We start from the raw sequence: 72,089 nt of genomic DNA on the forward strand, positions 1-72,089 counted from the left end.
TTTCATTTTTTTCATGAATTCTTAAATACAATAGACCAGACAATTAAATTCACATTGGTGTCCTCCGTTCAGAGCATGCAATTCTTAGATGTTCAGATTTCACAAAAAAGTGACATACTTACCACATCTCTTTATGTAAAGGAGACAGATAGAAATGACGGAAGGGACAATGAGGCGTGATCACACTTAAAGGAAGACATTTTTAAAATTGCTACTAATAGATTAGAAAAAAGTTGGCCTTATTTAGCAGAAACGGTGCCACTTTTTTCATATAGCTATGACTGGTATTACAGCCAAGCCCCAAATACAGCCAAACATAGTCTAGGCCTGGCTACCTGTGAGATGGAATCTGAGAGAGAGGAAGCTGCAGATGTTTTATAATCTCACACAGCTCTGCAGTGAGATCAGGACAGCAGAAAACAGCCATTACATATCACACTTATTTTATATAATATAATAAATAATATTTTTATAATAATCCCTGGAGGCAGATTCACATGTAGATCTATGTCCGGCCCATAGTCCTGAACAGCTCATTTATATATATATATATATATATATATATACAGTATATAAGAAAAACATTGATCGCTCCGGAATAAGACATTGGCTTGCTGATATCAAGATATTATTTTATTCCGCTTCCTATGACTTACATGCCCATATAGATGGCTTAGGAAGTTTGACTGATGCCCTTTAGGGAGAGAGGAATAAGCTGCAAAGAAAACCATCGACATGTTCAAATCTAACTTGCCCTATTTATATTTTCCCTGCCTTCAGGGGGAATGTTGGCAGATCCCATACACTGGAGATAGTATTTGTCCATCATACCAAAATCAGACACCTAGGTCAGAACTACAAGGTCAGAGCTCACGGTGGTGCTTCACCTGGAAAAAATAATACTATAACAATGGAGCTCTTGAATAGGATTATATAAAATACACAATAGCCAATGCCACTCTTGTTCACTGGTTGTATCTGGTATTACAATTTTTTTACTCCAGTCTATAACAAAAAAAGCTATGATTTTCCTTATCAATCTCTTTGATTTAAAGGGGTGGCACGGAATTAGAGAAACATGGCTGTTTTTTACCTTAAACAGTGCCACACCTGTCCAAGATATCATAAATCTCCAAGTCAGTCTTATCATATCTTACGCATAGTAACTGTATATATATTGATTCTATGGCTTTCTGAATCAATATTTACCTCTAATAATGTAAGTTATTGGAATTGTCTCTGATAAAAATAGCTTTTTCATTGTACTTTTACTTCAATGGCATTTAATGCCAGACACAACTCATAGACAGAATTAGTTTTTTATATTGAAATATTGATATTTCTTTATATAAACCCTGTTTTTTACTCCTTTTCCTGACCTCCTAATTTATAGCATTTTCCATTCTTTTTTAGGATTTTCCATATATTTTTATGCTTTATATCATATCTTAGGAACATCAATGGTTTATGTGAATTGATAGCTATATTAAAGAACATTGGTTTAGGTCCAAATAACTCCCTGTAGGTGCAGGTCATAGGTGGGAGTCCGGAAGATAAAATGTCATCCTGGTAACATCAGTTTGACTCCTCAATATTGAATGTTCTTTTCCTAGTTTTTGATTAGGCTTCCAATAAATTTGTTAGAACATTTTCCTGCCAATTTCAAAACATCTTGGGAGGATTTCTAAGGAAATGAAAGAGTAAAGTATAACGTTGGTCACATTATCAATCACGTCAAACAGCCAAGATCTTGGCCACAAACCTAAGAGTAGAGTTATAAAAGTTTCACCTTTTAAAGTTGTGGCTGCTAAAAATGAAATCTGCCCTCTGTTATGGCTTAATTTTTGAAAAAGTCTGACTTCGGGATTATATATTTCCAGATTAATCTTTTCTGATCTAAACTATTTCCAACTAGTGATGGGCGAACCCGTGGATGCTAGGGTCCGGCGGATTCGGCCGAAAATTTTTAAAAAGTTCGGTTTGGATACCAGAAAGATAGCCAAACTCAAAACTGAACCCCGACCCCAGTCAAATGAATGGGGGGACAGAACATCCAGTGTTTCCCACGCTGTCATTTCTGTGACAGAGCGAGAAACACCGACTCTGATCGGCTGTAACTTTTCAAGATAACATGAGCCAGCAGCTTAGACCAGCGGTGAAAGGTTACTGCTGGACACAGGCGTTGGCTGATGAAAGTACTGCTCTCATCATCGCACACTCGGTCTCGCTGATAGCAGCAAGAGCAGGCATAAGATGATGAGAACATTCATCATCTGGCACCTGTGCAATAAATATTTTTGACAACCAGTGCAGGCAAAACCGACAACTGTGGGCTGCAGCCAGGGCTGGACTGGCCATCTGGCAATTCTGGCAAATGCCAAAAGGGCCGGTCCCTGTAGTGGGCTGCTTGATCACCTCCACTCCCTCTTCAGCAGCGTGCAGGTCAGGCAGCATTAGCTTGATTTGCAAACTCAATCACGCTGCACAGGTGAAATCAGCATGACCAGGGGGCGGTGCGCTATGCTGTTCTGTGCAGCCCCTTGACCCTGTCGATTTCTGTTGTGCAGCGCGACTGTGTGCACGAGCAGCAGTTTTAGGCCCCCCGGCCAGCACTGTGCTTTGGAGTTGTACAAGTGCCGGCCTGGCCATCCCAGTATTGTAGATATGGTCACACTGCCTGATGTGAGGGTGCGAGTGTCTGCTGATCTCACGTCACCTGCGGAACCGGCTGGGCTGATTCCATGGAGAAGAGCTTCCGCCATGAGATCAGCAGAGCAGGGGCCGGAGCAGGAGGTCTCTGGCAGGGTCGGACCTTGCCTTGTCGTGGTGTCTGCAGTCACCGTGAGCTGATTTATTACCCAGCTTGAAGCTTGACACAGATCGAGTTGCGCAGTCAGTGGGGTCATCGGCTCCAATGTCGCCCAATCTGTGTATAAGTTTAAGCTGCAGCAATAAGTCACAGTCTCAGAGTGACTGCAGACAGGTGTGTACAGGATCATACGCTGACTGCTCCTGTGCCAGGCTGCAGGACATCATACACTGCATGTATATAAATACATATATAGTGCCATTTATTATATTATGTCCTGTAGCCTGGTTCAAGAGTGAGCAGTCAGTGCATAAATCATAGTATACACAGTGCCAAAATAGTACAAACAGAGTACAGGAGAATATGTCACTCATATATCCTATACTATATGTACAGCCATCGGATGTTATATACAGGGTAACATGTGATGCTATAAAATCTGATGTCTGTAGTCATAGTGTAATAAATAGCATGACATATTACCCTGTATATGTAGCGCCCCCACTGCCGCAGGGCCGAGGGGTACCCGATACCGGGCCTCTGAGTCTCTGCTCTGGGATTGTCACGGTGGCTAGACCCGGTCCGTGACCCTGCTGAGGGGCGTACAATGAAGGTGGAGGTGGTGGTGGTAGTGCGGTGAAGTGCTGGTCGCATTAAATAACGAGGACACCAGGTTGCAGTCTCTTTACCTCTTTACTGAAGGCTTCAGGATCCACAGTCCGGAATACAGTTAACCGGGCTTCGCAAGTCCGGCCGGTCCGATGGCACCTCCAGAGTTCCCTTTGCAGGTGGAAATCTGTGCCTACCTTCTAGCGCTTGTGTGTTGCGGTCCTCCCCTGCTGTGCTTACGGGATAGTCCCCACAACTGTTGTGTCTGTTTCTCGTGTTCCCTCACAACTCGATTCTGATGTTCTTCTTCGTCCCCCAGATGATATGGCTAGGACGCACCCGTATGATGGGTAGGCTCGGAGCTCTTCCTGGACCCTAGTGTCGCCCTTCTCCTGTTGTTGCCCCCTGTGTCTTCATGGGTGATTTGTGTGAGACAGCCCGCCTATAGATGACTGTCCTGCCGTAGGTTTGAAGTATTGCTTGGAGCCTAGTACTTCCTCGGCGTTCCGGCCACCGGCTACGCGCCTCAGTAGAATGTTGCCTCGTCTTACAGCACGACTCCTACTGGTATTTCTCCTTGTTGCGTGATCTCGTTTCTCACTCAGCACAATATACCTCGCTTCTTGTCCTTTCTTAGGGCACCGCCGCTATCTAGTGCAGGCGCGGTCCCGTAACGCTCTCTCTGTTCGCTAGGCCTCTGTCAGGATCCCACCCCTGACAGGGACCCCCCCTGAGTCTCTCCCCGCAAGACCCTCTGCCACAGGGTGTTGCCTGTTCGATTCCCAGTCAGCTTCTGTCTAACTTCCTCTCTAACCCCCAGTTTTACCAGATTGTGAGGAGTGGCCTAATACATAGCACCTTTAGCTCCCCCTGGAGGCCAGACTGTGAAGTGTATTGGTGTCTGTGATACCTGGTCAGGTGAACTCCTTCAGTGCCATCAGACGTATCATAGCCCCCCTTAGCGGCGGAGCATCAGTACTGCAACGACCAGGACTCTGGGGCGCTGCACTCCCCCCCGGTTAAATCCAGTACTCCTGGACTGGGAAGAAAACAACAATACATATCAGCAAAAAGACATACAATTTTGAAAATGCAAATAACAAGTAAGTTTGAACAGAGCTTCACTTTATGGGAGGTGAGGACACTTGAACGTTACAAACATGGTCAAATGCTTTAAATAACATACTATAAATAACTTTTCTTACCCAACCGGGTATTCTACTTTGTGCAAATTGCTGAACAATAATTTAACATTGCCTTTAAGGACGTACACGCTGAATCCAGTAAAGACCTTCTTATAAAACATTATAAGGCTAATCAACTTTTTCTTCATTTTCCATTCTTACATCTGCAGGACCACCTGTCTATCTGCCCCAGGCCTACTGCCTCTCGTTCTGTTACAGGACCGCCCCTTTCTGCTCGGGCCTACTGCCTTTCTGCTACTATACACAGTATAGAACGTATCATCCATCTCTCAGTTCAAGATCACTGAGCCATCTCTGTATGGCTCCTAGGAGGACTCACCGACTAACCCCATACAGGTTCACTTCCTGTCCTCATTCTTCTAGCAACATCATTATTAAACATTTCTTACAATTAACTAGCTTTCTACATGTAACTTCACATGTAAGCATTATCACTATTTCTCTTAAGGCATCATTGTACTTTAAGTGCTATCGATGAACGTTCCCTTTAAGAGGGGACCAAGTCTCTATGAGGTAGTGCAACTTCTCAAGCTGCGAGTTCGTATGCAGTAAGGACTCCAGTGCTGTTTCCAGGAACAGTTTCTTCGCAAAGAGTCCTTTCTTTTATAAAACCAGTAGAGGGCACCTTTAAGAAGGTGCGAACTATTTACAAGAAGTTTGTAATCATGCAGTGTTCATGATCCAGTGGTTCTTTCACAATGATAAAACAGGAAACAAAACAAAAGCAGAAGAAGGGATCCCGGGTAAACAAAGGGATCCCTTTAAGAGTTACCCTGATCGGGTTGTAGCAGCAAGAGGACAAACAGTTAACTATTTACATGTTCGGAAGATTAGAACATTTACTGGAACCACTCAGGAGGCAGCACCGGCGGAGGCAACCCCTTTGGATATTGCCCGCCGCCTGGTACTGCGTAAGGGGGAGCGTTGTCCCATCTGGGGGTCTGCGTACCCACTGTCTTCCGTTCTGGGGCAGCCGGTGCTCCGACCACCCGAGAAGACGCCCCCTTGGCCACGACAGTGGTTGAGGTGACAATGTTGCAGGTCGTGGTTTTGATGATGGTGTACGTCGGAGTGACCTCGGTGGTCTTGGTGATAATCATGGGCTGATCACAAGGGGGCACCTTTGCTACGGGGGTCAGCCTCACTGGCACCTTAGTCGGGGGTGTCACGGGGTTCTGCTTCTTATGGACATTCAGGGCGAACCACCCCTTTTCCCCAAGGTGCCTGGTGTACGTAACTGCGTCCCCCGGGTAGAGATCCCGGTCTGGGTGGCCCTCTCTGAGATGAGACTCCACATCCCGCCGGTTGACAAAGACTTCGGCGTACAGGCCCGGCTCTTTTATAAAGCCCCAGCCTCCGCGGAGCTTGAAGGCGACAACGGTGCCCTGCCTGCGCGGGCCTGGTGAGCGATGGGGTCCTTGCGGGCCCGGTCCTTGACCGCCAAGTCCTTTTGGTGGTAGGCCTCAAGCCCGGCCTGATACGCCCTTTCCTTCTCCTCCCACTGCTGTTCCAGCTGGACCTGGTATTCCTCCCAGCTCAGGGCCTGCACCATCTCCCCTTCCTGTGTCTTCACCCCGGGGAACTGTTGTGATTCGGTTCGTGGGCTCCCCCGGTGGTCTCTTGTGGTACTGGTGTCCTGCAAGCTTTGCCTTCAGTTCACCTGTTCCTATCAGGATGTGGGAGTATCCTATTTAACCTTGCTCCTCAGTCATTCTAATGCTGGCCATCAATGTATCCAGAGTGATTCTGTTGCATGTTCCTGCTCCCAGTTTTCTGCTCAGCTAAGTTGGACAACTTTAGTCCTTAAGTCTATTTTTGTATGTTTGTCCAGTTTGCACTTATGTGTATCTCTGCAGCTGGAAGTGTTGTGAATTTGGATTCTGGGCTCCCCCGGTGGCTACTGGTGGAATTGAACTTGTGACATCATCTTCCCTGTTCACCTGTTCTGATTAGATCTGGGTGTCGCTATATAACCTGGCTTCTCTGTTAGATGCTTGCCGGTCAACAATGTTATCAGAAGCCTCTCTGTGCTTGTTCCTGCTCCCAGACATCTACTAGATAAGTTGGACATTCGTCCATGTTTTGTTTTTGTATTTTGGTTCCAGTTCACAGCTGCAGTTTCGTTACTGTGTCTGGAAAGCTCTTGTTGATCAGGAATTGCCACTCTGGTATTATGAGTTAATGCCAGAGTCCTAAAGTAATTTCTGGATGTGTTTTGTTAGGGTTTTCTACTGACCATGAAAGTATGCTTTCTGTCTTCTGCTATCTAGAAAGCGGACCTCAAATTTGCTAAAACTATTTTCCTGCTGCGTTTGTTGTTTCATCTCATATCACCGCCAATATATGTGGGGGGCCTCTGTCTCCTTTTTGGGCATTTCTCTAGAGGTGAGTCAGGTCTTATATTTCCCTCTGCTAGCATTATTTAGTTCTCCGGCCGGCGCTGGGCATATAGGGATAAAAAGTAGGACATGCTACCTGGCTACTTCTAGATGATGCGGTAGGTTTAGTTCATGGTCAGTATAGTTACATCTTCCAAGAGCTTGTTCCTATTGAGGCTTATGCTAGTTCTCTGGCCATGGAGATCATGACAGTTTGACCGGCCCACTAAAGGGTTAAAATCCTTGGCTGAGAAAGGAGAGAAATAAGAAGTCTGCTGAAAATTTTTTTTTTTTTTTTTTTTTTTTTTTTTTCTCTAGTAGTTAGTGTGCTCTTAATTGGATCACTTGCCAGTCTGTCTATGCTGCAGTCTTTCTTTTTTTTCTCTCTCCTTCTAATCTTTGAATGGCTCTATGTTCACCTGTCTATAATGGATCTACAGAGTGTAACTGCAGGTTTGAATAATCTCGCCACGAAAGTACAAAGTTTGCAAGATTTTGTTGTTCATGCTCCGGTATCAGAGCCGAGAATTCCTTTGCCGGAATTCTTCTCAGGGAATAGATCTAGCTTTCAGAATTTTAGAAATAATTGTAAGTTATTTTTGTCCCTGAAATCTCGTTCTGCTGGAGACCCTGCACAGCAGGTTGGGATTGTGATTTCCTTGCTCCGCGGCGACCCTCAAGATTGGGCTTTTGCATTGGCACCAGGGGATCCTGCGTTGCGCAATGTGGATGCGTTTTTTCTGGCCTTGGGCTTGCTGTATGAGGAACCTCATTTGGAACTTCAGGCAGAAAAAACTTTGATGTCCCTATCGCAGGGGCAAGATGAAGCTGAAATTTACTGCCAAAAATTCCGTAAATGGTCTGTGCTTACTCAGTGGAATGAGTGTGCCTTGGCGGCTACTTTCAGAGAGGGTCTTTCTGATGCCATTAAGGATGTTATGGTGGGGTTCCCTGTGCCTGCAAGTCTGAATGAGTCCATGACAATGGCCATTCAGATCGATAGGCGTCTGCGGGAGCGCAAACCAGTGCACCATCTGGCGGTGTCCACTGAGAAGACGCCAGAAAACATGCAGTGTGATAGAATTCTGTCCAGAAGCGAGCGGCAGAATTTTAGACGGAAAAATGGGTTGTGTTTCTATTGTGGGGATTCTACTCATGTTATATCAGCATGCTTTAAGCGTACTAAAAAGCTTGATAAATCCGTTCCCATTGGCACTTTACAGTCTAAATTTATTTTGTCTGTGACCCTGATTTGCTCTTTGTCATCTATTACTACGGACGCCTATATCGACTCTGGCGCCGCTTTGAGTCTTATGGATTGGTCCTTTGCCAATCGTTGTGGGTATGATTTAGAGCCTTTGGAGACTCTTATTCCTCTGAAGGGGATTGACTCCACCCCATTGGCTAATAATAAACCACAATACTGGACACAAGTGACTATGTGTATTAATCCGGATCACCAGGAGACTATTCGTTTTCTGGTGCTGTATAATCTACATGATGATTTGGTGCTGGGATTGCCATGGCTGCAGTCTCACAACCCAGTCCTTGACTGGAGAGCTATGTCTGTGTTGAGCTGGGGATGTAAGGGGACTCATGGGGACGTACCTTTGGTGTCCATTTCATCATCTATTCCCTCTGAAATCCCTGAGTTCCTGTCTGATTATCGTGACGTCTTTGAAGAACCCAAGCTGGGTTCACTACCTCCGCACCGTGAGTGCGATTGTGCTATAGATTTAATTCCGGGTAGTAAATACCCAAAGGGTCGTTTATTTAATCTGTCTGTGCCTGAACATACTGCTATGCGAGAATATATAAAGGAGTCCTTGGAAAAGGGACATATTCGTCCATCGTCATCTCCCTTAGGAGCCGGTTTTTTCTTTGTGTCAAAAAAAGACGGCTCTTTGAGACCATGTATTGATTATCGGCTTTTGAATAAAATCACGGTTAAATATCAATACCCATTGCCGTTGCTGACTGATTTGTTTGCTCGAATAAAGGGGGCCAAGTGGTTCTCTAAGATTGATCTCCGTGGGGCGTATAATTTGGTGCGGATCAGGCAGGGGGATGAGTGGAAAACCGCATTTAATACGCCCGAGGGCCACTTTGAGTATTTGGTGATGCCTTTTGGTCTTTCTAATGCCCCTTCAGTCTTCCAGTCCTTTATGCATGATATTTTCCGCGATTTTTTGGATAAATTTATGATAGTGTATCTGGATGATATTCTGATTTTTTCGGATGATTGGGACTCTCATGTCCGGCAAGTTAAGAGGGTTTTTCAGGTTTTGCGGTCTAATTCTCTGTGTGTCAAGGGTTCTAAGTGCGTTTTTGGGGTTCAGAGAATTTCCTTTTTGGGATATATTTTTTCTCCCTCTTCCATTGAGATGGATCCTGTCAAGGTTCAAGCTATTTGTGATTGGACGCAGCCCTCTTCTCTTAAAAGTCTTCAGAAATTTTTGGGCTTTGCCAACTTTTATCGTCGATTTATTTCTGGTTTTTCGGATGTCGTTAAGCCATTGACCGATTTGACTAGACAGGGTGCTGATGTTGCTAATTGGTCCCCTGATGCTGTGGAGGCCTTTCAGGAGCTTAAGCGCCGTTTTTCTTCTGCCCCTGTGTTGCGTCAGCCTGATGTGACTCTTCCTTTTCAGGTTGAGGTCGACGCTTCTGAGATCGGGGCTGGGGCAGTGTTGTCGCAGAAAAGTTCTGACTGCGCCGTGATGAGGCCTTGTGCCTTCTTTTCCCGTAAATTTTCGCCCGCTGAGCGGAATTATGATGTTGGGAATCGGGAGCTTTTGGCCATGAAGTGGGCGTTTGAGGAGTGGCGCCATTGGCTCGAGGGGGCCAGACATCAGGTGGTGGTATTGACTGACCACAAAAATTTGATCTATCTTGAGACCGCCAGGCGCCTGAATCCTAGACAGGCGCGCTGGTCATTATTTTTCTCTCGGTTTAATTTTGTGGTATCGTACCTACCGGGTTCTAAGAATGTTAAGGCGGATGCCCTTTCTAGGAGTTTTGAGCCTGATTCACCCGGCAACTCTGACCCCACAGGTATTCTTAAGGAGGGAGTTATCTTGTCAGCCGTTTCTCCAGACCTGCGGCGGGCCTTGCAGGAGTTTCAGGCGGATAGACCGGATCGTTGTCCGCCTGATAGGTTGTTTGTTCCTGATGATTGGACCAGTAGAGTCATCTCTGAGGTACATTCTTCTGCATTGGCAGGTCATCCTGGAATTTTTGGTACCAGGGATTTGGTGGCAAGATCCTTCTGGTGGCCTTCCCTGTCACGAGATGTGCGAGGCTTTGTGCAGTCTTGTGACGTTTGTGCTCGGGCCAAGCCTTGTTGTTCTCGGGCTAGTGGATTATTGTTGCCCTTGCCTATTCCTAAGAGGCCTTGGACACACATCTCGATGGATTTTATTTCAGATCTGCCTGTTTCTCAGAAGATGTCTGTCATCTGGGTGGTGTGTGACCGTTTTTCTAAGATGGTCCATTTGGTTCCCCTGCCCAAATTGCCTTCTTCTTCCGAGTTGGTGCCCCTGTTTTTTCAAAATGTTGTTCGTTTGCATGGTATTCCTGAGAATATCGTTTCTGACAGAGGAACCCAGTTTGTGTCTAGATTTTGGCGGGCATTCTGTGCTAGGATGGGCATAGATTTGTCTTTTTCGTCTGCTTTTCACCCTCAGACTAATGGCCAGACCGAGCGGACTAATCAGACCCTGGAGACATATCTGAGGTGTTTTGTGTCTGCTGACCAGGATGATTGGGTTGCTTTTTTGCCATTGGCGGAGTTCGCCCTCAATAATCGGGCCAGCTCTGCCACTTTGGTGTCCCCGTTTTTTTGTAATTCGGGGTTCCACCCTCGATTTTCCTCCGGTCAGATGGAATCCTCGGATTGTCCTGGAGTGGATGCGGTGGTGGAGAGATTGCATCATATCTGGGGGCAGGTGATGGACAATTTAAAGTTGTCCCAGGAGAAGACTCAGCTTTTTGCCAACCGTCACCGTCGTGTTGGTCCTCGGCTTTGTGTTGGAGATTTGGTGTGGTTGTCTTCTCGTTTTGTCCCTATGAGGGTCTCATCTCCTAAGTTTAAGCCTCGGTTCATCGGTCCGTATAAAATATTGGAGATTCTTAACCCTGTTTCCTTCCGTTTGGACCTCCCTGCATCCTTTTCTATTCATAACGTTTTTCATCGGTCGTTATTGCGCAGGTATGAGGCACCGGTTGTGCCTTCCGTTGAGCCTCCTGCTCCGGTGTTGGTTGAGGGTGAGTTGGAGTACGTTGTGGAAAAAATCCTAGACTCCCGTGTTTCCAGACGGAGACTCCAGTATCTGGTCAAGTGGAAGGGATACGGCCAGGAGGATAATTCTTGGGTCACTGCATCTGATGTTCATGCCTCTGATCTGGTTCGTGCCTTTCATAGGGCCCATCCTGATCGCCCTGGTGGTTCTGGTGAGGGTTCGGTGCCCCCTCCTTGAGGGGGGGGTACTGTTGTGAATTTGGATTCTGGGCTCCCCCGGTGGCTACTGGTGGAATTGAACTTGTGACATCATCTTCCCTGTTCACCTGTTCTGATTAGATCTGGGTGTCGCTATATAACCTGGCTTCTCTGTTAGATGCTTGCCGGTCAACAATGTTATCAGAAGCCTCTCTGTGCTTGTTCCTGCTCCCAGACATCTACTAGATAAGTTGGACATTCGTCCATGTTTTGTTTTTGTATTTTGGTTCCAGTTCACAGCTGCAGTTTCGTTACTGTGTCTGGAAAGCTCTTGTTGATCAGGAATTGCCACTCTGGTATTATGAGTTAATGCCAGAGTCCTAAAGTAATTTCTGGATGTGTTTTGTTAGGGTTTTCTACTGACCATGAAAGTATGCTTTCTGTCTTCTGCTATCTAGAAAGCGGACCTCAAATTTGCTAAAACTATTTTCCTGCTGCGTTTGTTGTTTCATCTCATATCACCGCCAATATATGTGGGGGGCCTCTGTCTCCTTTTTGGGCATTTCTCTAGAGGTGAGTCAGGTCTTATATTTCCCTCTGCTAGCATTATTTAGTTCTCCGGCCGGCGCTGGGCATATAGGGATAAAAAGTAGGACATGCTACCTGGCTACTTCTAGATGATGCGGTAGGTTTAGTTCATGGTCAGTATAGTTACATCTTCCAAGAGCTTGTTCCTATTGAGGCTTATGCTAGTTCTCTGGCCATGGAGATCATGACATGGAAGCTCTTGTTGGGCTGAAATTACCACTCTAGTGGCATGAGTTGTCACATGAGTTAAGGTAATTTCAGGATGGTGTTTTGAAGGGTTTTGCAGCTGACCGCGAAGTCCTCTGTTGTATCTTTCTGCTATTTAGTTAGCGGGCCTCTCTGTGCTAAATCTGCTTTCATACTACGTGTGTCTTTTCATCTGCTCTCACCGTTATTATATGTGGGGGGCTGCTATCTCCTGTGGGGACATTCTCTGGAGGCAAGCCAGGACTGTGTTTTCTTCTACCAGGGGTAGTTAGTTCTCCGGCTGGCGCGCGGCATCTAGAGACAACGCAGGAATGCCCCCTGGCTACTTCTAGTGTGGTGTGTAGGTTTAGCATCGCGGTCAGCTCTAGTTTCCATCACCCGAGAGCTTGCCCGTTTATTCTATGCTTCTGATGTTTCCTTGCCATTGGAAACCATAACAGTATGGCCAGCCCGAATGTTTAATCTATAGGCTGAAGCAGGAGAGAAAAGGAACTGTGTGAAACCTTTTTTTTTTTTTTTTTTCCTTCCTCTGAAGTTGCACTCCAGCTCTAATTGCAGTCTCCTGTTCTCCTCTCCTCTTAACCCCTGAATGGCTCAGACTTTATCTGTTGAAATATGGATCCCCAGAGTCTGGCTACCAATTTGAATAATCTTGCCTCTAAAGTTCAGAATATACAAGATTTTTTGTTACATGCTCCTCGGTCTGAACCTAAAATTCCTATACCGGAGTTTTTTTCTGGAGATCGATCTTGTTTTCTAAATTTTAAATACAATTGTAAATTGTTTCTTTCGCTGAGATCTCATTCTGCTGGAGATCCTGCCCAGCAAGTAAAAATTGTTATTTCTTTACTGCGGGGTGACCCCCAAAATTGGGCATTTTCATTGGCACCAGGGGATCCTGTGTTGCTCAATGTGGATGCGTTTTTTCTGGCTTTGGGGTTGCTTTATGAGGAACCAAATTTGGAGATTCAGGCTGAGAAAGCCCTAATAGCCCTCTCTCAGGGGCAAGATGAAGCCGAAATATATTGCCAAAAATTTCGAAAATGGTCTGTGCTTACTCAGTGGAATGAGTGCGCTCTGGCGGCAATTTTCAGAGAAGGTCTCTCTGATGCTGTAAAAGACGTCATGGTGGGGTTTCCTGCGCCTACTGGTCTGAATGAGTCCATGACAATGGCAATTCAAATTGATCGGCGTTTACGGGAACGCAAACCTGTGCACCAGTTGGCGGTGTCTTCTGAAGAGGCACCACAGAGTATGCAATGTGATAGCTTTCTGTCCAGAAGCGAACGACAGATTTACAGGCGCAAAAATCATTTGTGCTTCTATTGTGGAAATTCTACTCATGTTATATCAGCATGCTCTAAACGAACAAAGAAAGTTGATAAATCCTCTGCTATTGGCACTTTGCAGTCCAAGTTTATTTTGTCTGTAACTCTAATTTGTTCGTTATCTTCTATTGTTGCGGATGCGTATGTGGATTCTGGCGCCGCTTTGAGTCTTTTGGATTGGTCCTTTGCCAGGCGCTGTGGGTTTGATCTAGAGCCTCTGGAAGTTCCTATACCTTTAAAGGGTATTGATTCTACACCATTGGCTAGTAATAAACCACAATACTGGACACAAGTGACTATGCGTATGACTCCAGACCATCAAGAGGTGATTCGCTTCCTTGTACTGTATAATCTACATGATGTGTTGGTGCTGGGATTGCCATGGTTGCAAACTCATAACCCAGTCCTTGACTGGAAAACAATGTCTGTACTAAGCTGGGGATGTCAGGGAAATCATGGGGACACACCTTTGGTCTCCATTGCTTCATCTATTCCCTCTGAAATTCCTGAGTTTTTGTCTGATTATCGTGAGGTTTTTGAGGAATCTACTCTTAATTCTCTTCCTCCTCACAGAGATTGCGATTGCGCCATAGATTTGATCCCTGGCAGTAAATTTCCTAAGGGTCGTCTATTCAATCTGTCTGTACCTGAACATGCTGCCATGCGAGAGTATATTAGGGAGTCCTTGGAGAAGGGACATATTCGTCCTTCTTCGTCTCCTCTTGGAGCGGGGTTCTTTTTCGTAGCTAAAAGTGATGGTTCTTTGAGACCTTGTATTGATTATAGACTCTTGAATAAGATCACAGTCAAGTATCAATATACTTTGCCATTGCTGACAGATTTATTTGCTCGCATTGAGGGGGCGAAGTGGTTCTCTAAGATTGATCTTCGCGGTGCGTATAATTTGGTGCGAATTAAGCAGGGGGATGAGTGGAAAACCGCATTTAATACGCCCGAAGGCCATTTTGAGTATTTGGTGATGCCTTTTGGTCTGTCAAATGCCCCTTCGGTCTTTCAGTCTTTTATGCACAATATTTTCCGTGAATATCTGGATAAATTTATGATTGTGTATTTGGACGATATCTTGATTTTTTCGGATGACTGGGAATCTCATGTTCAACAAGTTAGGAGGGTTTTTCAGGTTTTGCGGACCAATTCTCTGTTTGTTAAAGGTTCAAAGTGTGTTTTTGGGGTTCAGAAGATTTCTTTTTTGGGGTACATTTTTTCCCCCTCTTCTATTGAGATGGATCCTGTGAGGGTTTGGGCTATTTGTGACTGGACGCAACCGACTTCTCTTAAGGGCCTTCAGAAATTTTTGGGCTTTGCTAACTTTTATCGTCGATTCATAACTGGTTTTTCTAGCGTTGTCAGGCCTTTGACTGATTTGACTAAAAAGGGTGCTGATGTTGCAGATTGGTCTCCTGCTGCTGTGGAGGCCTTTCGGGAGCTTAAGCGCCGTTTTTCTTCTGCTCCGGTGTTGTGCCAGCCTGATGTTTCTCTTCCTTTTCAGGTGGAAGTTGATGCTTCCGAGATCGGAGCGGGGGCGGTTTTGTCGCAGAAAAGTTCAGATTGTTCAGTGATGAGACCTTGTGCGTTCTTTTCTCGAAAATTTTCGCCCGCCGAGCGAAATTATGACGTCGGTAATCGGGAGCTTTTGGCGATGAAGTGGGCATTCGAGGAGTGGCGTCATTGGTTTGAGGGTGCTAAACATCAGGTGGTGGTCTTGACGGATCACAAAAATTTGATTTATCTTGAGTCGGCCAGACGTCTGAATCCTAGACAGGCGCGCTGGTCGTTGTTTTTCTCCCGGTTTAATTTTGTGGTTTCGTATCTGCCAGGTACTAAGAATGTGAAGGCGGATGCCCTTTCTAGGAGTTTTGAACCTGATGCCCCTGGTGATTCTAAACCTACGGGTATACTTAAGGATGGGGTGATATTGTCTGCTGTCTTCCCAGACCTGCGACGTGCTTTACAAGAGTTTCAGGCGGATCGGCCTGATCGTTGTCCGCCTGGTAGATTGTTTGTGCCGGATGAGTGGACCAATAGAGTCATCTCGGAGGTTCATTCTTCTGCGTTGGCAGGTCATCCGGGAATTTTTGGTACCAGAGATTTGGTGGCTAGGTCCTTCTGGTGGCCTTCCCTGTCTCGGGACGTGCGTACTTTTGTGCAGTCTTGCGATGTTTGTGCTCGGGCCAAGCCTTGTTGTTCTCGGGCTAGTGGGTTGTTGTTGCCCTTGCCTGTTCCTAAGAGGCCTTGGACACACATCTCTATGGATTTTATTTCTGATCTCCCTGTTTCTCAGAAGATGTCCGTCATTTGGGTGGTGTGTGACCGCTTTTCTAAGATGGTTCATTTGGTGCCCTTGCCCAAGCTGCCTTCCTCATCTGAGTTGGTGCCCCTGTTTTTTCAGAATGTGGTTCGGCTGCATGGTATTCCGGAGAATATCGTTTCCGACAGGGGATCCCAGTTTGTGTCCAGATTTTGGCGGGCGTTTTGTGCCAGGATGGGCATTGATTTGTCTTTTTCGTCTGCATTTCATCCCCAGACAAATGGCCAGACGGAACGTACTAATCAGACCTTGGAGACTTATTTGAGGTGTTTCGTGTCTGCTGATCAGGATGACTGGGTCTCCTTTTTGCCGTTGGCTGAGTTTGCCCTTAATAATCGGGCCAGTTCTGCCACTTTGGTCTCCCCTTTCTTTTGCAATTCAGGGTTCCATCCTCGTTTTTCATCTGGTCAGGTGGAGTCTTCGGATTGTCCTGGAGTGGATACCATGGTGGATAGGTTGCATCGTATTTGGGGGCAGGTGGTGGACAATTTGGAGTTGTCCCAGGAGAAGACTCAACGTTTTGCTAATCGCCATCGTCGTGTTGGTCCTCGTCTTCGTGTTGGGGACTTGGTGTGGTTGTCCTCCCGTTTTGTCCCTATGAGGGTCTCTTCTCCTAAGTTTAAGCCTCGGTTCATCGGTCCTTATAAGATTTTGGAAATTCTTAACCCTGTGTCTTTTCGCTTGGACCTCCCAGCATCCTTTGCTATCCATAATGTCTTCCATCGGTCATTATTGCGGAGGTATGAGGTACCACTTGTGCCTTCTGTTGAGCCTCCTGCTCCTGTGCTGGTTGAGGGTGAATTGGAGTATGTGGTGGAGAAAATCTTGGACTCCCGTGTTTCCAGACGGAGACTTCAATATCTGGTGAAATGGAAGGGCTACGGTCAAGAGGATAATTCTTGGGTTACAGCTTCTGATGTTCATGCTTCTGATTTGGTCCGTGCCTTTCATAGGGCTCATCCAGATCGCCCTGGCGGTTCTTGTGAGGGTTCGGTGCCCCCTCCTTAAGGGGGGGGTACTGTTGTGATTCGGTTCGTGGGCTCCCCCGGTGGTCTCTTGTGGTACTGGTGTCCTGCAAGCTTTGCCTTCAGTTCACCTGTTCCTATCAGGATGTGGGAGTATCCTATTTAACCTTGCTCCTCAGTCATTCTAATGCTGGCCATCAATGTATCCAGAGTGATTCTGTTGCATGTTCCTGCTCCCAGTTTTCTGCTCAGCTAAGTTGGACAACTTTAGTCCTTAAGTCTATTTTTGTATGTTTGTCCAGTTTGCACTTATGTGTATCTCTGCAGCTGGAAGCTCTTGTTGGGCTGAAATTACCACTCCAGTGGCATGAGTTGTCACATGAGTTAAGGTAATTTCAGGATGGTGTTTTGAAGGGTTTTGCAGCTGACTGCGAAGTCCTCTGTTGTATCTTTCTGCTATTTAGTTAGCGGGCCTCTCTGTGCTAAATCTGCTTTCATACTACGTGTGTCTTTTCATCTGCTCTCACCGTTATTATATGTGGGGGGCTGCTATCTCCTGTGGGGACATTCTCTGGAGGCAAGCCAGGACTGTGTTTTCTTCTACCAGGGGTAGTTAGTTCTCCGGCTGGCGCGCGGCATCTAGAGACAACGCAGGAATGCCCCCTGGCTACTTCTAGTGTGGTGTGTAGGTTTAGCATCGCGGTCAGCTCTAGTTTCCATCACCCGAGAGCTTGTCCGTTTATTCTATGCTTCTGATGTTTCCTTGCCATTGGAAACCATAACAGGGAACCCCATGAGGTTGGGTCCTGGGTTTACCAAGCTGCACACTGTGCGCTCCGCATGGACCTCACTCAGCGGGGTAATTGGTGAAATCGGGGCTTTCAAGAAGTGTTCCATACCCGTTGTCTCCTCCCACGGTAACAAGCGCTGGAGTCTATGGGTCCCAGGGAGAGGGGGTGCCGCGACGGGGCCTATCAACAGACCCTCAGCCAGCGGGACAGGGTCGGCGGACTCACCAGTCGGTGCGTGCCCCTCCTCCTCGGTCGGCTCCGCTGGCGGTATGGTCAATGGGAGCGTCGGCTGGGGTTCCGGCAGCAACGCAGGATCCGACGTTAGAAGGTCCTCTGCTGGCGCCTCCGTCCACAGCTGGAGGAGTTGTTCGATCAGGCCCTCCATCTCCATTTGCAGGAGGCCGGTTCCAATCGCGGAGAGCTGGCCATTGGGCTCGTCCGGGTGGCTGGGGGAGTCTTCGGCTTCAACCCCGCATTCCTGGTCTGAGCGACTCGTCATGGCGTCCTCCGCATGGGTCGCTTCCTGGTCTTTTTCCCGCTCTCTCCTTCGTGGGCGGTTTCGTTTTCTCTGTCTCCGCCCACTATTGAGAATCAGGAGGCGGATCTCGGCTGCTGACGTACACGTCCTCACGGTGCAGAAATATTTAGACTGGGCGGCCATTGTCTTTCGCGCTCTTCAGCTGGTCCACGCCTACTCCACGCCCCTCTTCTTCTCCTCCGCTCTCCTCAGCGCTGTAATGGCGGCGGTTTTTTGGCGGGAACTTCTGGCGGCAAGTGGCAATACACAGTCTTTGCAATAAGTCACAGTCCAAGTATAATAAATCACAGTTCCAAGGCACACATGACCTAACTCTTCAGGCTTAAGTAGATCCTGTTCGTGAAGCCAAGTTGTAGCGCCCCCACTGCCGCAGGGCCAAGGGGTACCCGGTACCGGGCCTCTGAGTCTCTGCTCTGGGATTGTCACGGTGGCTAGACCCGGTCCGTGACCCTGCTGAGGGGCGTACAATGAAGGTGGAGGTGGTGGTGGTAGTGCGGTGAAGTGCTGGTCGCAGTAAATAACGAGGACACCAGGTTGCAGTCTCTTTACCTCTTTACTGAAGGCTTCAGGATCCTCAGTCCGGAATACAGTTAACCGGGCTTCGCAAGTCCGGCCGGTCCGATGGCACCTCCAGAGTTCCCTTTGCAGGTGGAAATCTGTGCCTACCTTTTAGCGCTTGTGTGTTGCGGTCCTCCCCTGCTGTGCTTACGGGATAGTCCCCACAACTGTTGTGTCTGTTTCTCGTGTTCCCTCACAACTCGATTCTGATGTTCTTCTTCGTCCCCCAGATGATATGGCTAGGACGCACCCGTATGACGGGTAGGCTCAGAGCTCTTCCTGGACCCTAGTGTCGCCCTTCTCCTGTTGTTGCCCCCTGTGTCTTCATGGGTGATTTGTGTGAGACAGCCCGCCTATAGCTGACTGTCCTGCCGTAGGTTTGAAGTATTGCTTGGAGCCTAGTACTTCCTCGGCGTTCCGGCCACCGGCTACGCGCCTCAGTAGAATGTTGCCTCGTCTTACAGCACGACTCCTACTGGTATTTCTCCTTGTTGCGTGATCTCGTTTCTCACTCAGCACAATATACCTCCCTTCTTGTCCTTTCTTAGGGCACCGCCGCTATCTAGGGCAGGCGCGGTCCCGTAACGCTCTCTCTGTTCGCTAGGCCTCTGTCAGGATCCCACCCCTGACAGGGACCCCCCCCTGAGTCTCTCCCCGCAACACCCTCTGCCACAGGGTGTTGCCTGTTCGATTCCCAGTCAGCTTCTGTCTATCTTCCTCTCTAACCCCCAGTTTTACCAGATTGTGAGGAGTGGCCTAATACATAGCACCTTTAGCTCCCCCTGGAGGCCAGACTCTGAAGTGTATTGGTGTCTGTGATACCTGGTCAGGTGAACTCCTTCAGTGCCATCAGACGTACCATAGCCCCCCTTAGCGGCGGAGCATCAGTACTGCAACGACCAGGACTCTGGGGCGCTGCATATATAACATCCGATGCCTGTACACATAGTATAGGATATAGCAGGGATATAAGATGCTGTTTGCGCAGACATCTGATATATACAGGGTAATATGTGACTGCTGTAATATCTGATTTCTGTAGTCATAGTATACAGTAGCGTAGCTACTGGAGGACAGAATGGACGGTCGCCCCGAGCCCCGCACTCAGAGTGGCCCACCCAGAGCTACACTGCGCTAATTAATCAGCATGTATCATGCGCATATCCAAATAAGCCCTGCGGTAGAGCAGGGAAACAAGATCTTCCTGCACTAACGCTCTCTGTTCTGTTGGCGGCAGATTGCCTGCTGTCTACAGAACAACTGAGGTGTCTACGCATGCTCAGGATGTCAGAGTTCTGGCACGGTGACGTCATTGCGCTGCTCCGGGACTCTTGATGTTTGGTGCGTGTGTCGGCGCTATGCAGCACGTTGCGTTGCCGCAGGATTCGTCAGGATCCTCGGTTAGGTGAGTATATGATTTTTCAAAATTAAAACTTGTGGTATGATGTCGGGCATCATGCACAATTGGAGACCCTTATTCATATTGCGGTGGGACCCTGAATGAGTGTGGAGGGCCCGCAGATATTTTAGGGACTAATTCAGCAGCTATTATATAGCTGGTGGACTAATACAGGGGCCATTATACAGCTTGTGGACTAATGTGGGGGCCATTATACAGCTTGTGGACTAATGCGGGGGCATTATACAGTTTGGAGACTAATGCGGGGGCCATTATACAGCTTGTGGACTAATGCGTGGGGCATTATACAGATTGTAGACTAATGCGGGGGCCATTATACAGCTTGGGGACATTATACAGCTTGTGGACTAATGTGGGGGGCATTATACAGTTTGGGGACTAATGTAGGAGCCATTATACAGCTTGTGGACTAATGCGGGGGCATTATACAGATTGGGGACTAATACAGGGGCCATTATACAGCTTGGGGACTAATACAGGGGCCATTATACAGCATGAGGACATTATACAGCTTGTGGACTAATGCGGGGGGCATTATACAGTTTGAGGACTAGTGTGGGGGCCATTATACAGCTTGTGGATTAATTCAGGGGAATTGTAGAACTGGTGAACTAATGCTGGGGCCATTATACAGTTTAGGTACTAATGTCTGGGACATTTTGCAGTCTGAGGGCTACTGTGGGATTCATTATACTGTAATTTGGCATAGCAGTAGAGAAATCATGATGTGTGCAGTGAAGCTGTGGGTCCATCATATTGTGCATAGCGGAGCTGTGGGCCCATTATATTGTAAATAGGGGAGCTGTGGGCCCACCATACTGTGTATAGCGGAGCAGTAGGACAACCATACTTTGTATAGCAGAGCTATGGGACCTTCATATTGTGTGTAGCAGGGTTGTGGGACCACCATACTGTGTATAGTGGAGCTGTGGTTGCATCATAATGTTTATAGTGGAGCTATGGGCCCATTATGCAGTTGCGGAAATATCTTAATACGTATAGAGGAACTGTGGGTGCAATATACTGTATATAGGGGAGCTATTTGCCCATTATAATGTATAGAGGAGTTGTACAGTGGGGAACTCAGGGGACATTATTAGATGTTGAGTGGGCACTTAAAAAGCTTAATTGTTTTAGGGGCACTCAGAGTAATGTGGCCTTCAAATGTGCACGCTGTGGGTGTTATTACTTTGCTGGGGCTAAATGTGGACACTGTTCTCTAGGACAACATCTGCAAGGAGTTTTCATCTTCGTCCTGTGTTTGCCCGGATTTCCTCCGGATTCTCCAGTTTTCTCCAAAGACATGCTGATAGGGAATGTAGATTGTAGCCCAATGGGGACAGTGATGATAATGTCTATAAATTGCTGAGGAATTAATGGCGCTATATGAGTGAAATAAATAAATATTCGCTCAGTGGGTATCTGACTTTTTGCATCCCTGCCCATCAGCTATTTGAAAAGGCTGCAGCTCCCCTATGCAACTATGCAGATCGCGGCATCCTACCACACCTAGTTCTGTATATAAAATAGTGGCTTTGCCTATTGCCTATTATTTCAAAAGCAATAAATAGGACTGAGCTGTAATACTGGACACAGCTGTGACTAATATATAATTACCAATCGGCTCTGTCACAAAAACCGCACAGCTATTCCGTCGGAAGATCAGCGGTGATGCAGCCTGGAGATGGGCGGCGCCAGCATCAGAAATACGCCGACCGCCATATTGGAACACCCAAGTTATGGGTATTCCGATATGGAGGCCGGGATTCATATCCCCTGCCAAGCCGCGTGGCACCTGGCGCTCAGCCAGTGAGTGGCGTGGGATTCAAATCCCCCGCTGGCTGAGCCAATGAGCGTTGCCACGCGGGATTTGAATCCCCTGCCAAAGCCATGCGGCTCCGCTCATTGGCTGAGCCGCCCACTGGCTGAGGCTTGGTGGCGGATTCAAATCCCGCATGTCACCGCTCATTGGCTCAGCCGGCGGACGGCTCAGCCAATGAGCGGTGCCGCATGGCTTTGGCACGGGATTCAAATCCCCCACCAAAGCCATGCAGCACCGCTCATTGGTTGAGCCGCCCCTGGCCGCTTGGGCGAGGGATTCAAATCCCGCGTGGCACCGCTCATTGGCTCAGCCGGCGGGGGATTTCAATCCCGCGCCGCTCAGCCAATGAGCGGTGCTGTGCGGCTTTGGAGGGGGAATTGAATCCCACGCCGCTCAAAGCGGCGCGGCACTGCTCATTGGATCAGCCGGCGGGGTGGGGGATTTGAATCCCTTGCCGCTCATTGGCTGAGAGCCAGGGGGATGTTCATTTCACCACACTCCCTATGCAATAGCATCGGGCCTATTTCTAGTAAGTTATATAGTCATGTTACACTCCTCTCACTTCTTGTAACCTACAGCTGCACAAAGAGATTTTTAGTCCCAGTCCAGCCCTGGCTGCAGCCCTCATCTGTCAGCGTTATGTTGACTGATTATCAAAAATAGACAGCGTGAAGACACAGCATTGTATCTTAATTAACCAGATGACTATTTTTTAGCAAACCAGAAAGATTAGACTGATATCTATATGTTGACTTTTGAATGTATGTGTTTATTTCTGGTTGGTCAAGAAAACAGACTTTTTCTTGTGTAAGCCTGCAATATTGACTTGCAAGTTGATATTTGATGTAACATTGTGCTCTTATCATTGATTACTGTGAATAGTTATGTTTACTGATATGCTAATTATATATTGTCTAGGCCAGATAGTTTGTTGACTTATAAGAGGAAGAAAAACTATGCAAATAGATCTCCATTATTTCCCTTTTATTTGTGAATACTGGATGAAGGACACTTGTTAATTATAAAAATAGGTTACATGCCTCTGTACAGAGAGAGAGAGCCATAGATTCAGCCAAGACATCCAGACATCCAGAGACAGGACAGCAGCCAATACATCATGGCTCCATCACGAAGGACACAGATTTATTATTCTACAGGTTGCCAACCTAGGGGACTTCGGCCCCGGTTGGAAGAATACAGATCTGCTGCATTAACCATCGCTGAACCATGGTTAAGTTTGGAGAAAGCCAAGATTGGGATCCGCCGGTCGCCTGGCTCCATAGCGATGTTCAGAAAAGCCAGATTATGGCCCTCAGGTCAACTGGTCTTGTACCTCAATGGACTGTCATCTTCCTAAGCTTGTCTTTACCTCCTCTCTTTGTGCGTACCACAGGTGGGACCCTGGAACATGAAGCCAGGTTGTGGCCCTCCGTTCAACTGGCCGTTGTATCTGAATGGATTGACATCTATGTACGATTGTCATTACCTCCTCTCTGTTTGCATACCACAGGTGGGGTAGTCGACCCTGGAAGCTCTGAAGTAACAGGTGCCATTATCCCGACGAGTCAGCGGAAGGGTGAGACTTTGTAATGTGCACCATTTTGGGGTATTTTGCTGGGACTGTTCTATGTGTGATCTGCCTGCTTTGTGATTCAATAAAGCATTGCCACACTGTTGTACCTTCACCCTGTGTTGTCTGAGTAGCGTTATGCCCATGTTAAGAGGAGAGCAGGCATTCGGCAGGACAATTCCTGGTCAATGTGGTTTTGGCTAGTGGACAGGGGTGCCCGTCGACCCCCCATGTCTCCACAGAGCGATCCCTATGTCATTTTTTAAAATTATTTAAACAAATAATTAAAAAACGACATGGGATCCCTAATTTTTGACAACCAGCCAAGCTAAAGCAGACAGCTTGGGGCTTGTATTCTCACACTGGGAAGGAGCAATGGATATTAGCCCTCCCCAGCCTAAAAGTAACAAGTCACAGCCATCCCAGAAAAGGCGCATCTATTAAATGCGCCAATTCTGGTGCATTGCCCGACCTTTTCCACTTGCCCTTATGTGGTGGCAAGTGGGATAAAATTTGTGGAGTTGATGTCAGCTGACATCAAGCTCACAGGTTAGAAATGGAAAGATGTCTATAATTACTAGCCCCATAGTCATATTGTAATAAAGAAGACACAGTCAGAATAAAGTCCTTTATTTGAAATTAAACTTTAGTTTACACATTGTGGGAATATAGCTCAGCAGGGATCTTTGTTTTGGCCCAAGCAGGTGGCTATGGAGTTACAATGGACAATAGCAGGCTGGTGAGTTCCACACAGACATGTGCCAGGCATATTTATTGTGCACATTTGTCATACAAAACATGAAATAAAATGTCTAAGGCCGTCTGGCCGCTAACTAACAAGAAGGTTCTAACTACAAAATTAAGCTACACAACAATAAAGAAGTTCATGCAGTCTTACTGTGTCAGCTCCCAGACCAGCAGATGAGAGACTGAGATCCCAGCAGCTCCTGATTATCAGCTGAAGCAGTCAGGAGACCAAAACCTGGACTGCATGTGTGGAGGGGAAGCACTAGTCCTTTCCACGCTGATCACTAAAGAAACCAGGACCGGATTACAGTGAAATAAACAGCTTCACAATCAATACTGGGAGACATATGAAATGAAACGGGGAGAAACATATCTGTTTTCTAGTACTTCTCCCCTTGGTACCTCACACACCCCCTTCCTCTGTTCGAGCCCGTAGGGTTGGACACGACGAGTCACTAAGCAGTGCGTTCTAGACAACGCATCTGCATTCCCGTGTGCTGCGCCTGCCCTGTGCTCAATGGAAAATGTAAAAGGTTGCAATGCTAAGAACCAGCGTGTCACCCTCGCATTGCCCTCTTTTGCCCTGACCATCCACGTTAGGGGTGAATGGTCCGTCACTAGCCTAAATTGGCGACCTAGCAAATAATAGCGTAAGGTGTATAGGGCCCATTTTACAGCCAGGGCTTCCCGCTCAACCACACTGTAATTCTTTTCTGCCCTCGTAAGCTTTCTGCTTAGATAGCCCACTGGGTGTTCTTCGCCATTCACTTCCTGTGACAACACTGCACCGAGGCCAACACAAGAGGCGTCCGTTTGGACAATAAACTCCCGTTTAAAGTCAGGGGCAACCAACACTGGTTGGTCACAGAGGACCCTTTTCAAATGTTGAAAGGCCTCCTCTGCTTCTGCGTTCCACTTTATTGTGATAGATTTTGACCCCTTGGTATGATCTGTGAGAGGGGCCGCGATGGTGGCAAAATGTTTGATGAATCGCCTATAATAACCGACGATCCCTAAAAAAGCTCCAACTTGTTTTTTGGTGACCGGTCGTGGCCAATTCCGAATAGCGTCCACCTTATTGGTCTGTGGCTTTACGACTCCTCGCCCTATGCTATATCCCAGATAGCGAGCCTCTTCCAATCCCAAGGTACATTTCTTGGGATTGGCAGTCAACCCAGCAGTTTTTACCGAGTCTAAAACAGCTTGTACTTTTGGTAAATATGTGTCCCAGTCATCACTAAAGACAATTATATCGTCCAAGTATGCGGACGCATACTGGACATGGGGTTTTAGGACAATATCCATTAGACGTTGGAAGGTGGCTGCGGCACCATACAACCCAAATGGCATATCACGGTACTGGAACAGTCCCTGGGGCGTGACAAAGGCAGTTTTTTCTTTGGCTGAATCCGTGAGGGGAATCTGCCAATAACCTTTTGTTAAGTCAATAGTGGATATGTACCTGGCCGAACCCAGTCTCTCTATAAGTTCGTCAACCCTCGGCATCGGGTAGGCATCAAATTTCGATACCTCATTTAGTTTCCGGAAATCAATACAAAATCGAATAGTCCCATCGGGCTTGGGCACCAACACGATTGGGCTAGCCCAACCACTTCGGGACTCCTCAATGACTCCAAGCTCTAACATTTTCTCAACTTCTTGGGCAATGGCTTGTCTCCGAGCCTCCGGAATTCGATATGGTTTTAGCCGTACCCGCGCCTGTGGATCAGTAACAATGTCATGTTTAATTAAGTGAGTACGGCCAGGAAGTTCTGAGAAAACCTCTGCGTTTTTCTGTATAAATTCCTTGGTCTCTCGTTTTTTACTTTCGGACAGTGTCTCTGCAATACCCACTTCTGGCAGTGTTACCTGGGGGACATTTACCAAAGATGGTGGTGCCCTTCGAGGTCCGTCACCAAAGGCAGCTCCTGCCATTAGACTCTCCCTGTCCCGCCAGGCCTTAAGCAAGTTTATGTGGTAGATTTGCTCGGTTTTTCTCTTGTCTGGTTGATGTATCCTATAATTCACTTCACCTACTCTCTCCAACACCTCGTATGGGCCCTGCCACTTCGCAAGAAATTTATTTTCTACTGTAGGTACCAATACTAACACCCTGTCTCCGGGTTGAAAGACTCGTGTTCTAGCCGCTCGGTTGTATACCGTGCTTTGGGCATGTTGTGCACGTTCTAAACATTCCTTAACTATTGGCATGACTGCCTCAATTCTATCTTGCATAAGCATTACGTGTTCAATTACACTACGATAAGGAGTCACCTCTTGTTCCCAAGTCTCTTTAGCAATATCTAACAGGCCTCTAGGACATCGCCCATAAACTAACTCAAAAGGCGAAAAGCCTGTGGAGGATTGGGGCACTTCACGTATAGCGAACAGGAGATATGGTAGGAGAGCATCCCAATCCCGCCCGCCCTTATCTACCACCCTTTTCAACATTCCCTTCAGGGTTTTATTAAATCGCTCCACCAATCCATCAGTCTGAGGGTGATATACTGAAGTACGCAAGTGGGAGATTTTTAGTAGTTTACATAAGTCTTTAAGTATACGAGACATAAAGGGGGTCCCCTGATCCGTTAGTATTTCCTTCGGAATGCCGGTGCGAGAAAACATATTAACAAGCTCCTTTGAAATTGCTTTCGCATTGGCATTCCGCAGGGGTACTGCTTCAGGGTAACGAGTGCATAATCTAGTACTACCAAAATGTACTGATGACCCCTGGCAGATTTAACTAGTGGACCAACTATATCCATTGCTATCCTCTCGAAGGGTACCTCTATTATTGGTAAGGGCACAAGGGGGCTTCTAAAATGTGACATAGGTGCGGTCAATTGACACGTAGGACAGGACTGACAATACTGGGTCACGTCTCCCGCTAGTCCCGGCCAAAAGAAATGTTGTAGAATACGGTGTTTTGTTTTTTCTCCGGCCAGGTGTCCCCCTGTCGGGGTCGTAACGACAAATACCCTTCCTTCACCAGTCATTCCAAATTAATATGTGTGCAAGGCATCTGGTACCGGATAAGAATGAGTCAGACAGGTAGCTGGTTCAAACTTAGTTAATGCCCAGTGCGTCCACACATGTCTGCAACGGTCACACCAACTGGCTTTATTCTAAAATACACAATACTATATTGAGTGTTAGGGGAAGGCGTGCATTAGGCGGGGTTTAAGCTAGCATTCAGTCTTTCTGATTTGTTCTGACATCTTCTGGTGGATCCTCCTTTTCTTCACATTCCTTAAGTTTCATTTCTGAAGAAATGAATCTTAACCCTTCGGTCACTAAACTGAAACGAAACTGAACACTGGCAGCCATCTTTAAATACAATTACATTTGCATTAGCAGGGGAAAACTTATTGTTTCACAGTATAAGATATATAAAAGTACAAAGGTATATAAGAAAATATATTTTCACCTTGACAATCCCCCCTAAACACTAAGTTTTTCCCTTAAAGAAAGATCCTTTGAGACTGTCCATGTGATGGGAAAAGGGGAGGTGGATTTCTTCATCCAGACACCTCAGAAACTCTCCCCTAGCGAGAGGCCTCCAGGCAGCTGAACCCTTCACTAACCTCACATGGAGTTCTCCCACTGTCCCTAAACTAAATCTCTTAGCATCATCTGAGAATGGGGGGTTTTATCTATTCTCTTGAGAGAAATATACTTCGGGATCTCCCCTGGATCAGTACCATCGTACTCTGGTGGATCTATTTCTTGATTGAGGAAGGCGCCAGTCGGAGTTGCTTTGGCAATAACCTTTTTATACAAGGGAATAACACAACAGAAAATTATCGATCCAATTATAAGGAGGGCAATTAGTACTAAACAAACTTATTGAAGGAATCCCTTGATCCCACCTAACCAACTGGAGAAAAAAGATGTGTCTACTCCAGCATACATGACACGTTGTCTTATTGTCCTAATTTGTTCAACTTCTTTTTGCAACCTTCAGGAGATCTTTTGGATCTACATTTCGCCATTCAGGTCTGGCTGTCTATATTTCATCTCGTAAGTCTTTGGTCATACCGTCAATGAATGTATTTACCAATACTCTAACATCAAGTGGGTTTATGGGACTGTACTCCATGTCTTCCCATTTCAGCTGTAGCCGTCCAAAGTATAGCTCTACACTCTCTCCTTTGTCACATCTGTAGAAAATCTTAATTTGCGTCCTAGCACGTCACCTGTTTTTGTGCTCACTAACTACCTAGGCCTGCCTAGGTGCACTTAATACGTCCATCATATGGTCATTATTTGTCTGTAGAATGAGAAAGGTTGGTTCTCAGGGTCAGCCAATTGTTTTTGCATAGCTAGCTAGTCAGAGGGCCTCCAGGGATAATACTCCTGTATCTGTCTTACCCTACCTGATGTGGTTGGTTCTCTGGTGGTGGGGAGTGACATGACATGCTGGTCTACAGCTCCTTCCCAAAAGGATTACTGTCAGCCTACTCCTCAAAGTTAATGTCCCCACTATCCGCCAACCACAATCCTGTGTCAGCTTCTTATATCACTGCATGTGAGCTTGTCTGGACAGGATTCAGTGTAATTCTCTTAGGTCGGGTTGCAGCATGGGTCATACAAGTATTAGGGCCCAAATCCTCAACTATATCCTGAAAGGCATCACAGCTATAATTGACAAATCTTTGTTCACTGTAATATATATATATTTGATCCATTCAACATTTTTATTAATCTGCACCTATGGGATTATAGAAACAATGCCGGCATAAATCTGGTTCTGGGCTTTAAACTGGTCAGGCACCCCCCTTGGCACTCCAATGGCATCAATATATATACTAATGGATCTTCTTCATAACTCATGTGGAGCTGATCGAGACTTCTCCTCTTTCTGGTAGGTTCATCAGGTATCTTTGGATCCCAAGGTAAAATCTTGAACTGCATGGCTAGTTTAACAAGAGTGCATTGGCGTATCCAGGCATTAGGCAACCTGGGACGGAGCTTACCATCTCCACATAACCAATAAATGTCGTACATATATTGTGTATGTTTGATTAGCAAATCAGTATCTAAAGAACTGTTCTCCTTGCAAAAACCTGTCTCAAAAATCCCTACTGGTGTACCTGTGGTGTTGTGCGAATTATAGCAGGTGTAATTGTCAGCTAATACGGTTACTTCTCCTGAAACCTTTAGTTTGGGTTTCTCATGAATTAGTGGGACGTAATCTGGGCAATCAGTGGACTTCAAACCTTTCAACAAATTCATGACACAGGCAGTGGTGTCATCAGGAAAAAGCAATGCATGCGTGTATAGGTGTGTATTCGCAGCAGCACAAGAAATACATCCTACAGAGATACTCTGGACTCTTACATTGTATCTCACCCATTCTAACCATAGGTTTTTCCTTTGGGCTGTTTGTGTTTCTATGGAGAAAACCTCTTGCCAACTGTGACCTGGAATGGGGATTACTTCATTAACTACATTTTGCAAACGCTCACCTGGGCCTGCTTTAGGTGTACTGGTAACAGGGGTCATGGTTGGTCTGAAGCTAATATACTGTACATGGCCTAAATACCCATAGGGTCCAGCACTAAATACATAATTATAATGCCTTCCCAATACGAACGTCTGCAGATCAGCAGATTGGGGGTTTTCAAGATTCAGGAGGAGGGGGTGACAGCTTCTACCCCATTTACAGCCCCTAAGTGGTTGCGGAAAAGCTGTTAGATGCATTCTCCCATGATGACTCCTACCCGTCCCATCCTTAGGGAACGTGGCTTCGCTAGGTTTATATCCCCAATCATCTCCCGTACTCCAGGCAGCATCTGACCAATAATAACGGTTATTGTTGTCATTTCTGGTAACACATATATGAAACTGGATGATTCCCTCTACCACCCGTTCAGTCTCGAGGCACTTGACTACATCACAGAAATCAAATCGCCAGATATTCACCGGGGCTGTCAGGTTTACCCAGAGAATAGTGGAACCAGGATTCTTATTTACAATAGGGGCCGAAGAGGTAGGGGCGAGGATGGCCCCTAGTCCCAAGGTCAAAAACAACAGCAACATTTCCCTTCAGTCACTACTGTGACTAAACACTGGTTCGGTCTCTTTTACAGTGTGAGGCGTGGATCCAGGTGCTCTTTCCTTCAAGTTTTACTGCAGTGGGGGTGACCGGGATCACCGTGTGGGGTCCTTCAAATCTCGGCTGGAGACAATCTCTGCGCACAAACTTTTTCACATACACCAGGTCTCCTGGCACAAAGGGATGGTGTCCAGGAACTTTGTCTGGGTCTGGAAAAGAACTGAAGACTAGTGTTGAGCATTCCGATACTGCAAGTATCGGGTATCGGCCGATACTTGCTGTATCGGAATTTCCGATACCGAGATCCGATACTTTTGTGGTATCGGGTATCGGGTATCGCAACAACATTAATGTAATAATGTGTAAAAAAGAGAATTAAAATAAAAAATATCGCTATACTCACCTGTCCGACGCAGCCGGGACCTCAGCGAGGGAACCGGCAGCGTTGTTTGTTTAAATTTCGCGCTTTTACTTGGTTACGTGAAGTCCCGGCTTGTGATTGGTCAGGGCGGCCATGTTGCCGGGACGCGGACCAATCACAGCAAGCCGTGACGAAATTACGTCACGGCTTGCTGTGATTGGTCCGCGTCCCGGCAACATGGCCGCCATTAACCAATCACAAGCCGTGACGTCACGGGAGGCTGGACATGCGCGTATTTTGAAAAGCGCGCGTGTCCAGCCTCCAGTGACGTCCCGGCAACATGGCCGCCATTAACCAATCACAAGCCGTGACGTCACGGGAGGCTGGACATGCGCGTATTTTGAAAAGCGCGCGTGTCCAGCCTCCAGTGACGTCCCGGCAACATGGCCGCCATTAACCAATCACAAGCCGGGACGTCACGGGAGGCTGGACATGCGCGTATTTTGAAAAGCGCGCATGTCCAGCCTCCAGTGACGTCCCGGCAACATGGCCGCCATTAACCAATCACAAGCCGGGACGTCACGGGAGGCTGGACATGCGCGTATTTTGAAAAGCGCGCGTGTCCAGCCTCCAGTGACGTCCCGGCAACATGGCCGCCATTAACCAATCACAAGCCGGGACGTCACTGGAGGCTGGACACGCGCGCTTTTCAAAATACGCCGGGACTTCACGTAACCAAGTAAAAGCGCGAATTTTAAACAAACAACGCTGCCGGTTCCCTCGCTGAGGTCCCGGCTGCGTCGGACAGGTGAGTATAGCAATATTTTTTATTTTAATTCTTTATTTTACACATTTATATGGATCCCAGGGTCTGAAGGAGAGTTTCCTCTCCTTCAGACCCTGGGAACCATCAGGAATACCGTCCAATACTTGAGTCCCATTGACTTGTATTGGTATCGGGTATCGGTATCGGATTGGATCCGATACTTTGCCGGTATCGGCCGATACTTTCCGATACCGATACTTTCAAGTATCGGACGGTATCGCTCAACACTACTGAAGACAGTTAAATGCACTTTGGCAAGGTGTCCATGTAAGGCCTGCACATAGCTAGTCAAGTCTGTCATGATCTCAATGGCAAGAGAACATAGCATAAGCATATATAGGAACTAGCTCTTGGAAGATGGGAACTAAGCTGACCATGAACTAAACCTAACGCACAACTAGCAGTGGCCGAGTAGCATGCCTACGTTGATTCTAGATGCCCAGCCCAGCCGGAGGACTAAATAAAGCTAGCAGAGGAAAATATTAGTCCTAGCTCACCTCTAGAGAAATACCCCGAAAGGAGACAGAGGCCCCCCACATGTATTGGCGGTGAGTTGAGATGAAATAACAAACGTAGTATGAAAATAGGTTTAGCAAATTTGAGGTCCACTTACTACATAGCAGAAGACAGAAAGGACACTTTCATGGTCAGCTGAAAACCCTATCAAAAACACCATCCAGAAATTACTTTAAAACTCTGGCATTAACTCATAACACCAGAGTGGCAATTCCCGTTCACAAGAGCTTTCCAGACACAGTAACGAAACTACAGCTGTGAACTGGAACAAAATGCAAAAACAAACATGGACAAGAGTCCAACTTATCTAGTAGTTGTCTAGGAGCAGGAACAAGCACAGAGAGGCTTCTGATAACATTGTTGACCGGCAAGCAACTAACAGAGCAGCAAGGTTATATAGCGACTCCCACATCTTGATGGGAACAGGTGAACAGAGAAGATGAAGACACCAGTTCAATTCCACCAGTAGCCACCGGGGGAGCCCAGAATCCAAATTCACAACAGTACCCCCCCCTCAAGGAGGGGGCACCGAACCCTCACCAGAACCACCAGGGCGATCAGGATGGGCCCTATAAAAGGCACGAACCAGATCGGAGGCATGAACATCAGATGCATTCACCCAAGAATTATCCTCCTGGCCGTATCCCTTCCACTTGACCAGATACTGGAGTCTCCGTCTGGAAACACGAGAGTCCAAGATTTTCTCCACAACGTACTCCAACTCACCCTCAACCAACACCGGAGCAGGAGGCTCAACGGAAGGCACAACCGGTACCTCATACCTGCGCAATAATGACCGATGAAAAACGTTATGAATAGAAAAGGATGCAGGGAGGTCCAAACGGAAGGAAACAGGGTTAAGAATCTCCAATATCTTATACGGGCCGATAAACCGAGGCTTAAACTTAGGAGAAGAGACCCTCATAGGGACAAAACGAGAAGACAACCACACCAAATCCCCAACAGAAAGCCGAGGACCAACACGACGGTGGCGGTTGGCAAAAAGCTGAGTCTTCTCCTGGGACAACCTCAAATTGTCCACCACCTGCCCCCAGATCTGATGCAATCTCTCCACCACAGCATCCACTCCAGGACAATCCGAAGATTCCACCTGACCAGAGGAAAATCGAGGATGAAACCCCGAATTACAGAAAAACGGGGACACCAAAGTGGCAGAGCTGGCCCGATTATTGAGAGCGAACTCCGCCAATGGCAAAAAAGCAACCCAATCATCCTGGTCAGCAGACACAAAACACCTCAGATATGTCTCCAGGGTCTGATTAATCCGCTCGGTCTGGCCATTCGTCTGAGGATGGAAAGCGGACGAAAAAGATAAATCTATGCCCATCCTAGCACAGAATGCCCGCCAAAATCTAGAGACGAATTGGGTCCCTCTGTCAGAAACGATATTCTCAGGAATACCATGCAAACGAACAACATTTTGAAAAAACAGAGGAACCAACTCGGAAGAAGAAGGTAACTTGGGCAGAGGAACCAAATGGACCATCTTAGAAAAACGGTCACACACCACCCAGATGACAGACATCTTCTGAGAAACAGGCAGATCTGAAATAAAATCCATCGAGATGTGCGTCCAAGGCCTCTTAGGAATAGGCAAGGGCAACAATAATCCACTAGCCCGAGAACAACAAGGCTTGGCCCGAGCACAAACGTCACAAGACTGCACAAAGCCTCGCACATCTCGTGACAGGGAAGGCCACCAGAAGGACCTTGCCACCAAATCCCTGGTACCAAAAATGCCAGGATGACCTGCCAACGCAGAAGAATGAACCTCAGAGATGACTCTACTGGTCCAATCATCAGGAACAAACAGTTTATCAGGTGGGCAACGATCAGGTCTCTCCGCCTGAAACTCCTGCAAGGCCCGCCGCAGGTCTGGAGAAACGGCTGACAATACCACTCCATCCTTAAGGATACCTGTGGGCTCAGAGTTACCAGGCGAGTCAGGCTCAAAACTCCTAGAAAGGGCATCCGCCTTAACATTCTTAGAACCCGGTAGGTATGACACCACAAAATTAAACCGAGAGAAAAATAATGACCAGCGCGCCTGTCTAGGATTCAGGCGCCTGGCGGTCTCAAGATAAATCAAATTTTTGTGGTCAGTCAATACCACCACCTGATGTCTGGCCCCCTCAAGCCAATGGCGCCACTCCTCAAAAGCCCACTTCATGGCCAAAAGCTCCCGATTCCCAACATCATAATTCCGCTCAGCGGGCGAAAATTTACGGGAAAAGAAGGCACAAGGCCTCATCACGGAGCAGTCAGAACTTTTCTGCGACAACACTGCCCCAGCTCCGATCTCAGAAGCGTCGACCTCAACCTGAAAAGGTAGAGCAACATCAGGCTGACGCAACACAGGGGCAGAGGAAAAACGGCGCTTAAGCTCCCGAAAGGCCTCCACAGCATCAGGGGACCAATCAGCAACATCAGCACCCTTCTTAGTCAAATCGGTCAATGGCTTAGCAATATCCGAAAAACCAGCAATAAATCGACGATAAAAGTTAGCAAAGCCCAAAAATTTCTGAAGACTCTTAAGAGAAGAGGGCTGCGTCCAATCACAAATAGCTTGAACCTTGACAGGATCCATTTCAATGGAAGAGGGGGAAAAAATATATCCCAAAAAGGAAATCCTCTGTACCCCAAAAACACACTTAGAACCCTTCACACACAAAGAATTAGACCGCAAAACCTGAAAAACCCTCCTGACTTGCTGGACATGAGAGTCCCAGTCATCCGAAAAAATCAGAATATCATCCAGATACACAATCATAAATTTATCCAAATAATCGCGAAAAATATCATGCATAAAGGACTGGAAAACTGACGGAGCATTAGAAAGACCAAAAGGCATCACTAAATACTCAAAGTGGCCCTCGGGCGTATTAAATGCGGTTTTCCACTCATCCCCCTGCCTGATTCGCACCAAATTATACGCCCCACGAAGGTCAATCTTAGAGAACCACTTGGCCCCCTTTATGCGAGCAAACAAATCAGTCAGCAACGGCAATGGGTATTGATATTTAACAGTGATTTTATTCAAAAGCCGATAATCAATACATGGTCTCAAAGAGCCGTCTTTTTTTTGACACAAAGAAAAAACCGGCTCCTAAGGGAGATGACGATGGATGAATATGTCCCTTTTCCAAGGACTCCTTTATATATTCTCGCATAGCAGCATGTTCAGGCACAGACAGATTAAATAAACGACCCTTTGGGTATTTACTACCCGGGATTAAATCTATGGCACAATCGCACTCTCGGTGCGGAGGTAACGAACCAAGCTTGGATTCTTCAAAGACGTCACGATAGTCAGACAGGAACTCAGGAATTTCAGAGGGAATGGATGATGAAATGGAAACCACAGGTACATCCCCATGAGCCCCCTTACATCCCCAGCTCAACACAGACATAGCTCTCCAGTCGAGGACTGGGTTGTGAGATTGCAGCCAAGGCAATCCTAGCACCAAATCATCATGTAGATTATACAGCACCAGAAAGCGAATAATCTCCTGGTGATCCGGATTAATACGCATAGTTACTTGTGTCCAGTATTGTGGTTTATTATTAGCCAATGGGGTGGAGTCAATCCCCTTCAGAGGAATAGAAGTCTCCAAAGGCTCTAAATCATACCCACAGCGTTTGGCAAAGGACCAATCCATAAGACTCAAAGCGGCGCCAGAGTCGACATAGGCGTCCGTGGTAATAGATGACAAAGAGCAAATCAGGGTCACAGATAGAATAAATTTAGACGGTAAGGTGCAAATGGAAACAGATTTACCAAGCTTTTTAGTGCGCTTAGAGCATGCTGATATAACATGAGTAGAATCACCACAATAGAAACACAACCCATTTTTCCGTCTAAAATTCTGCCGCTCGCTTCGGGACAGAATTCTATCACACTGCATACTCTCTGGCGACTTCTCAGTGGACACCGCCAGATGGTGCACTGGTTTGCGCTCCCGCAAACGCCTATCGATCTGAATAGCCATTGTCATGGACTCATTCAGACCCGCAGGCACAGGGAACCCCACCATAACATCCTTAATGGCATCAGAGAGACCCTCTCTGAAAGTCGCCGCCAGGGCGCACTCATTCCACTGAGTAAGCACAGACCATTTACGGAATCTTTGGCAGTAAATTTCCGCTTCATCTTGCCCCTGAGATAGGGACATCAAAGTTTTTTCTGCCTGAAGCTCCAAATGAGGTTCGTCATAAAGCAACCCCAAGGCCAGAAAAAACGCATCCACATTGAGCAACGCAGGATCCCCTGGTGTCAATGAAAAAGCCCAGTCTTGAGGGTCGCCCCGGAGCAAGGAAATCACAATCCTGACCTGCTGTGCAGGGTCTCCGGCAGAGCGAGATTTCAGAGACAAAAATAATTTGCAATTATTTCGAAAATTCTGAAACCCGGATCTATTCCCCGAGAAAAATTCCGGCAAAGGAATTCTCGGCTCAGATACAGGTGCATGACAAACAAAATCTTGCAAATTTGTACCTTCGTGGCGAGATTATTCAAACCTGCAGTTACACTCTGAAGATCCATTACAAACAGGTGGACACAGAGCCATTCAAGGGTTAAGAGGAGGTAAGAAGCAGCTAGACAGCAATTAAGGGCTAGGCAGCAAAACTCTGAGGGGAAAAAAAAAAAAAAAAAATTTCCCTTCAACACTTCTTTTTCTCCTGCTTCAGCCCAAACAATTAACACTTTGCAGGCCGGTCAAACTGTCATGATCTCAATGGCAAGAGAACATAGCATAAGCATATATAGGAACTAGCTCTTGGAAGATGGGAACTAAGCTGACCATGAACTAAACCTAACGCACAACTAGCAGTGGCCGAGTAGCATGCCTACGTTGATTCTAGATGCCCAGCCCAGCCGGAGGACTAAATAAAGCTAGCAGAGGAAAATATTAGTCCTAGCTAACCTCTACAGAAATACCCCGAAAGGAGACAGAGGCCCCCCACATGTATTGGCGGTGAGTTGAGATGAAATAACAAACGTAGTATGAAAATAGGTTTAGCAAATTTGAGGTCCACTTACTACATAGCAGAAGACAGAAAGGACACTTTCATGGTCAGCTGAAAACCCTATCAAAAACACCATCCAGAAATTACTTTAAAACTCTGGCATTAACTCATAACACCAGAGTGGCAATTCCCGTTCACAAGAGCTTTCCAGACACAGTAACGAAACTACAGCTGTGAACTGGAACAAAATGCAAAAACAAACATGGACAAGAGTCCAACTTATCTAGTAGTTGTCTAGGAGCAGGAACAAGCACAGAGAGGCTTCTGATAACATTGTTGACCGGCAAGCAACTAACAGAGCAGCAAGGTTATATAGCGACTCCCACATCTTGATGGGAACAGGTGAACAGAGAAGATGAAGACACCAGTTCAATTCCACCAGTAGCCACCGGGGGAGCCCAGAATCCAAATTCACAACACAAGTCCTGGTACTTGAGCTGCAACTGTTGTGGAAAGAAACATTCAAGATTGGGGCTCCTGCCAAACAGAATCTTATACGGTGACAGTCCTGTCTTCCTGTTTGGGGTATATCTTACTGAAAACAAAGCTAGAGGAAGGCATTCTGTCCATGGTTTACCAGTCTCTGTCATTGCCTTCTGGATTTTAAGCTTAAGAGTTCCATCTAGTCTCCCCACTTTTCCACTACTCTGTGGATGGAGTATGCAATGCTTGACTTACCCCCAGTGCTGCCATTACCTCTGACATGATCTCTCCAGTAAAATGGGAACCCTGATCGCTTTCAATGACTTCAGGAACTCCATACCTGCATATGATCTCAGCCATCAGTTTCTTTGCCGTTGTCTTAGCCGTAGCTTGGCAACTGGGTAGGCCTCTGGCCAACCTGAAAATAAATCAATGCAGACCAACACATACTCATACGTCCCTACCCTGGGTAACTGAATATAATCATTATGCAGTCTCTGGAATTGGTTAAAGGGCCGGGGAGTGTGTTTGGATGGGGTTTTCACTGTCCTACTCTGATTATGTGTGGCACATATCATGCAGCTCTATACCTGCCTTTCTGCGCAGGTGGAAACCCCGGGGGGCAATCCATTGTTTCTGTAGGGTGTCACACATGGCCGTCTTCGAGTGGTGCACATTCCCGTGCAGAACCTGTGCCATCATTGGGTACAGTACCTGTGGTAGGCAGACCTTTTCACCCCTCCCCCATAGTCCAGTGACGGTATCAGAGCAAGCCCCTATCTTTTGCCACCTATTTTTCTCCTCCTTACTTGCCTGTTCTTGTAACCGGGCTAAGATGTCTTTCAACACAAGTGGAGATGGTGGGGTGTCTAGGTGATGTACTTGAGAGGCTACAGGAGTGCCTGCTGCTTTTTTGGCAGCCTGGTCTACCAGTGTGTTACCCTTTGTCCGTCCATCAGTGCCTTTGGTATGTGCCTTTACCTTTATGATGCCTGCTTGGGTGGGAAACTGTAGTGCATTCATAAGTTGCTGGACTGCCTCAGCATGTTTAATGGGGATGGCCATTTGCTGTCAGGAAAGCCCTGGCTCCAGATAGGCCCATAATTGTGTGCAATGCCAAAAGCATACCTGGAATCAGTGTAGATATTTACAGTCTTACCTTCTGCTAGTTTGCTCTGCTTCTTGTGCAGACATATGAGCTGGCATTGACTCTGCCTTGATTACCTCATGTTCTGAGACCACAGCATATCTGGTACAGAAGCGTCCTTGGTCATCTTGGTGACGGGATCCATCTACAAAAAGCTCAAAATCAGCATTAGAATAGGCACACTAGAGACCAGCCGTTTCCTAAGACATCAATTCTAGACAATCATGGGGTTTGGAAACCTAATCTTGTTCCTCTGGATCCATTCTAGAAAGAAAAAGAGTGTCCTTGCTCATGTCACCTACTCCTCCCCCCCCTTGGATCCAGGGGAACTAGGAGAAAAGTAGCGGGGTTCAAGACAGTGCACCTTTTCAAAGTCACATCAGTGGGCATGAGAATAGCACCTTGAAAACGCAGCTGTCCAGCTTGGACATATGGCTAGGTTGTACTTGATTAAGGATACTATGTACATCGTGTGGGGTGTGGACCATCAGTGGGTAATTCAAAACAATCTCTGAAGATTTGTGTAGCAACAGCTGGACAGACAACACAGCCCAAACACATAAGGAACTTCCTCTTGCCACCGTATCCAGGCGGCCGCTGTAATAAGCAACAGATCTCTGTTTCTTTCCATGAAGCTGAATCAGCACACCTGTAGCATGTCCTGCAGGTGAGCTCTGTCTGCAAGGCAGTCTGCAATACTGTACGGCAGTGCTCGGGTGTCTTGTAACCATATACGGGGCCTGCGGTGTGTAACACTATATCACAGGGCAAATTCCCTCTTTGGGTGGACATAGCGTCTCCTGGATGCAAGGGGCCATAAGTGGCAAGGTAGGCCTGACACTCTTGGGCTATGACTGGGCCCCCCCCCCCTTTTTAGCTATCTGTTGGGCCAAACCACCTCTATGTGACAGGGTAGAATTAGCTGGGTTCACTTATAGCTCCTAATCATGTCCCCATACCCTACTGAGAAAAGAACCTGGGATTCCTGAGGTGTGATGTAGTAGCGTGAATGACAAGGAAACCAAACTTCAGATTCCTGGAAAGTCTGGCCTTATAAGTGTGAAGGTTTCACGGGAAGAGGAGATGTAGGGGCCTTTCCGGGCTGGGGGGGGTCTGGCATTTACACCGATTAAAGCAAGCTCTTGGTCTGAAAATTGACATGACGAAGCTGAGAGGGAGTGAGATTCCTATACAGGGTTAAAGGCGTATTGGAGTGTGAAGCTGGACTTGCATGTACGATAGGAGGGGGCAGAAACTGGAGTCTGTTACATGGAGATAAGGAACACTATGACCTCGCAGCTACAGCGGTGGGGGCCAGTGAGCGAGCAAGAATTACTACGGCTAGTGATTTAACCCTTGTCTTTCCTGCTGGGCTAAATTCTTTTGAAAACTCTTTACTATTTTCAATACATCATCCGGAGTGGAAATCTCAATATCGGGTCTACTACAAAAAGGTATGAATGGGCTTTTTATTACAATGGGAATCCCAGGTCTTTAAACACTACCATAAGACGCCCATAGAACTTCTCGGCAATCCAGTATATATTGCTGCCTTGACTGTAAGGGGCACAGGGTTTACAGTCGGGAGTAGAGGCTTAATTTCCTGGGGAGGGACCATATTATCTAACAGGGAGACCCCCTGTTTATCTTCAATTTGCTATATATCAACCACTCAACTTGATACAGGTAATTACCAATCTTTCAATTACTTACAAGTTTTCCTCTAAGACTAGACACAGATCTATTTCACTTTCAATTTCATACAGTACTTATTGCTTTAAACACAAATCTCTCAGCGTGTACTAAACCAAGGACAGAGAAAACTTTGGAATGCAATACATGGTTCCCCGTCCCTCTAGCCCGCAGCACCGAGGGGAGGAATTGCAAGCAGGTCGCGCAGGGATTCACTCACCCCCTCCCATCTAGTACTGCATTCCTCAGCGCAGATAAGGAGAAAAGAGGAGAACTGACAAAGAAATCTCGCAGCGGTCCGCTCCGCCCCTCCCATCTCCTACATAGCATTAATAGAAGCTCAATATCTTCTACAAAGTAACAAATTACAGCAGTTTTCAGACTTAATTTCTACAAAACTTTCCTATGATCCTCCGTGGTCTGGGCGGAGCCCCAAGGACGGCCCGTACGCACACACACGGCAGGTTTCCACCCAGGTTGGATTCTGCACAACACAAACAGAACACACCTACGCTTCTGGAAAGCTCTTTCCGCCGCCATTACAGGGCGGTGGCTGGGACTACATTTTCATCATCAGTGGCACGGCGGCCATTTTACAATCTGTAAAATCACAGTTCAAAGGCATTTTATAACCAAACACGGGCTCTGTATTGTCTGATCCTTCCTCTCCATCAACCTATTTTCATCCTTTGTTCTTTAAGCCTCGCGCAACTCGCAGATAAGCTTCTTGACTGCCTCTTGCCCTCCCGTGACTACTGTCTTGACTTCCACGGCATCCTCATCTAACTTGTGGGGCACAGACTTCTTTTGCTTTAAGATACGCAGCATGACTCACAGAATACTGCGCCCTGCTGCAGCTCAGGATCGCTGGCAGCGATATCAACACTGGTATTCTACAATACGGAATCTCACTCAACGTATTAGAAAAAGAAGAGCCTCGCGCTCAATATTTTCTGTCCCTAACCTGAACACCAGTGATTAACAGACTATCCTGCCACGATATTCTAAACAGTCGGGAGGCGGTCTCCTAGTGAGAGCCCTCCACAGAAATACAGGTGGTCCCTTCTCGGGACGTCTTAATTACCTAGCTGGTACAATATCACAGAGGCTGCGTCTCCTATCCCTTTTTCTAAGCCGCCCCACAATCTACAACTTGCTCAATCTTTCACTCCACTTCACTACTAGACAACAGTCACGGGTAGGGTGGTTGAACGGAGTACAATGACCGGTGGAGGAGGTGTGGTGTACACGAGAACACGCAAAATGCGACATCTCTCAGTTGCTGGTTCAGTGCGTGGCACAGGATCACATTCGATCTCACCACTCGATCGGTCACCTCCCGGACCCAAGGAGACCACAGACAAACCAATAACGGCTGAGACACTAGCAAGTGTGACACATACAGTGTATATGATCGCCACTTACCGTGTTCGGAGGGTGATCAGTCCTCGAGGTCAGCCACTACGGGTATCATCCACAGACATCCAGGCATGGGTCCAGGGGGTCTCGGATCGCTGGCCACGCCCCCCGTTGGGCTGCCAATTGTCGGGGTCGTAACGACAAATACCCTTCCTTCACCAGTCATTCCAAATTAATATGTGTGCAAGGCATCTGGTACCGGATAAGAATGAGTCAGACAGGTAGCTGGTTCAAACTTAGTTAATGCCCCGTGCGTCCACACATGTCTGCAACGGTCACACCAACTGGCTTTATTCTAAAATACACAATACTATATTGAGTGTTAGGGGAAGGCGTGCATTAGGCGGGGTTTAAGCTAGCATTCAGTCTTTCTGATTTGTTCTGACATCTTCTGGTGGATCCTCCTTTTCTTCACATTCCTTAAGTTTCATTTCTGAAGAAATGAATCTTAACCCTTCGGTCACTAAACTGAAACGAAACTGAACACTGGCAGCCATCTTTAAATACAATTACATTTGCATTAGCAGGGGAAAACTTATTGTTTCACAGTATAAGATATATAAAAGTACAAAGGTATATAAGAAAATATATTTTCACCTTGACACCCCCAAGGGATGTTTATGGGCCAGTTCCAAAACTACCTGGCGGAAGGACTTGGGTACTGCTAGTTGCTCTACCACCACTCCTCAAACTTTGTCTATGTGATACAGCATATCCTGTTGCACCGCCACATGTGGGAACTCATTTTAAGCCCCTGGGTACAATGGTCTTCCCTCAGAGACCTTTACATTTTCCCATGCACTTGCCAGAGTAGGATCTTGGTGCTGAGCAGTCCCGAATTTACCACGGGCCACCTAAAGACCTGGCATTTCTATAGGTTCCTCTAGCTCATCTGCCTCGCCTGCATATACAGCCAGAGGAGAGTCTACAGATCTGGGAGTTTCCTCTGAGATGGGCCCCCCTTCATCTTGCTGCAATGGCTCAGGGGCTAGCCCCACGGCACCTTCCTCAACTAGAGTGTCCATGCCATTTTTAAGGCTCCACAAGTCCCAAAATAAGGGAAAGTCTCTCCCTAATATTACGTCATATCCCATAGACTTTAGGACTGCCGCTTGATGTCTTTTTGTTCCTACTGGCGTGGCAAGGGTGACCCAGGCAGTGGGGTAGTTTTTTACATCACCATGGATGCAACTAATGCCCACGGTTAAGTTCATTAGGGCTCTAGGGTCCACCAAACTGGCATGTACCAGAGTTACTTGACTGCCGGAATCCAAGACGGCATTCACACTATGGCCGGCGACCTCAAGGCAACACACGTCGTTCATTTCCTGTGAGGACCTCTGCAACACAGACCGACTGTACATATAATGAAAGTCGTCTCATAGCGTTACAGTCCATTGGCTCTGTAGTCATTGGGCAGTTAGCTGCTACATGGCCAAGCCCGCGACATCGCCAACACTGTATAGGTCCTTGCCTCCTCACCGGGGACCCCAGATAGGGTCTGCTGGCTTGCTGTGAGACCATACCACCTACATAGTCCTTTATGGGTCTGCGAGCCTTCATTGCAACATTCTCTTCTTTTGAAGACGAAGCAGGTTTCGCAGGATTTTCTGGCGATTTCTTGCGAGTCCAGCGAGGTGATAACGTCCCTTGGAGTAGGCTTTCAGAAGCATTGTAGCGTTCAACCATATTCACCAACTGGTCGGCTGTAGATGGGTCACCCTGTCCAACCCACCTCTGTATCTTAGCGGGTAAGGACCGCAGGTACTAGTCTAGAACAATACGTTCCACCATCTGTGCTGATGTCAAAGTCTCTGGTTACAGCAATTTTTTTACTAGATGGACGAGATCATGCATTTGTGAGCGGGCTGGCTGATGCTCCACAAAAGTCCATAAATGTACCCTCTGTGCTCGTACATATGTGTTTACTCCCAGCCTCGCCAGGATTTCGCCTTTTAATTTGGTATAGTCCATAGCATCCACTCCACTTAGATCGTAATAGGCCTTTTGTGGATCTCCGCTCAGAAATGGAGCAACCACTTCAGCCCATCTGTCCACCGGTAAATGCTCACGTTCTGCAATACGTTCAAATACGGTGAGATACGCTTCCACATCATCGTCAGCAGTCATTTTAAGCAGCGTCTTTTGTACAGCTTTCCGCGCACTAGCAACACTTTGTGCACGATCCCCCTCATCTCGGTGCTGACGAACCAAAGCCTGCTTTAATGCATTCAACTGCTCTTGCTGAATCTGGTTTTGCTGGTCCAGGGCTTGCTGGAAGTATGTATTGGTCTGCTGTGGTTGAACATTTGCCTGCAATAACTGTTTCACCAGTTCCTCCATATTACTGGACTCTTGGCTCTTCAAAAGCACAGGAGCTTTCAGTCAGGACATACACAGAGCACTTTCTCTGCAGTCACAGTCCAATAGCCACGATTGCCCGCATTCGAAACACCATTTGTGGGAATATAGCTCAGCAGGGATCTTTGCTTTGGCCCAAGCAGGTGGCTATGGAGTCACAATGGACAATAGCAGGCTCGTGAGTTCCACACAGACATGTGCCAGGCGTATTTATTGTGCACATTTGTCATACAAAACATGAAATAAAATGTCTAAGGCCATCTGGCCGCTAACTAACAACAAGGTTCTAACTACAAAATAAACCTACACAACAATAAAGAAGTTTATGCAGTCTTACTGTGTCAGCTCCCAGACCAGCAGATGAGAGAGTGAGATCCCAGCAGCTCTTGATTATCAGCTGAAGCAGTCAGGAGACCAAAACCTGGACTGCATGTGTGGAGGGGAAGCACTAGTCCTTTCCACGCTGATCACTGAAGAAACCAGGACCGGATTACAGTGAAATAAACAGCTTCACAATCAATACTGGGAGACATATGAAATGAAACGGGGAGAAACATATCTGTTTTCTAGTACTTCTCCCCTTGGTACCTCACAACATTTATTTAAAAAAAAAAAATCACCATATTCCTCACCTGTCCAACGATAAGATAATCAATATGTTCCATGATGCGCTTCAACTCTGCTGCATCTGGATTTCATGGCTGTCAGTGGCATGATGCGACTGCTCAACCATGAATCCAGGAGGACACTGAGCCTGAGAACTTCACTGCAGAGCAGAGCGGTGACATCAATAAGGTGAGCGGAATTCATAATCGATGTACTCCGGTGACCTCAAGGACGTCAGTGCTAGCATGAGAACTGTTTCACGAGAGATGACATCAGTGCAGTCACCGGAGCACATATGGATTATCGTCAGACAGGTGAGGAAAGTGGTGTGTTTTTATTTTTAATTTTTGTAACTAAATGGGTAAAAGAGGGTAGGGAGTTTTATTTCAAATAAAGAGCTTTATACTGGCTGTGTCTTTATTACAATCTGACTATGCGGTTAGTAATGGGGGCGTCTTATAGACGCCTCTTCCCTCATTACTAACCTCATTATCAACCCCTGGGCTTGATGTCAGCAGCCATAAAACAGCTGACATTAACCCTAAACCTGTTAACCCACTTGCTACCACACCAGGGCAAGTGGGAATACAGAGGCTAAGCGCCAAAACTGGGGTATGTTATGAATGCACATTTCTTGGGTGGCAGAGAGCTGATGTTATTGGTTAGGGAGGGGGCAATATCCATGGCCCTGTCCTAGGCTATTAATATCAGCCTGCAACTATCTGTTTAGCCTTTGCTGGTTATTGAATATAGGGGGGATCCCTTGTCATTTTTGGAGGGGATTTCCCCCTATAATAACTAGTAAAGGCTAACCAATTAGCTGTGCGCTGATATTAATAGCCTGGGAACCTTTATGGTTTTTTTCATTTATTATTTTATTTACTAACAAGTACAGTAAAATACACACCCAAGGTAACCTTAGTTCACAGCTCCAGCAGCTGGAAACTTCAGTAACCTTAAAATGTTTCTCAAAGTTTCCCATGAGGTTTTTGGGCCTCACAGCTGTCGACTTCCTGTGTCATGTATCGTGGCCGTAACTATGAGAGCATCAAACAAGTGCCATGGTCTTGGTGCTACCAGTCGTAATGTAGGAGCTTCTGCAGGGAGAAGATGTGGTAGTTCTCTACCTGCTATGTACCAAAGTACAATACCTTCCTCTGGTACACGCAGGTGCCAGCACATTCGGAATCTTTTCGTAGGCCTGAGTAATGCTGGCAGAATAGTGAGGCCACAAGTTGCTGGGAAGGTGTTAGATTGGATGGTTGAAAGTGACTTGGCATTGTCTTCCACCCGTTCCCCTGCAGAAATGCAGATTTAGCGCCTGATGTCCATGGTCACAAACATTCATTCACCTCACCCCCTTGCAAAAGATCTGTTTGAGCCACAAGTTGTGCAGCAGTCTCTTCTGCTGTTTTAGGCCTCCACTGGCTGTGGTTCTGTCCCATCCACCTGGCTCTGCACCACAAAGAGAAGAGACTGAGAGCACTGATGGCCAACAACTTATGTTGGAGGATGAGTACGTGGTAGGGCCAGTGCACACGGTCAGTGGACCACTACAGCACATGTTAGAGTATGAGGAAACACAGTTAACAACTGGTGCGTCTTTTTTCAGTGTGCCGACTGGCAAGGATGGTAGGGGTGCAGAGTGGTTTGAAGATGATGCTGGGAATGATGAGATCCTAGGAATACCCTGGGGTGGGAGTTCTTTAGACAATATCCTGATGACACCGCCTGCATGATCAGGCATCTGAAATCTATGCACAAGCTGCAGTGGAGTACACATGTTAAAATGCATGACAGATCAGAGCCTTCTCCTGCTCCCTCTTCTCCTGCAGTCTTGGCCTTTTTCCCTGCTCACAATCAACAGGGCCTCCTGCCTCTATGCAAAAGAGATGATGTGACATATCACTATCAACAGTGTCACCGAACATCTCCACATCGTTCCATGGAACTATTCAGCTTTCCATCTGCCAAACCTTGGAGAGAAATACAAAATATGCCCTTAACCACCCATGAGCAATGCTGCTCAATTACAGCATTTCAAAATTACTCACCTTGTGAATGCTTCCATTCCGACTGGTGGAGACAGACTGTTTCACAAACCTGATGGTGGTGGCTCTCATGCAGTAAGATGTTCCCAGCCGCTACAACTTCTCCAGGTGGGCCATTCCTGCTCTGCAAACACATGTAGCAGACAAAAATCATTAGTGCACTGCATCACGCCATCAGTGGCAAGGTCCACATAACAACTGTTACTTGGACCAGTAAGCACGGCCAGGGATGTTACATCTCCTTAACTGCCCAGGATAAATGTAGTGGCGGCTGGGCCAGAGGCAGAATGTGTCCTAGCGGATGTCCTACAAACACTGAGAATTGCTGGATGTTACTTTGGCCAGGTTGCCGCTTCCTCCACCCCCTCATCATCCGCTCATAGTAAAACCTGCACCTCCGACTTGAGCTCAGCCAAGGGGAAACGATAGCAGGCGGTTCTGATTCTGAACTGTTTGGGGAACAGATCCCATACAGGATAGAAGTTGTGGACTGGGATCAAAGAGAGGACAGATGAGTGGTTGGTGCCGCAGCATCTTAAGCCCGGCCTGGTGGTGTGCATTAACGGAAGAAATCTGGTAGCAGCTCTGGGCGTAGCTGAGTTGATGCACATCCCTTGTCTGGCGCATGATCCTAATTTGGTCTTGTAGATTTTCCTCAAAAATTACCCAGATATGTCTGATCTGCTGGTGAAAGTGCAGGCAGTGTGTGCACACTTTCGGCATTCTCATCCTGCTGCTGCTCTCCTGTCTGTGTTGCAGCGCCACTTCTCTCTTCCTGATCACCGCCTCATATGCCATGTACAAACAAGGTGGAACTTCATCTTGCATATTCTGGAGAGGCTGTGTGAGCAGCAGCAGGCAACTGTAGTCTTCCAAGTGCAAAGAAAATACTAGGCACCAAAATCCCACACTGAATAGAATAAATGCTGACAATTTCAACCTCATAAGTATATAATAAGGTGGTGCACAATGTGAAGATTTGTATGTTCAATGGAGCAGAAAAAGGAAAAAATAACACTCACCAAATCCTTTAGGTAAAAGTCCTTTATTCCAACACAAGTTCTGCAGCATGCAGGTGTGCTGGGGAGCTAGGTGCGGGGAGGAGGGTGGACAACAGCCTATTTGTGTAGAGCTGACACTTCTATGGGTCCAATATTGGAGAGAGATGGAGGAACAGGGACCATTTGCAACATGACATCACCTTCGGCTTACTAGACAATTTTACCAGCCGCACTCAGCCATGGTTACACAGTATTTTGCTTTTGTTTCATTTTATTGTGTCCCAAAATTTATACAATTTTTTTTTTAAACAGCGTTGGTCCCCTCCTCCTCTTCCACTTGCCTCATGGTTCAATCATTTTACTGTTGTTAATTTTTTGTTTATTGTTTTTTTCTCTGTTATTTTAAGACATCCTCATCACTGTGAGATATCTCGCACCTACACAGACAAATCGTGTCTCGCAGGTGCGCACTTCTGCATTTCGGCTTTGCCTACAGTTAGGCAAACCATACTGCGCAAGCGCAAAACATGATTTTATCTGCGCAGTCGCGAGATATCTCGCAGCGATGAGAATGATGAAGGAGACGTTATCCACGTCAAGGACGGAGAGCAGCAGCTGGAGGGAAGGGTGGAGAGGTCCAAAACCACTCCCATAGGACCGGACGGACCAGATTAGCACGCAGCATGGGAGAAATCAAAAAGAGTTTTCGAGGCTATACAGGGGGAGTCAGGGGGTTATATAAGGATTTAGGGAATGCAGCGCAGACGCTGAGTAAGATAATATTTTTAGCTGCTATGTGACAAAACTGGTGACATGTTCCCTTTAATCGTAGAATACCAAATGGTGATAAAATGGGAAGCCCTGCATAAAAGTATAGTGCCTATAAGGGAGTGGGGCACAAGGTCTCAGCGTGTTTTCTGTGGGAAAGATTTTACTGTCATTACATTGGTAATGGGATGCTTTGGGTGTCACTACTGTGGGGGCTGGGGACCTGGATGTGGCTCAGAAATATTTCTCAGAGCTGAATATGGCTGCTAATGTTACAAGAAAGCCAAGGGGCTCACTGGGTAAGGTGGATCCTTTAATCTCAAGGTCCAGGAGAGCACATGGGCCACAGGTGTTGGTGCAGTAGGTTGGTGAGTAGAGGTACTGAAAACTGTAGGCACACAGTTGGAATGCTGGAAACCGCAGGCAGGTGAAGGACGTCGGGAAACCACAGAACTCTGGAGTCACTTTAAGTTGCAGATAAGTAGAAAGAAGCACTAGAAGTTATTGGTCTACAGGAGACATCCTGCAGCTTGCAGCCAGGTTGCTGTGCACACACAAACTGCAAGTCTAGTCCCAGATTCAATACTAAGGCTCATGTGTGTGTCTTAGAAGCTCTTAAATAGGCCCAGGCAGTTAATCACATGGAATCACACCAGGCGATTTGCAAAGCCCAACATGGAACATCAGAAAGTTCATCGGACTGGGGCAAATGGAGCAGAACCCAGACCAGGGACAAGTATGTAACAGTTAAGGTAAGAAAGGTTCTCTTTACCAGCAACAGAAGAAAAAGTTTGGACATGTTGAATTGCAATATGCCTGATATTTTTGTTCCCATGGGGGGATATTTCCCTCTCTTAATTAGCGTGTATACTTGAGTATAAGCCGACCCGAGTATAAGCCGAGACCCTTAATTTTGCCACAAAAATCTGGGAAAAATTATTGACTTGAGTATAAACCTAGAATGGGAAATGCAGCAGCTACTAGTAAATTTCAAAAATAAAAATAGATACCAATAAAAGTAAAATCGATTGAGACATCAGTAGGATAAATGTTTTTGAATATCCATATTGAATCAGGAGCCCCATATAATGCTCCATAAAGTTCATGATGGGCCCCATAAGATGCTCCATGCAAAATACCCCCCATATAATGCTCCATAACGTTCATGATGGACCCCATAAGATGCTCAAAACAAAAATATGCCCCATATAATGCTGCACAAAGGTTAATAATGGCCCCATAAGATGCTCCATATTAAAATATGCCCCATATAATGCTGCACAAAGGTTAATGATGGCTCCATAAGATGCTCCATAGCATAATATGCCCCTTATAATGCTCCATAAAGGTTGATGGCCCCATAAGATGCTCCATAGAATAATATGCTGCTGCTGCTGCTGTGATTAAAAAAAATGACATGCTCACCTCTCATCGCTGGGCATCAAGTGCTGGTGTCCTGAGCAGGCGGGGACACTGGCATGCTTTGGGGACCAGTTGCCGTGGTCGCCGCTGGTTCAGGCCCCTGGCACTTGCGATATTCACCTGTCCCCATTCCACCGCCACGCGCTGCTGTGTCTTCCGATTCTCTGCAGTGACTGTTCAGGCAGAGGGCACGCACTAACCACGTCATCGCACCCTCTGACCTGAACGTCACAGCCAGAGGACGCGGAAGACACAGCACGGCAGTGGAACGAGGACAGGTGAATATCACATGGCTCACCCTCCCCCATCATACTTCCCCCTCCTGGCGCGGTCTCTCTGCAAGTCCCTGCTTCTCCGATGGTCTCCGGCGCACGCCGGCAGCTTGTTCCTGTGTTCAGTGGTCACATGGTACCGCTCATTAAAGTAATGAATATGCGCGCCACGCCTATGGGAGTGGAGTCGCATGCATATTCATTACTTTAATGAGCGGTATCACGTGACCGCTGAACACAGGAAGAACTGCAGGCGCCAGAGACCATCTGAGAAGCAGTGAAGTGCAGAGACGCGTCAGATGGGGGTGAGTATGATGTAACAGCCTCCACTCCTGCCGCTCCCCCTCCCCCACGACCCCCTGGGACAATGCCTCGAGTATAAGACGAGGGGCACTTTTAGCCTAAAAAATGGGCTGAAAATCTCGGCTTGTACTCGAGTATATACGGTAAAATACATGCACTCTTGGCTAAACTAACTTTAATTTTGGAGTAGGACTTACCTTAAAAACTAAATTACACAACTTGAAAAAAATGTCAAGATGAATTTTGTCCTGAACTCTTTTTAAGCTCCTTAAATCCTGCCTTTCATTCTGTTATCATGGTGGCTTTTACATTCAGCATATTCTTCTTAGCAATCACTATGTAGAGTTATATTTATATCTTGGTTACATTTTTTTCCCTCTTATATAAAGAAAAGAATGTGCACTCTCAAAACAACACTAAGAAGCTGCTCAGGACGGCCTTATTTGCTTATCTACTGAGAGAGTACAGTGGTAAATTCACCCAAATCCTCCCATTAATGATTTTGTAATTTAACCTTTACTGTCCTTATTGTTTTATTACATGTGTGAGTTGGGAATGTTCTTGTCAGGTTGTCTGTGATAGTTACGACGAGGAAGTTCAAAGGTGCACCAGATGTGAATGTCAACAATGTCATTGGATATTGGATGGGTTAAGTATCTGTGTCTTGACTTGTTTATAATATATATAATATTCTAGAAACATAGAAATATCTTCCTTTTCCAAATGGAACCTTCGTTCAAAAAAGTTTTAAAAAATCCAGCACTGATTCCTTTTACTTCTGTATATGGTATGAGACATTGTCTCCATAATTCACTATCAGCATTCATTTCCTTCTTGCAAGACCTTTTCTATGTGGCTTTCCTTTCTAACAGCTTCATCCTCTGGAATCACTCTAGAGATGTTGTCTAGCTGCCTCTTCATCATCGGTTCACAAGACACAGGGTCAACCATTTCATTTAGAAGAAAAGCAGATCTCTGCACAGTAAACCTGTTACTTTTGAGAAGCATTTCAGTTTCTTTAAGAAAGGGCATTGAATGTTCTACAGCTGTTTTTGTTGAGAGAGTTTTTACATCTTGTACCCCTTTGTCCCTGAAGATCTTCAGCTCGGTTTGATCTATGATCCTCAAAGAAACGGATACATAAATAATATATATATATACCGTATATATATATATATAAGAAAAAACTTCTACAACATACAATTTATTGAGATTACCACCAGGGTAATTATTTTTTACTCAACATAAATTTGTGAAGTTTGATGTTGGAGGAGAAGGTCTAGCTATTCGCACTCCAATTCATGCCAATGGTCTCAATGGGATTGAGGTGAGGACTCAGGCCACTCAGATTCCTCATCACACTATGCCTTTATGAACCTTTGTACACTTGGGCAGTCATGCTGGTAAAGGAAAGGAATTTCCCAAAATTGTTCCCACAAAGCAGCCTTTTCCATCAAATTCACTGGAGGCACTATGCAATCTAGTAGGTAACGTTGTCTAAGTAAATGCTAAACACAGGTCCCTCCATCAGATCCTCAAATAGCAAAACACCTTTCCTCTGCTCCAAAGTGCAGTGTTCTTCACACTGTACATCAGGCTTGTGTGTAGCTCCTGATAAATGTCCTCTGGTCTTGCTCCCATTAGCGTTCAATAAATTGCTCCGATTTTCATACTGAAAAGTCAGACGAGTGTCATGCATATGTCCTGGGTATGTCACTCCCCGTGTCATGTCAATGTTTTTCTCACCTAGCATCCATATGACATGTGTATGACATGACATGTGTATGCCATCTATATGCAATGCTTTTTTTTCAACACATTTTCTAAATTCCAAGCCATATTAACCAATTATTGGTAACCCTATAAAAACCACATCCTAAGGGCCCTAAGGATGGGAGCACTTCCATATTATATGGGATGTCCTCATTTATATCCCGTCACCATATTTTTTGATGGTAAATGGCAGAAATGGCCACTAGCAATTTATCCTTTAACCAGAGTGAGCAAGTCTTGTTCAACTGGGTACTCTTCAGAGAGTATGGGGGAGTTACCCAAACACTCAGGTACCAAGGAGACGTTGGCAAGTGTGGGTGCATCGTTTACTCTGCCAGTGTCAGACAAGAGGCCATTTTGCCCGTATCTACTTGCAGTTACACACAGAAACATTATTTTCATATTGTAGAATTCCTGTACTAACCTTTGATCACCTACTTGAGGCCTTACAGCCACCTTTCAGAAGACTAGATTCAGCAAATGTGTTTCTGCAGAGGAACATCTACTGCTGACCCTGCGGTAAGTGAGCTTACCATCTTGCTTTTGTGGCTATTTTTCATAAAACTATATGTTTCTTTATCGAAAGTATTTTCCAAAATGTAAAAACTCATATAGTTTGCGCCTATACATACCAACTGTAGAAATAAAAAAGGGGGAACATATTTATTAGATGTATATTAAAATAAAATTATATGATCAAATAGCCTAAAAGGTCATTCGTATGTATATACCTAAAATATACCTAAAATATAAAGTCCAATTAGTTCATATATGTTTCTTGATCCAACTGTTGTGCACATCTATTCCCAGTTAAAATGGAGATGGCAGGCAATGCTGTATTTACCTTTTAATAGGCGATGTTGAAGTCCACAGTAGGGGGTTTTTTCCTCCTGGAATCCCCCTTTGTACAGATGGTGGTAGAAGTGAAAGTCAAAACAGCAGCTCAGGAATCTATCTGCTAGACAGATAGTACTAAGCAAGCCATGTGAAGACTTTTTGAAAGATAATAGAAAAGATAAAAATTGTGACATCATAAGTGATATCCCTATTATTATCTATAATATAACGCTGGGAGCGTCACTCTGTCCGAAGCCTCTATAGACTGCGCAAGCGCAAGCGCTGGCGCAGTCTGGACCGCACAGAGCGACGCTCCCAGGAGATCGCGGTATGCGTAAGCGCTGAACGCACACCGCGATCTCCACCGGACAAGCAGGGACGAGCCAGGAGGCGGAGGGTGAGTATACTTACCTGACCCGTTCCACCGACGCGCTTCCGGGCCGTGACTGTCCCCCTGCTCCCGGAATCGGCGCCTGCGCAGTCCGCGCTTTCCGGCGCCATTTTCTTGAAGACACATTGCAGTGTCTTCAAGAAAATGGCGCCGGAAAGCGCGGACTGCGCAGGCGCCGACTCCGGGAGCAGGACCAAGAAAATGGCCGCACCCAGCACAGCCGCCGCGCCCAGCACAGCCACGCACAGCCGCCCACAGCAACGCACAGCCGCCGCACCCAGCACAGCCGACCATAGCCGCCCACAGCCACGCACAGGCGCCCACAGCCACGCACAGCCGCCGCACCCAGCACAGCTGCCCACAGCCACCCATAGCCACGCACAGCCGCCGCACCCAGCACAGCCGCCCACAGCCACGCACAGCCGCCGCACCCAGCACAGCCGACCACAGCCGCCGCACCCAGCACAGCCGCCCACAGCCACGCACAGCCGCCCACAGCCACGCACAGCCGCCCACAGCCACGCACAGCCGCACCCAGCACAGCCGACCACAGCCACGCACAGCCGCCGCACCCAGCACAGCCGCCCCCAGCCACGTACAGCCACCCATAGCCACGCACAGCCGCCGCACCCAGCACAGCCGACCACAGCCGCCGCACCCAGCACAGCCGCCCACAGCCACGCACAGCCCACAGCCACGCACAGCCGCCGCACCCAGCACAGCCACCCACAGCCGCCGCACCCAGCACAGCCGCCGCACCCAGCACATCCGCCGCACCCAGCACAGCCATGCACAGCCGCCACAGCCACGCACAGCCGCCTACAGCCACGCACAGCCTCCCACAGCCACGCACAGCCGCCCACAGCCACGGACAGCCGCCGCACCCAGCACAGCCGCCGCACCCATCACAGCCGCCCACAGCCACGCACAGCCGCCCACAGCCACGCACAGCCGCCGCACCCAGCACAGCCACGCACAGCCGCCCACAGCCGCCGCACCCAGCACAGCCGCCCACAGCCACGCACAACCGCTGCACCCAGCACAGCCACCCACAGCCGCCGCACCCAGCACAGCCGCCGCACCCAGCACATCCGCCGCACCCAGCACAGCCGCCGCACCCAGCACAGCCGCCACAGCCATGCACAGCCTCCGCACCCAGCACAGCCACGCACAGCCGCCTACAGCCACGGACAGCCGCCGCACCCAGCACAGCCACCGCACCCAGCACAGCCGCCGCACCCAGCACAGCCGCCCACAGCCACGCACAGCCGCCGCACCCAGCACAGCCTCCCACAGCCACGCACAGCCGCCTACAGCCACGCACAGCCGCTGCACCCAGCACAGCCGCTGCACCCAGCACAGCCACCGCACCCAGCACAGCCGTCCACAGCTGCCGCACCCAGCACAGCCGCCCGCACCCAGCACAGCCACGTCACATACAGCCGCCCGCACTCAGCACAGCCACATACAGCTGCCCGCACTCAGCACAGCCGCCCGCACTCAGCACAGCCGCCCGCACTGATGGGGGCGCAGGATGGAGCAGCACGTGATAGGATGGGGGCGCAGGATGGGAGCACATGACAGGATGGGGATGAGGATGGAGCAGCACATGACACGGTGGAGCAGCACATGACAGGATGGGGGCGCAGGATGGAGCAGCACATGACACGGTGGAGCAGCACATGACAGGATGGGGATGCAGGATGGAGCAGCACATGACACGGTGGAGCAGCACATGACAGGATGGGGGCGCAGGATGGAGCAGCACATGACACGGTGGAGCAGCACATGACAGGATGGGGGCGCAGGATGGAGCAGCATATGACAGGATAGGAGCAGCACATACCAGGATGGAGACCATATTCCAATATAAATGCTCGCCACCCGGGCGTAGAACGGGTTCAATAGCTAGTTCAATATAATGCTAATATGCATATTTTTAAAAAAATAGTTGGGAGACACTGGGATTTGTTAAAGGAGGATAAAATAATTGGTGATTCAATACCTCCAAACCCCAGGTTTATTTTTAGTAAAAACCCACAATTTGGGTAACATGATAGCTCCCTCAATACCCATTTATAACCAAGAAAGGAGATCCACCTGTTATGTTGGGAGAAAAACACCAGGTTTTTATCCTTGTCGCCATTGCCGAATATGCAAATCATTAAAGACATCAAAACAACAATTTATTTCAAATGGGACAAAGGAGTTTAAGATCCAGGATGTCATCACGTGCACTACTACTGGGGTGATTTATTCTTTGAAATGCCCATGTAGTAAAATTTATGTGGGACGTACTAAACGCCCACTTAATGTAAGGATAAATGAACATTTGAGGAATATAAGGAATAAGTTCGTTGGTCATCCACTGTCTAAGCATTATAGAGAGTATCATAACGGGTTAGTTAATGGCACAACAGTCACAGGCCTGGAGATAATTAAAAGAGACTGGCAAAAAGGTGACTTTATTAAGAAAATGTCTAGAGCTGAGAGTAGATGGATTTTTGATCTTGATTCACTAAAGCCATCTGGTTTAAACAGTGAAGTTGAGTTATTTGCGTTTACTTAATGTATCTACCTCCAACCCCGTCCCATTGCAGCAAAGGAACATATTGTATATAAAGCAGCTCTGTTCTCTCACGGACCATCCCTGACGAAGGAGACCGCGATCTCCGAAACGCGTAGGAATTAGTCCTGATAGCGCCTCGTACCCCTGCCGGTCACGTGACAACTGACGTCACCCAAGGTCCTGTCAGCTGAACGTGGCATCGTACACCTTGATCACGAGCTCTCCAAGCTCGTGCACCACTGGGAAGGAGGCTAAGGGAGCATTTGTCACCGGCCGGGACAGCGCTCCTGAAGATACTTGGTTCCTGAGCTGCTGTTTTGACTTTCACTTCTACCACCATCTGTACAAAGGGGGATTCCAGGAGGAAAAAAAACCCTACTGTGGACTTCAACATCGCCTATTAAAAGGTAAATACAGCATTGCCTGCCATCTGCATTTTAACTGGGAATAGATGTGCAGAACAGTTGGATCAAGAAACATATATGAATTGGACTTTATATTTTAGGTATATTTTAGGTATATACATACGAATGACCTTTTAGGCTATTTGATCATATAATTTTATTTTAATATACATCTAATAAATATGTTCCCCTTTTTTATTGGTACAGATGGTATGTATAGGTGCAAACTATATGAGTTTTTACATGTTTAATTTCTAACAACTTTGTGGTGTTGCCCTGTTTGCAGCCAAATACGTAAAATACCTCTCTAGTTGCACTTGCGCCCACCTATATATTTATATCTTGTATTTTTGAAGATGATTACTGTAAACTCTGTCATTACCAACTGTACTATGATGCTCTGCTTATGTTGTGTTGAGATTAGTAGAGACCCTGCATGTTAGCCTTTGCGTTTTGTAACAGTCACCTTTTCTACCTGCCAAAAAAATGTTGGGTGTAGCGTTAAATATTTTAAAATGCTAAAATGGGTCAATATCCCAAACTGTTTACTTTAAGATGTACTTTTCATCTCTCTGAATTTTTTATTGTGTTTAATTTTTTTGATTGCCTTTGGTTGGTTGTGCTTTCCAAACCAACAGTAGGTTCTTTGTGCCTTCCTCCTGCAAATATAATCTTGGAGAACCCAGAATTGTCACAACTCAGGTTTGGTGAAGAATATATTTGTAGCCCTCTGCATCTTGTTTTCAAATATATCTTGACATTCTGTTTTTTGGATATTCCCCTTTAGATTCCTCTCTATTGGTTTGTCCTACGCAACATTGCATCTAGAATTTCTCCTGGGGAAATCCACCATATTCCGAATAGTGTGTGTGGCACCTCAGGAGTTCAGGTACCACAGTGGTATTGCCTTCCTCTCGGGAGACAGGAGGAATCCCTTTGGCAGGTAACCTTACATGCAACACATTCTGACTCCAGGCCAGAAGGGGGAGCTCTACACCCGACTTGAGGGGAGCTGCTCTCTCTGGTTGGGAGGAGGAGGCAGTTGCTAGGCAGTGACAGTTGGTAGCAAACAGTGAAGAAGCACAGAAGGACTTAGGAACTAGAGGAGGTCTGTGACTGGGCCTCTCTAAGCTGAGCGCAGAAACCGGGCACCGGGAGCACGAGGTCGCGAGGAACTACAAGTCCCACAGCAGAACCGGAGGGCAGGAAACTAAAAGAGACTTGCCCACATAATACCTGAGGTGCAGCAGCAATCAGAGCCCGGAGTCACCATGGACAGAGACCCCAGAGAGATGGTTCAAGTTGCCTACCGTGCAGGTACTGTCCCTGGACAGGGGAAAAAGAGGACCTTGCTAGACAACTACAGGCAGCAAGGGACTACAGACCAGCACATAGTGGAAGGCTCCCAAACTGACCAGTCAAAGGGATTTCCACTTGTCTTCAGGCTGCCTGGACTCCATCTACACCTGTTGCCGGTACCCTGGACTGAGGCTGCTTAACACCAGTAAACCATGTAAAGACTGCAACCCTGTGTCCTCCATTTATTTGCCGGCATTCACTATCCTGCCAAGCACACCAGGAGCCCTGGGGACACCGCTTCATATGTGGGAAGTGACACCATCTTTGCAGCAGCACCATCGCCCCCAGAGGACCCCTTCAAGCAGCGTCGGTCACCTCTGACTGAGAACCACAGGTGGCGTCACAAACTTTCACTATTTCCACAACCCCTTTTAAAGACCATCCCTTTTACTTGGGTGCCCAGGGCCATTGACCGGGTCGCTGCCACCATGACCACCCCCTTAATTGCGACCGGACTTGGTACCGAGTACCCCACTGCCCTGACGGGCAACTCATGTACACCACAACTGCCTACAAATCTGGGAGCATCTCCAGGAGGAAGTCATGCCCGATCCCACTACCAGCGACTGGCTGAAAATTTTCCAGGGCAATGACCTGTACCAATTTCCTAACTGATTCGGAGCCGTGGACGGCAAGCACATCTGGGTTAAGAAGTTGCCAAACTCAGGATTCCAATACTATAATTTTGAACAGTATTTTTCAGTGGTTATGTTAGATGTGGTTGACAGCAACTACTTGTTTATAATTGTACACATTGGGGCCTATGGAAGAACTGGAGACTCATGGACCTTCAGTTCTTCGTTAATAGCTCGGTGGCTTAAGAACAACTAATTGGTTGTCCCTCATTCATGGATGCTGCCTGGATCAGGGGACAATCTGTTCTGTATATCATGGTTGGGTATGAGGCCTTTCAGCTTACCCGACATGTCATGAGGCCTTTTCCCTGGGGTGCACTAAATCCAAAGTGATGTATCTTTAATTACCACCTCAACAGGGCCCTGAGATTGGTGGAATGCGCCTTAGGAATTTTAAGTGCGAAATAGAAGATTTTGTTATGTGTACTCCAATTAAGCCCACAAAATGTGACTGGAGTAATACAGGCGTGTGTCATTCTACATAACTTTACGAGAATACATGATACACCTATCTCTTTATTGTTGAAGTAACCCCCATGTAGATAGATATCTTGACCTTTCTGAAATCAGACTTCATGAGATGTTGTCCAATTATTTTTTTCCGCCGGAGGGGTCAATTCCATGGCAACCCATTGATGTTGATGAGTAATGTTTTTTGTTTGTGTTTCTGTAAGTTATGTGTTAATGTTTGGTTGGTTTAAAAATAAGGCAATGTGTCCATTCTGAGACAGTAAAAACACATATTTAACCTAAAAATTTTTTTTTATCAATAATAATAATAATATACAATGAATGAAACCTGCTCTTGGCTAACAAAATGTGAAACATACACGTGTAATCTCTTTTTTGTTTCTGTTTTTTTCACAAAACCAAAAATAAACAAAGAACTATAAGTTAGAATATGTGCATGGGGATCTGGAAGGGGAGTGTCCAGGTATATAGGAGGATGAGGAGAAGCAATGGTTATAAAGGTGCTGGTATAGGGGTGGATGGGATTGAGCAAAGGGACCTGGTTCACTTGGCCCTTGATGGGTCATGGTGGTTTGTTGGATTGCGGGGATGGCCTATTGTTTCAGCATTGTATGGCTGTGTGTGCTGCCATTGGTGCCATCCTTCAGTTGGTAGCCTGAAGTGCTGACTGGTATGTTGTGCCGCAGGCTGACATATGATATTGTTGTTGCAGATGGTGCTGTTGGTGGTGGCAGAGAGGCGAGGGCACTTGGTGGTGGCGGCATGTTGCCCCTTCTCCTTGTGAAAGCCTGAAGGGTCTCAATGGCCTCCTGAGGATCTTTCGGCAGTATTGCCAAGTCCAGGAGGAGGGGCACAGTGGAATTGATGCAAAGCTGACTATCCCCAGGGATGGTGTGCCATAATGTGGCAAAAAGTCTTCTCTCTGTTGTCATTGACTGTGCAAGATAGAGTTGATCACTTGAATATTCACCTCGCAACGAGTGGGGTGGTTGAGAGCTTCCATCCTTCACTGTGCTCTGCGAGGTATGGCTGCAGCCTGGGGGGAGGTATCCAAGGGTAAGGTAGGGTTGATGCTCCGCACCTGTTCTTGCTGGTCCTCCAGTCTGGATTCTTCACTGCATCCTCCTGGCCTTTACCAGCCTCAAATTCGAAGGTTGTGTCCCTGTCATGGATGTTACCTGTGGTACTGAAACGAAAATTGTACATGGCAAATAAAAATAATATGTTATTTTAACAAACAAAAGGGACAAATGCACAGGCATTGGAACATACAGCTATACAGGAAATTTAGTTGGTCTAAATATACATATGGCCTCTGGAATGCACCATCTCCACTATGCCCACACTGCTGCCGCTCCCTCCTGTATTGATCCCTGCAGCTGCTCCAACGTTTGGTCACATCAGTCACTTTTTTGGGGTCAAATAGGTAAACACTTTATATTCCAAGTATTATGATTTTGGAAAAAAAATGAGCATCAAAGCGGCCTAAATTTGTCAATTCTAGGATTTGAACAAAAAAAACAGTGCAGTAGCATTAACACACTTTACATACAATATGTGAAAAGGCATTTTAAAATATATTAAGGTCTCTGCTGTAACATTGAGAGCACAATGCTGGTACATTAACAATTATTGAACACTAAACATGGCAAAAAATGTGTCTTATGGCTACTTAAAAAATATTGAGAACTGTGGCAGGGTTCATTTAGCGTGGCCAAAATATTTTGACATCAAGTTTGCATGAGTTGTAGGTTACAGATTGCATATGGATGTATGTATGATTATGTTGGTTTTAACATATGTAAAAATTACATAACAATGACAAAAGGGTCTGTAGAAATAACATAAAAGAAATAAAGCAAAATTAATCAATTCCTAATTGAACGTCACAACTGCTGTAATCATAATTGGGGTACAGCTGGCAACAAATATATATTCAGTATGCTTCCCGTTTGGTCAGGTCAACATATCCTTGGTCCCTGGTGACCCAGAGCTCAAGTCGCACCTGCACAAGTACCAGAAGCATCTCCACATTGATGGCTCTGGACATCCTTCTGCTCTCTGAGTAGGCTTGATGGCTCTGGACATCCTGCTGCTATCTGAGTAGCCATGGATATGGCTGTCAGTTTGTTCTCTGTGATTGATGATTTTTTAAACACTTCCCTGTATGATGACTTCCTGTCAGGGGATGATTGAATAAGCAAATGCAGTGCTATAGCACGTAAACATGAAATATATGAAATATGAATAGCATTACTGTTCTAGATAATAAGAAAAAATTGAGATGCAAAGCACATAATTTGGTCAATTCATGCATGCCTAGCAGCCAACAACAAGGTGGTTTCCGGTTGCTGGGATTCGATCTAATATGAATCCTTTCCTAGACTGAAGCCTGCATTTATGGGTAGGTAGGTCCCTGACCCATAACACTGGCAGCATTGGTCTATGGAAATTACATTGATTTCTGCATGATTTTATGTTCTCAATTAATTAGAGTATATACATACTTTTGGCCAAATAGTATGAATCTTCTTTGAGAAGTTTTGGTGGACCAATTTTTTTATTCTAATTTAGAGTAGTCATCTAAACGTATTCAATTTCCAAAGTGTTTACATTTCTGCAAAGGTTAGTTACAAGGTCTAGAATTCTCAACTGGTCATGATGTTAGGCGAAGCATCTGCTAATTGGGTACCCTTCAAGTTTCAGTTCCATCTCTTCAACTTCTCAAGAGTTAATTTTCATAGAAGAACAAGAAACTGCCATTAACAATGCATTTGGCACCAGGGAGTTTTACAGTAAACCAGTAACAGCTTTAATGGAACACAGGGTATCACGTTTCTATGCATCTATCACCTCAGCTCCACTTACTTTTTCTATAATAAATTCCTTAGCCAGGCATTTCTTGGGCAGTAGAATTATATGACTAAAGCTGTGATTGGAAATGGTTGGTTTCTCTTTAAAATGTACCCCCCTACCCCACCATAAAACCATTAATTTTACACTTCAGAGTCTAAAACTTCCCTATCGATAATGTTCACAGCTATTCCATCTTCTAAGTCTCAGGAACGCTCTGATCTTCTGAAATAAGAAATCATCAGGAAACGTTATAAGATTTACGGTATGTTAAAAAAAAAGACCTTGAGGATGCTATTGAAGGGATCCTCAATAATTGGTAACACAAGGCATTAAACTCAGAAAAACCCTGCTGATTTTCGTGGAAAATGTTAACCATCTACTAGATTTGCAATGATGAAGGCCTCCTGACTCTCTACTGAAAGATTATAGAGGTGAAATAAGGATTGAGAAGATTGATATTTAATTGTTCGATCCTTTTGCCTTACCAGAAGAGAAGCTAAAGGCAAATATGTCTAGCAGTGGCTTACTCCAATTTTCCCATTGAAATCACATGAAAGCTCAGATTAGTCAAAAGTTCATATGTGGGGGAAATAGGCAGGGGTGGACATACTGTTGGTGCAGCCGCACAGGGGTCCAAGAGGTAAGGGGGCCACTTCCAACTACAATGCAGGTGAAATTATTATGATCTATTAGACTTTAAAGGGCCCAAATAAAGTCCTTACACAGGGCCCAAATCTGCCGGTGTCCACCCATGGAAGTAGGGAGTGATAGTGGTCTGTCAAATGTGCATTGAACCAACTGCTAAGCTAGGCTTTAGGCTAGACTGTCTTTCATCTTTGACAAATATTTCATTTGATGCCCTTGACCTACAAAGTCATACTCAGACTTGCGGTGGCAGTGTTGCTGCTAGGTGACAATACCATGTGGCACTACTACCAAAATAGTTTGTACCTTCACTTATTACTAAAACATCCTTAATATCTCTTGGCAGTGCCATGTCCCCAATCTAGATCATCATATGTCTCGGTCAGTGAGCCCTGGATAGGAAGAATAAAGATCTGGTATCTCTTCTACGAGGTCATACATACTACTGAGAAAACGTCACCAGCTGATGCTGTGCCCATACACATGGGGTGTTCATGTGAATGTTATAGGATTTCACAAGTCTACCACTCTGCAGGACCTTTGGTTCACATACGATGGATGATTGTAATTACAATCTATGTACAGCTCTATAGTATATTTTGATTCTATAAGAGCACTAATGGTCTTCTCCTATGTTTGAATATTATTCAAATTATTTAAGCATCATCATGGGAAATCATCCAGAGATCATGCATTCATGTTCTTCATTGAGGTCATACATAAAACACATATATTTATAACTACATGAACGTTTATTTTGAACACGTTCCAAAAAAATTTATTTCAGGAAATATTCAACATTTTTCCTTCTGTTCTCCAAAGGTATGTTTTGAGATACAGTGCACCGTCTGTACTTTTTATCATCCGTGGACTTTTGTTCTTCGAGGCAGGAACATATTATGATGGAAGAAATGTAGAACATTACATTCAGAATTTATTATCTTTTATTGGCATCATAAAAAGAATTGATACCTTCTCATGAATTGTAAAGAAGTTGGATTCTATTGCGTGATCTGAAATAACCAAAAAGGCTCTAAAATAGTGGACTCTTAATGTTCACTGTAGAGAAAAGATGCTGTACTATGTAATACATTTTATTAAAATAGCAGGAGATTCTATATACCTTTAGGGGGTAGTAGTTACACCCTGCTCTGGGACCAGGCGGGGCTCAAATGTCCCTCTGGCATATAGGCACCATTACACATGGTGCTGGAACAGATTTTGCACAGAGGCTTAAGAGTTTTTAAGTTATACTTTTGTATAATGTATCCAATGTTTTTCACAGTTCTCACCACCTTTTCATAATGAGGTATTTTGGATTCCTATCCAAGCAGAACTAGTCTATCAAAGATAGATGAGGCAGGAGACTGTGCTATTTGAGTGCACTGTGACTCCTACTGGAGGTTCTACCATGAATTACCTAGGTGGCACTGTAAATGACTTTGGGGTTCCATAGGAAACACTGGAAGCATTGTGGCTAGTACTTTGGTTGGCACTGTGGGTTCTAAGAAGCATGATATGGCTACCACATCTTCATAACTTCCTTTTGTCACGGATGTTGACTGTTTTAAGGCTTTGAAATCTTAATAGATTTGGGTTGTTGAGTTACTAGTATAGTTAGCACTGGGACACCATACTGTAGTTGACACTAGATGCATTGTGGCTAATAATAGACTGGCACTGCTGTTGGAGAACTTTGGGACCTAAGGAATTTGGCCCATAATACATCTACTTGTCTTTCTTTTGGCATGGATGTCAACTTTTGCCACTCCAGGCATAGCCTGACCTTTGGTGTATTCATGGGTATTCCAGAGGAGTAGCACTGTGGATAGCACATTGGGTATTGTGACATTGTGGCTATCATTATGGTTGAAACTGGTATATGGGATCGGTGGGTTCTCAAGGAATTTGCCACCACATGGTAACGTCAAACAAAACAATAGAACATATTTATTAATACTGACTAATTCTTAGGCTATGAAAACTTAGACTAGACAGTCTTAAAATGTGTCAGTTTTATCATAGTGGTTTCATGCTGTTTTATTTTTATGGGGCATTTTTAGACTGTGCTCAGTCTACAGTAAGCTTACACCGCCTAATTGTTGAAATTTTCACTCGAATTTTGGTAGCATTTTTGGTGCACAATGTTTCTAGGCCTCACCATTTTACACTATATCACAACTACCTTATTATACCAGACAGAAAAAGTGTCAAAAACACATAACCAATACGGCCCTTCTGCCCATAAAAAAAACCTGACATGTCCATGCGGTAGGATCTTGTGTAGATTATTACTACTGTAATTATAATTTTACAGTTCACAGTGATTGCTGCTAATGTACTGCAGAAACATACTGTATAGCTTAAATCTTAAATATTATAGTACGGTTTTTTAATGTCTCCGCAAAAAAAAGGTTGGCTGTATGTGATTTTTGGATACAGTGCCCAGAATAAAAAATTATGTTGGCAACTCTGATCTCAAGTAAAATTAGAACCCGATAATATAGAGAACAAACTAGTCATCATAAAGCTTATAATTATTAAAATGAATAGAAGTTTTGGAGAACTATGACTCAGAGTTCTCTAATTAAAGCAGTTGTCCTGCATTAAAAAATCATTTCTTTATGCCTCATTCGTCAATGGCAGTTCTATGAGCTCATGGGTATGAGCTGCCATATCAAACCCAACCTGTAGGCAAGTGTGATGTTTTTTTAGTTTTTTTTAAAGAAAGCAAACTATGTTTTTTTTCTAATCCTGAATACCGATCATTTTAATGTAGAGTCAGCTATGTATTTATGTATGGTTAATAATAATACTAGATGGTGGCCCGATTCTAACGCATCGGGTATTCATGTATGTATGTATGTACGTCGAGCTTAGTACAGCCACGTAGTATATAGCACAGCCACGTAGTACATAACACAGCCACGTAGTATATAACACAGCCACGTAGTATATAGCACAGCCACGTGGTATATAGCCAGCCACGTGGTATATAGCACAGCCACGTAGTGTATAGCAGCCACATAGTATATAGCACAGCCCACGTAACACAGACAGCTACGTAGTATATAGCACAGCCACGTAGTATATAGCAGCCACATAGTATATAGCAGCCACATAGTATATAACACGGCCCATGTAATATATAGCACAGCCCATGTAATATATGTAATATATAGCACAGCCCACGCAGTATATAACACAGGCCACGTAGTATATAACACAGTCCACAGCCACATAGTATATAGCAGCCACGTAGTATATAACACAGCCCACGTAATATATAGCACAGCCCATGTAATATATAGCACAGCCCACACAGCATATAACACAGGGCATGTAGTATATAACACAGCCCACGCAGTATATAACACAGCGCACATAGTACAGTATATAGCACTGTGGGCACCATATCCCTGTTAAAAAAAATGAAAATAAAAAATAGTTATATACTCACCCTCCGGCGTTGAGTGAAGCTGTCCTGATGCGCGCGATGCTGCTGCCAGCTTCCGTTCCCAGTTAAGCATTGCAAAATTACCCAGATGACTTAGCGGTCTCGCGAGACCACTAAGTCATCTGGGTAATTTCGCAATGCATCACTGGAAACGGAAGCTGGCGGCAGCATCGCGCGCATGGGTGGACGGCAGAAGGTGAGAATAGCACAATTTTTTTAAATCATTTTTAACATTAAATCTTTTTACTATTGATGCTGCATAGGCAGCATCAATAGCAAAAAGTTGGTACGGGATGGGGCGACACACTGGCTTTAGAATTTGAGAACTTCATTTAATCTAAAGCAAGTCCTGCTAAACATGATGTGTATGTATATATATATATATATATATATATATATATATATATATATACTAGATTGTGGCCCGATTCTAACGCATCGGGTATTCTAGAATATGCATGTCCCCGTAGTATATGGACAATGATGATTCCGACTGTGCCCGTCGCTGATTGGTCGAGGCAACCTTTTTGACATCATCGTCGCCATGGCAACCATTATGACATATACGTCGATACTCGACCAATCAGAGACGCGGGATTTCCATTATGACATCATCGTCGCCATGCTGTGCCCGTCGCTGATTGGTCGAGGCCCAGGCGGCCTCGACCAATCAGCGAATGAATAAACGGGACAGACAGACAGACAGACAGAAAAACCCTTAGACAATTATATATATAGATATATATATATACATATATATATATATATATATATACATATATCATATGGATGAATGGATGATAGCCATGCTGCCTTTTCTTTATATATATATATATATATATATATATATATATATATATACACTCACTGGCCACTTTATTAGGTACACCTGTCCAACTTCTTGTTAACACTTAATTTCTAATCAGCCAATCACATGGCGGCAACTCAGTGCATTTAGGCATGTAGACATGGTCAAGACAATCTCCTGCAGTTCAAACCGAGCATCAGTATGGGGAAGAAAGGTGATTTGAGTGCCTTTGAACGTGGCATGGTTGTTGGTGCCAGAAGGGCTGGTCTGAGTATTTCAGAAACTGCTGATCTACTGGGATTTTCACGCACAACCATCTCTAGGGTTTACAGAGAATGGTCCGAAAAAGAAAAAAAATCCAGTGAGCGGCAGTTCTGTGGGCGGAAATGCCTTGTTGATGCCAGAGGTCAGAGGAGAATGGGCAGACTGGTTCGAGCTGATAGAAAGGCAACAGTGACTCAAATCGCCACCCGTTACAACCAAGGTAGGCCTAAGAGCATCTCTGAACGCACAGTGCGTCGAACTTTGAGGCAGATGGGCTACAGCAGCAGAAGACCACACCGGGTACCACTCCTTTCAGCTAAGAACAGAAAACTGAGGCTACAATTTGTACAAGCTCATCGAAATTGGACAGTAGAAGATTGGAAAAACGTTGCTTGGTCTGATGAGTCTCGATTTCTGCTGCGACATTCGGATGGTAGGGTCAGAATTTGGCGTAAACAACATGAAAGCATGGATCCATCCTGCCTTGTATGGAGCATCTTTGGGATGTGCAGCCGACAAATCTGCGGCAACTGTGTGATGCCATCATGTCAATATGGACCAAAATCTCTGAGGAATGCTTCCAGCACCTTGTTGAATCTATGCCACGAAGAATTGAGGCAGTTCTGAAGGCAAAAGGGGGTCCAACCCGTTACTAGCATGGTGTACCTAATAAAGTGGCCGGTGAGTGTATATATATGTAGTTGGTCCCCATAATCAAATGTAAAACATATCACTGTTGAATCCTCTTGAGCCATAACAATAGCGATGTGTGCAATGTGCCAAGTAACTACTGAGATAATGCATTCATCATTTATGATACCTAATGAGGGCATTACCAGTAAACAAGCAGGCTTTTATGAACTCTAAGCAGAGCTTTAGCTTTTGTATATGCTACATTTTCTACCATCCTTTCCTATAGCCGGTTGGGAAAATACCTGGTGACCTACCCAATATAACAATCACCAGGAAACTCTATAGGTCAGAATCAATATGCTTCAAATATGGTACTTGACAGGAGACCCCCAGCTGGAAAGTAAAGTCCGAGCGACTGGGGAAAAGTCAAGACAGACCTATACTAATCAGTGCTACGATAATGCATGATTAAGAAATCCACATGGAAGCCCAATTCCTGATATACTCAAACAAAGAAGGCAGCACACTGTAGCGCCAAAACTTGCAAATATGAAATATGAAAATTGAATTGCATTACTGCACTAGAAATATGAAAAATTGAGAAAGTTTAGCTCATAAATTGGCCAAATCATGTGTATCTGGTAGCCACGATAAGGCATTTCTCGTATACCAGGGCCTAGCAATGCCTTTCCTCACTTAGAATAAAGTCTTCATCTGTATGGGAACATGAATCCTCTGTTAGACTAAAATCTATATCTCTGTGGAGGGGTAATGGACCTGCTGTGATTAAAAACACCTGTGGCTAAAAGGCGGAGTGCTCAGTCAAAAGGCTAATGAATACAAATTTCAAAAAATTGACCGTCACATCCAAACATGGACTAAGTGTGAACAGGTGCTGAACCTAGAGTCACCAACTCATATACACTCAAACAAAAAAGGCAGCACATTGTAGCGCCAAATCTTGCAAATATGAAAATGGAAATTGAATTGCATTACTGCAATAGAAATATGAAAAATTGAGAAAGTTTAGTGCATAAATTGCACTACCCCTCCACAGAGATATATAATTTAGTCCTCCCACATTCCAAAGATATACTGATAGGGAATCTAGATTGTGAACCCCATCGGGGACAGCGACGATAATGTGTGCAAACTGTAAAGTGCTGCGGAATATGTTAGCGCTATATAAAAATAAAGATTAATATTATTATTATTATTATAAATGTTTCCTTCACAATACGGAGTGTTTTCCTCACACAATTTAAATTCCTCTTTTCTTGCTTGTTCTCTATCTTCACCGTTCCTCTCTACTTCACTACAACGCAGCTCAGTTAGCAAGAGTCCATTACTCAACCTCAGTCCTTTACTGGTTCGGCTTCTCCTTTCCCCTCTAGGGAACTATACTATCAGAATGGCCGGTACTTATCTTCCTTGTCTCTTTACTCAACCCGTGGTTCAGCTTCTCCTTTCCCCTCTAGAGAACTATACTGCCAGTATGACAGGTACTTATCTTCTCTGTCTCTGGCACTCTGGGACTCTCTTCACCTTGTGTTCCCTGTCCTGTCTTGACCCATTAGTGCTCTGAGTTACGAACTCTGGAAAGTACTGCTAGGCGTTCTGTCCCAGGACCCGCCTCCGATGATCATTCTGACTTTTATTCACTTTTCCTTTTCTCTCTACTCCAGTTCATGCTATCCACAATTTTTTTTTCCTCACCTCAGGGCACCTACGTCTTGTGGCACAATTTTCTGTCTAGACCTTACCTCTGCTTTCCATGCACACTGGACCCTATCTGACATTCTGAAAGGAAACTGTCTTTGTCCCTTCAGCTTAACCCCTCCTACTCTGGACTAGCCCCAAACATAAATCTAACTCGCCCTACCATCAGGCAACACACAATACACAATATTTTCACATGTCATAATTCACATTACACATTACAACCTTACACTTATTCTTCAAGAGGGAACGTGGGCAATATGTCCATCTCCTTACAACTACACTGTTTAATACTCCGGAAGTGAAACAAAAAGAAGAAGGGGCATGGCATACAGAGCCCCAGAATATAAATGATTGGATTATGTCTATAATTATCATAGGGAAACCTCTCAATGTGACAAACCAAGTTAAAGCAACAACAGCAGATGCATCAAAGCATGGCATTGAGTACTCCTATGCCCAGGTCCAAAGTGCACTCAAGAAAACCCTCGAAAAGGACATAATCTACATTATGGGTGACTTCAGCATCAAAGTTGGAGAAGGAAAGGATGCAGGAATGATCGACAGACACAGCCTAGGGGAGAAGAATGAAGCTAGGGTTCGTCTTATGTGCTTCTGTAAAAATAACAATCTTAGAATCACCAACACATTTTTAACCCAGCCCAAAAGGCATCTCTACAGCAGGACATCCCCAAATAAATAGCATCAGAACCAGATCGACTGCATCCTATGTGAGTAAAAATGGAAGGGATCAATTTTCTCTGATAAATCACTACCAGATGAATATTATGGATCAGAGGTTTGATGTCAGTAAGATTCCTGCACAGTTTGCAATTTGAAGTTTGAGTAACAGCATCCACCATGGAGTACAGAGAAATTGTGGGAAGATATCAAAGCAACGATCACTGAAATTGCTCAAGAGCATGACCCATACAAGAAGCCACTACCTGGTGGGAACTGGTTAACTGCACCCACTAACCAGATTGCTTGTAAGAAGAGAGAGGCCAAGGCTAAAGAAATATTGAATGAGGCGACTTAATGCTGACTTTCAAAAAAAAGCCAGGAAAGGTAACCTCGAAGAAACCTGTCAGAAGGGCCACACCAAGAAATTAGTTTACATGGAGAAACAATCAAAGAAGAGCTTTTTAACAACCAACCATCAAAGACCATAGTGGGAATTAGAGTTGAGCGACTTTCATTTTTTTAAGATCGAGTCGGGTTTTGTGAAACCCGATTTTGTCCAGAGTCGAGTCGAGTGCAGTCGGCCGATTATCGCTAAAAGTCGGGGATCGACCGAAACACGAAACCCAATGCAAGTCAATGGGGAAGCATAGTCGGCAGTGAGTGGAGGCCAGGAAAACACCTACAGTGCCCATTTTAATGCCAAAAACATCCATTCTTGTTTCTGAAGCTTGTCAATCTTAATTAACTTTATAATAATAGTTGGGCATAGGGAATTGGGGGTCATTTGGCAAAAGTTGTGGGGGGAGTAGGGCCGGCTCAAGTTTTTCGTGGGCCCAGGAAATGCGGACTACGTCACGGCGGTGTTGCAGGGAAAGGTAAGTATTTCAACGTTGCAAGTGCTGTGATCCTGAGCAAGCAGGGGGGGCCCACTCGTTCGCATTGGCACTGGCACAGGGCCCCTCAAAGTACAGCGATGTGTGTTTGCATGGCGGGGGCGCCTCCCACCAGCAGCGACACTTTTGCGTACTCTGAGGGGCCCTGTGCCAGTGACGTCGCCAACGAGTATGCCCCCCCACCTGATGAAGGAACCTGCACTTTCATCTGCACCTTCCTCTCTGTCCCTGTGTAAGGTGGTATAACATGCGGGAAGGGGAACCTTACTTTCAGCAGGGTCAGATTCTGGCTGTGTAGAGTATAAGGGGAATGTAGTGGTCTAGGTCAATGTACCAGCAGACTCATCTAGCAGTGGCTGGGCAATGGGCAGGATGAGGAGGAAACAGATATAGGGCCAAAGAATAAAGTAGGCTAAATGCAGTTCAAAATTGGTAACAGGACTAAACAGGCGGCATTGCTTTGTTCAGTGGAGTAGCAAACCCAAGAGCAGCAGACACTGTTTCAAGGGCCTAACCACACTAGTAGGCCAAATGCAGTTTAATATCTGATAGTATAGGGCGAAAGCCAGAATGTGGAAGCTCAGCTTTGTTCAGTTGAGGACAACACCAGGCAGGGGCAGACAGACACCTTTAGTAGGCCGGAACAGCCAATTTTTAAAAAAAACAGCAGTTAGTAAGAGGCAGAAGGTAGAAGCTCAGCTTTATTCAGTTGAGGACAACACCAGGCAGGGGCAGACAGACACCTTTAGTAGGCCGGAACAGCCAATTGCATTTTTAAAAATGGTAATTTGGAACTGAAGGTTGAAGCTCAGCTTTATTCAGTTGAGGACAACACCAGGCAGGGGCAGACAGACACCTTTAGTAGGCCGGAACAGCCAATGGCATTTTTAAAAATGGTAATTTGGAACAGAAGGTAGAAGCTCAGCTTTATTCAGTTGAGGACAACACCAGGCAGGGGCAGACATTCACCTTTAGTAGGCCGGAACAGCCAATTGCATTTTTAAAAATGGTAATTTGGAACTGAAGGTTGAAGCTCAGCTTTATTCAGTTGAGGACAACACCAGGCAGGGGCAGACAGACACCTTTAGTAGGCCGGAACAGCCAATTTTATAAA

Source organism: Ranitomeya variabilis, chromosome 4 (assembly GCF_051348905.1).
Source record: "Ranitomeya variabilis isolate aRanVar5 chromosome 4, aRanVar5.hap1, whole genome shotgun sequence".
NCBI classification, from domain to species: Eukaryota; Metazoa; Chordata; class Amphibia; order Anura; family Dendrobatidae; genus Ranitomeya; species Ranitomeya variabilis.